The sequence below is a fragment of the Trematomus bernacchii genome, unplaced genomic scaffold (genome assembly GCF_902827165.1).
Source record: "Trematomus bernacchii unplaced genomic scaffold, fTreBer1.1, whole genome shotgun sequence".
Classification (NCBI taxonomy): Eukaryota; Metazoa; Chordata; class Actinopteri; order Perciformes; family Nototheniidae; genus Trematomus; species Trematomus bernacchii.
Genome location: NW_022987573.1, coordinates 3,858,943 through 3,931,031, shown reverse-complemented (window position 1 = coordinate 3,931,031; position 72,089 = coordinate 3,858,943). Strand labels below are relative to the sequence as shown.

Here is a 72,089-nt window from a genome sequence, read left to right as displayed (position 1 = left end):
TCTCCTGCTGATGTTCAGGTGTATATCAGTATGTAGTGTCTTTACTTTAAAGAGCTCTCTCCTGCTGATGTTCAGGGTGTACTGTATATCAGTATGTAGTGTCTCTACTTTAAAGAGTCCTCTCCTGCTGATGTTCAGGTGTATATCGGTATGTAGTGTCTTTACTTTAAAGAGTCCTACAATTAGATGGAAAACAGCTGCAAAGAGACAGAAAATTACAACAAAGAGACAATTAATCACCATAAAAAAATATTTTAGTAGAGAAATGTTTTCATTGAAGTTAATGTGTTGAAGGGAATCCTGTAAAAAAAAGTTGTATTCAAAATGGCACTTTATCAAAATGCAATTGAGTGCAACTTCAACGTAACTGTATTTTTGGTTCCTATTAGATAAGATGTACTTTATTGATCCCAAATTGGGAAATGTTTGCGTTGCAGCAGCATAAAAAACAAGGCATTGCACATCATTAGAAATTAAAAGAGTAGAAATAAACATTTCAAAAATTTGAAACATATCAAAATAGAAATTAAAAAGTAGAAAATATGCATTTGACGTGAAGATGAAACATATAGTACAGCGGATAAGCACAACAATTGTGCATTTTATGAGAAAAGCATGACATTTCTAACATAGTTAGTGCATACCATAAGGTTTATTTTCAGATGTGGCGGGAAGTCAGATTTGACCTGTGAGGACCCTGAGAGGTCAAATTCAAGATGGCCGCCAGTCTCTCGGGTCAAAATTCAAACACGCTTAATTTTGGAACCAAACATTGTAGAAAAACATTTAAGGTGTCATATCCAACTAAATTAGGGATGCCCAATCATTTGTTGATACTTTTGAGATCGCCAGAATTCAAGAAAATGCATTTAGGTGAAGATAAAGGTAGAAATTGACCAAAAATAAGCTGTCAATCAGTTGAAATTTGGTGTGTGTGTGTGTGTGGTCACCCAGCGCTAGCATTAATACAGAGACTGGAGGAATATGGCTTTACTTGGCACAGTCTGCATGCTGAAGCAAACATTTGTTTTTGTCTTCAAATACATACTTACATGATTGTGACGAGCATAATATTTGCTCCCCGCCCAACTCTCTAAGTGCTTGAACTCCGTGACAGGAGGATGAAGTATGTATAAATGGATGGAACTATCAACAAAACAACAGCGTTTTATTCCCCAATGTCATATTTAATAGAAAAATAATGATGCACCACTTATTGGAGAAAGAAGAATGGGGAACAGAAAGGTTTAGAGAGGGACAACATGCTGAAACCTTGCAACTTCAGTGCCAAAGAAAAAAGGTACTGTGAGTACACTTGTGGTTATTGTCCTCATGTTGCACATAGAAAATTCAATTAAGATGTTTACCGCATGTGGGCAAAAATCCATCAATCTTTCAATTTTCTAAAACTTGTTATATCCTTAGAGTCATTTAAAATGAGTTTTTTTCTCCATGCCATGGAGTCTAAATGGGTAAACCTTTGTATTTGTAATTGTACAGCCATGCTAGGACAAACAAATCCCCTTTGCCAATGTTCTCTCTGTCACACACACAACATACATAACCCTTTCTTTGCATGACCTCTAAATGTCCATGTGAGCCACTAAAGAACAGAAAAAAAGCTGCGCTACCTTGGCTTTATAGGTGGACAGGCAGGGAATCGAACCCCAAGCCTCTATAAGTGGAAAGGGACAGCGGTGAACCTTATAGTTGAGTGCGGAATTGAAAAACGCACGACAGTCTTTCTTCTCTGACATCATTACCAAAAACAAAAACAACGCACGTGCCTTGTTTGCTACCGTCGACAGACTAACTAACCCCCCAGTGTCAGTAGCCTCTGAATTTCTATCCACCAGGGCGTGCAATGATTTTGCCTCCTTCTTCACTGACAACATTCAGAAAATTAGACAAGCAGTCAGTGCCTCTACATCAGGTACAGCAAATGTTTTGTCCCTATGTCCACCTAATATCAATTTAAACACCATGACACAATTCCATCAGATTAATGGTAAAAACTTAGAGGACATTATTCAACTTCTGAAATCCTCCTCCTGCTGCCTTGATATTATTCCAACAGGATTTTTCAAAGATGTTTTTCCTTGCATGGCCTCAGATCTACTTCATATAGTAAACACATCTCTTCACTCAGGTATTTTTCCAGAGGCCCTGAAAACTGCAGTCATTAAACCGCTCTTAAAAAAGAATAATCTAGATGCTTCAGTAATGAACAATTACAGGCCAATATCAAACCTGCCATTTCTAGGTAAAATCATTGAAAAAGTAGTATTTCAACAGTTGAGTAACTTCTTGCATTTAAATAACTGTTTGGATGTGTTCCAGTCAGGATTTCGTCCAAACCACAGCACTGAGACTGCTCTTGTAAAGGTCTTCAATGACATCCACTTAAACACAGACAGTGGCAGAACTTCAGTGTTAGTATTATTAGATCTCAGTGCTGCATTTGACACTGTTGACCACAACATATTACTAGACCGACTAGAAAACTGGGTGGGACTTTCGGCAACAGTTCTAAATTGGTTTGAGTCCTACTTAAAGGACAGAAAAAACTTTGTTTCTATAGGTAAATACACATCTGAGTTGACAAATATGACATGTGGGGTACCTCAAGGCTCCATCTTGGGGCCTCTTCTCTTTAACATCTACATGCTACCACTGGCTCAGATAATGAAAAACAACAAAATAAGTTACCATAGCTATGCGGATGACACACAAATTTACGTAACAATTTCACCAGGAGATTATGCTCCAATTCAAACACTGAGTAAGTGCATTGAACAAATCAATGACTGGATGTGTCAGAACTTTCTCCAATTAAACAAAGATAAAACTGAGGTAATGGTTTTTGGAGCCAAGGCAGAACGTATAAAAGTTAGCGCTGAGCTTCAGTCTGCAATGTTCAAAACAACAGATAAAGCCAGAAATCTAGGTGTAGTCATGGACTCTGACCTGAGTTTCAACAGTCACATTAAAACAGTTACTAAATCAGCCTACTATCACCTAAAGAACATATCTAGGATTAAAGGACTAATGTCACAGCAGGATTTGGAAAAACTTGTCCATGCTTTTATCTTCAGTAGACTCGACTACTGCAATGGTGTCTTTACAGGCCTCACTAAAAAATCTATTAGAAAGCTGCAGCTGATTCAGAACGCCGCTGCTCGAGTCCTCACTAACACTAAGAAAGTGGATCACATCACTCCTGTTCTGAAGTCTTTACACTGGCTTCCTGTGTGTCAAAGAATAGATTTCAAAATATTGTTGCTGGTTTATAAAGCTTTGAATGGTTTAGGCCCAAAATACATGTCTGACCTACTGCTAAATTATGAACCATCCAGAACCCTCAGGTCTTCAGGGACTGGTCAGCTTTCTGTCCCCAGAGTCAGAACTAAACATGGTAAAGCAGCATTCAGTTATTATGCTCCGAATATCTGGAACAAACTCCCAGAAACCTGCAGGTCCGCTGCAACTCTTACTACTTTTAAATCCAGGCTGAAGACTTTTCTTTTTGCCGCTGCTTTTAATTGAACTATTCACATCTTAAACTGCACTGTAACTTTTAACTTTTATCCATGTATTTTTTCTTTTAATGTTTATTTTATTATCTTTCCTTTTTAATGACTGATTTTAAATGCCATTTTTAAAATGTCTTCCATTTTTGTAAAGCACTTTGAATTACCTTGTGTTGAAAGGTGCTATATAAATAAACTTGCCTTGCCTTGCCTTGCCTTGCCTTGCCTTGCCTTGCAGCCCTTTGTTAACAGCGAGGGTTAAGAGAGCTGTTTGTGCTCTACATGGAACTGTTTTCCATCTCCCTCTTTGGTTTACATTATTATTATTATTTTTCTATTAAATATGACATTGGGGAATAAAACGCTGTTTTGTTGATAGTTCCATCCATTTATACATACTTCATCCTCCTGTCACGGAGTTCAAGCACTTAGACTTAGAGAGTTGGGCGGGGAACAAATATGATGCTCGTCACAATCATGTTAGTATGTATTTGAAGACAAAAACAAATGTTTTCATCAGCATGCAGACTGTGCCAAGTAAAGCCATATTCCTCCAGTCTCTGTAGTAATGCTAGCGCTGGGTGACCATAAATCCACTGGAATATACCACACACACACATTTTGCAAATTTCAACTGATTGACAGCTAATTTTTGGTCAATTTCTACCTTTATCTTCACCTAAATGCATTTTCTTGAAGTCTGGCGATCTCAAAAGTATCATCAAATGATTGTGCATCCCTAATTTACACACACACACACACACACACACCAAATTTCAACTGATTGACAGCTTATTTTTGGTCAATTTCTACCTTTATCTTCAATTAAATTCATTTTCTTGAATTCTGGCGATCTCAAAAGTATCACCAAATGATTGGGCATCCCTAATTTAGTTGGATATGACACCTTAAATGTTTTTCTACAATGTTTGGTTCCAAAATTAAGCGTGTTTGAACATTTGACCCGAGAGACTGGTGGCCATCTTGGATTTGACCTCTCACGGTCCTCACGGGTCAAATCTGACTTCCCTCCACATCTGAAAATAAACCTTATGGTATGCTCTAACTATGTTAGAAATGTCATGCTTTTCTCATAAAATGCACAATTGTTATAATATGAGAGCTTATCCGCTGTACTAATAATAGAACATGTTGCTTACTTCCCATTGGAATTAATAAAGCATTTCGATTGTTTACATTTCTTTATATTATCTAAACACAATTGCGTTGCTAGGCAACAGCATGGTTCCATTCTTACTTCCTGTCAGCTGATGTCCTTCACTTCTTATTTGGAATGGAACCTTCAGAATTATGACATCATCTTTTGCCTTTATGTAGAATTCTGAATTCTAGGAGTTTGCAGGACAGAGCAGAAGGAATTTGTCCAGCTAGTGTCAGATCATTGCAGAAATAGGTTTTGTTGCAAGCAAACATTAGGGATACTTGCAGTGTTTTTTAGCGAGATAATCTTCACAAGTGAACTCAACTTTTGTGGGATTTTTGTGACGTTAATTCAGTCGAACAATTACATTTAGTTTGCTAAACAACAGGTCATTTCGTCACAGCGGTAGAGATGGAGATGAACATTAGAGATGAGCTGGCAGTCAAGCTCGAGATTCTGCAAAAAGAAAATCAGGAAATGAAGTTGTTGCTGGAGCAGGAGAGGACTTTAAGGGATAAGCTTGAGATTGAAGGCACTAAAAAGAAGGAAGCGATGTTCAAAGCATCTACAGAGAAATCATCTTTGCAGTTGAAGCACAATGTGAAAGTGAAATTCCAGGAAATTGAGCAGAACGTCTTGCGCGTCAACAATGAGGACCTGAACATGAAATACAGAAACCTCCAGAGGTCACACAAGAAGGTCGAAGCCGAGATGGCTGCCTTGAGAAAGGCAAACCAGGAACTCAAACAACTGAAAGAACCCTGTGTTGAGGAGCAAGGTGTAGAAGAGATGGCTGCTTTGCGTGAGACAAATCAGGAACTCCAACAACAGAAGCAGCGTTGTGTGGAGGAGAAGGATAAAGAGATAGCTGCCTTGCTGAAGGAAAACAAAACACTGAAACAACAAAAGGAGCGTTGTCTTGAGGAGAAATCTGTAGAGATAGCTGCTCTGCGTGAGAGAAACCAGGAACTCCAACAACAAAAGGATCATTGTGTTGACAAAGCTGTAAAGATAGCTGATTTGCGTGAGAGAAACCAGGAACTCACAAAACTGAAGGAGCGTTGTGTTAAGGAGGAGGCAAAGATGGCCGCCTTGCAAACAACAAACCAGGTACTCAAACAACAAAAGTTGCGTTGCGTTGAGGAGAAAAATGCAGAGATAGCTGCTTTGCTGAAGGAAAACCAAACACTGAAGCAAGAGAAGGAGCGTTGTGTTGAGGAGAAGGTGGACAAGAAGGAGGATGTGGAGGTGAAAGTGGAGGTGGAACCAGAAGTGAGGCATGATGTTAAAATGAATGCCCTGAAAATTGAGCAGAAAGTATTGCGCGGAAACAATGAGGAACTGAACATGAAATATGGAAAGCTCCTCAAGATGCACGAGAAGGACAAAGCAGTGATGGCCACCTTGAGAAAGGCAAACCAGGATCTCAAACAACTGAAAGAACCCTGTGTTGAGGAGAAGGATGCAGAGATGGCTGCCTTGCAAAAGACAAACCAGGAACTCAAACAAGAGAAGTTGCGTTGTCTTGGGGTGAAACATTTTGAGATAGTCGTTTTGCATGAGAGAAACCACGAACTGGAACAACAGAAGGAACGTTGTGTGGAGGAGAAGGATGCAGAGATAGTCGTTTTGCATGAGAGAAACCAGGAACTGGAACAACAGAAGGAACGTTGTGTGGAGGAGAAGGATGCAGAGATAGTTGCTTTGCATGAGAGAAACCACAAACTGGAACAACAGAAGGAACGTTGTGTTGAGGAAAAGGATGCAGAGATAGTTGCTTTGCATGATAGAAACCAGGAACTGGAACAAAAGAAGGAACGTTGTGTTGAGGAAAAGGATGCAGAGATAGCGGCCTTGCTGAAGAAACAGCTGAAAAAAACACCAAAGGCACCCTGCGTGGTGAAGGAGGAGCTTGTGGAGGTAAAGGTGGAGTTGGAGGTGGAACAGGAAGTGAGGGTGGATCCACCTGAGCAAACCAATGAGCCGATCCCAACAACGCAGAGGAGGACAACACCACGGTGGAGAAGATTCATCAATTCCTTTTCTTGTATCCGCCCAAACATCAACGATGACTAAAAAGGAAAACATAAGACTCAAAGGCAGCCCTGACATCGGCTTTAAAAACTTTAAAAAACAAACTCACAACATCAAAAATTAGTAAGACATTAAAACATTTCAAGTACAGTCTAAAGCTCAAAGTGAGTGAGCAACAACATATACTCACAGCCAGTCAGGATATATATTTAAACACTTAACAGTTATTAGATCTGGTTAGACATCAACAAAGGTTCCAGAAGAGACTCACAGTGATGTGCAGTTTTAGCCACTAGGGGCAAAAAAACAACCTTAATATTAAAATAAATAAACTATTCCTTTGCTTCTAGCACCCCTAAATAAGAGGAACATTTAGTCATTACAAGTTATCAGGTTTATGTTATATCGTCATGTTTGGTTTATAGTGTTCATTTTCATATTTAAGTTATATTTTTCATATTTACTTAATAGTTCATTTTTATATTTATGTTATATTTATCATGTTTAGTTAATAGTCAATTTTTATATGTTTCTTATATTTTTCATATTTACTTAATAGTACATTTCTATATTTATGTTTAGTCCATTGTTTTCTTGTTAAGTTAAAGTCTTGTCAATCAATAAAAAAATAATAATCATAATGATAACAATACTGACACGTTTGATTTATTTCACGTTTGTTTCTCCTGTCTAAGTTTAGCTTCTTGCTTTTAATTTCAAGTCACCAGAGATTTAGTCTGAGAATTCAACTAATAATAACAATCAATACAAAGACATTCAAATTCAAAATAACACTAGAATTCTTTCTCGTTTGTTCCTCCTGTTTTTGTCAAGTTACCTTTGTATTGAGTGACTTTAGCTCACCTGGCTCTGCCCTGATCAATACACTGACTTAAAGCTACTTCAGTACTTACTTTATTACCTTGTTTACAAAGTTTGCATTCAACAATTATCATAATAAATATAAACAAATGAAAAAACAACACTATGTATTTGATTTCTTTCAAGTTTGTTTTAGTCAACTATTTGATTTTAAATGCAACAGCACCAGCAAAAGTAGATTTTTTTTTACATTTCTGCTAATGTCCAGGTGTACAGTATATCAGTATGTAGTGTCTCTACTTTAAAGAGTCCTCTCCTGCTGATGTTCAGGTGTATATCAGTATGTAGTGTCTTTACTTTAAAGAGTCCTCTCCTGCTGATGTTCAGGTGTACAGTATATCAGTATGTAGTGTCTCTACTTTAAAGAGTCCTCTCCTGCTGATGTTCAGGTGTACAGTGTATCAGTATGTAGTGTCTCTACTTTAAAGAGTCCTCTCCTGCTGATGTTCAGGTGTATATCAGTATGTAGTGTCTTTACTTTAAAGAGTCCTCTCCTGCTGATGTTCAGGTGTATATCAGTATGTAGTGTCTTTACTTTAAAGAGCTCTCTCCTGCTGATGTTCAGGGTGTACTGTATATCAGTATGTAGTGTCTCTACTTTAAAGAGTCCTCTCCTGCTGATGTTCAGGTGTATATCGGTATGTAGTGTCTTTACTTTAAAGAGTCCTACAATTAGATGGAAAACAGCTGCAAAGAGACAGAAAATTACAACAAAGAGACAATTAATCACCATAAAAAAATATTTTAGTAGAGAAATGTTTTCATTGAAGTTAATGTGTTGAAGGGAATCCTGTAAAAAAAAGTTGTATTCAAAATGGCACTTTATCAAAATGCAATTGAGTGCAACTTCAACGTAACTGTATTTTTGGTTCCTATTAGATAAGATGTACTTTATTGATCCCAAATTGGGAAATGTTTGCGTTGCAGCAGCAGAAAAAACAAGGCATTGCACATCATTAGAAATTAAAAGTGTAGAAATAAACATTTCAAAAATTTGAAACATATCAAAATAGAAATTAAAAAGTAGAAAATATGCATTTGACGTGAAGATGAAACATATAGTACAGCGGATAAGCACAACAATTGTGCATTTTATGAGAAAAGCATGACATTTCTAACATAGTTAGAGCATACCATAAGGTTTATTTTCAGATGTGGCGGGAAGTCAGATTTGACCTGTGAGGACCCTGAGAGGTCAAATTCAAGATGGCCGCCAGTCTCTCGGGTCAAAATTCAAACACGCTTAATTTTGGAACCAAACATTGTAGAAAAACATTTAAGGTGTCATATCCAACTAAATTAGGGATGCCCAATCATTTGTTGATACTTTTGAGATCGCCAGAATTCAAGAAAATGCATTTAGGTGAAGATAAAGGTAGAAATTGACCAAAAATAAGCTGTCAATCAGTTGAAATTTGGTGTGTGTGTGTGTGTGGTCACCCAGCGCTAGCATTAATACAGAGACTGGAGGAATATGGCTTTACTTGGCACAGTCTGCATGCTGAAGCAAACATTTGTTTTTGTCTTCAAATACATACTTACATGATTGTGACGAGCATAATATTTGCTCCCCGCCCAACTCTCTAAGTGCTTGAACTCCGTGACAGGAGGATGAAGTATGTATAAATGGATGGAACTATCAACAAAACAACAGTGTTTTATTCCCCAATGTCATATTTAATAGAAAAATAATGATGCACCACTTATTGGAGAAAGAAGAATGGGGAACAGAAAGGTTTAGAGAGGGACAACATGCTGAAACCTTGCAACTTCAGTGCCAGAGAAAAAAGGTACTGTGAGTACACTTGTGGTTATTGTCCTCATGTTGCACATAGAAAATTCAATTAAGATGTTTACCGCATGTGGGCAAAAATCCATCAATCTTTCAATTTTCTAAAACTTGTTATATCCTTAGAGTCATTTAAAATGAGTTTTTTTCTCCATGCCATGGAGTCTAAATGGGTAAACCTTTGTATTTGTAATTGTACAGCCATGCTAGGACAAACAAATCCCCTTTGCCAATGTTCTCTCTGTCACACACACAACATACATAACCCTTTCTTTGCATGACCTCTAAATGTCCATGTGAGCCACTAAAGAACAGAAAAAAAGCTGCGCTACCTTGGCTTTATAGGTGGACAGGCAGGGAATCGAACCCCAAGCCTCTATAAGTGGAAAGGGACAGCGGTGAACCTTATAGTTGAGTGCAGCCCTTTGTTAACAGCGAGGGTTAAGAGAGCTGTTTGTGCTCTACATGGAACTGTTTTCCATCTCCCTCTTTGGTTTACATTATTATTATTTTTCTATTAAATATGACATTGGGGAATAAAACGCTGTTTTGTTGATAGTTCCATCCATTTATACATACTTCATCCTCCTGTCACGGAGTTCAAGCACTTAGACTTAGAGAGTTGGGCGGGGAACAAATATGATGCTCGTCACAATCATGTTAGTATGTATTTGAAGACAAAAACAAATGTTTTCATCAGCATGCAGACTGTGCCAAGTAAAGCCATATTCCTCCAGTCTCTGTAGTAATGCTAGCGCTGGGTGACCATAAATCCACTGGAATATACCACACACACACATTTTGCAAATTTCAACTGATTGACAGCTAATTTTTGGTCAATTTCTACCTTTATCTTCACCTAAATGCATTTTCTTGAAGTCTGGCGATCTCAAAAGTATCATCAAATGATTGTGCATCCCTAATTTACACACACACACACACACCAAATTTCAACTGATTGACAGCTTATTTTTGGTCAATTTCTACCTTTATCTTCAACTAAATTCATTTTCTTGAATTCTGGCGATCTCAAAAGTATCACCAAATGATTGGGCATCCCTAATTTAGTTGGATCCACACACACACACACACACACACACCTTATTTTTGGTCAATTTCTACCTTTATCTTCAACTAAATTCATTTTCTTGAATTCTGGCGATCTCAAAAGTATCACCAAATGATTGGGCATCCCTAATTTAGTTGGATCCACACACACACACACACACACACCTTATTTTTGGTCAATTTCTACCTTTATCTTCAACTAAATTCATTTTCTTGAATTCTGGCGATCTCAAAAGTATCATCAAATGATTGGGCATCCCTAATTTAGTTGGATATGACACCTTAAATGTTTTTCTACAATGTTTGGTTCCAAAATTAAGCGCGTTTGAACATTTGACCCGAGAGACTGGTGGCCATCTTGGATTTGACCTCTCACGGTCCTCATGGGTCAAATGTGACTTCCCTCCACATCTGAAAATAAACCTTATGGTATGCTCTAACTATGTTAGAAATGTCATGCTTTTCTCATAAAATGCACAATTGTTATAATATGAGAGCTTATCCGCTGTACTACTGTGCCTTTTTTGTAAAAGATTTTTTTTCAACACACTATGACTTTTAGATATTTCAATATGATCTTTTCGAATACTATGCTTTGTCTTATTTCAACATATTGACTCGACATACTATGAATTTTCCCTACATTTTTTTTAATTATTTTTCTCAACTAATACTATATTTTGCGTTTTTTCAACATCCTACTACATGACTTTTCAACATATTGCCTTTTTTATGAGATTTCATTTCGAATAATACTATTCTGTCTTTTATCAGCATACTAAAACATGCCTTTTTTTCAGCATACATAAACACATTTCTTTGTTGTTTTAACTGCCGATACACCAATCATAACAAATGATGAGATTTCCTAACATGAAGCGATAAAAAACAAACAAGTGATCAGAGAAGCAAGTTTATTACAAGTAGTGAAAATGTAGCTAGCATTACATGTGTGTGCAGCTGTATTCAGGACGTCATTACAAAGACATTCACTGTTGACCTGTGGACACCGCTGCTGTCTGAACCTTCAGAAATATGGAATGAACATCAGAAACTTAAATAAACCTGAACAAAATGTAAACAAAAGGGAATGAAGCTCAGACAGAGAGCTTGTATCGTTTGTCCGTAAGGACACTTAAGACTATTCCAAAATGAGTGCTTTGAACAGAAACTGCCTACATTGCCTTTTGTAAACCAGAGTCTATGTATCCTAAAGAGGAGGCGAAAAGAGAGTATGCAAGTGGTGAAAAGAAATTCCAGAAAGAGTGATTATGAATTGCAGTCAAAGCAAAATGGTATTACAATCACGATGATTAGAGCGACAGCTGGTGAACAATCATTGGTTGTTCCTCGTCTCTGCGTTGTTCAGTTACCTCTTTGGTACAGTGCTTCAATCTGAGAGAGCATGACTCAGCTGAGTGTGTTGTTCTGCTCAGCTATTCCATTTACCATCCTGACAAATAAGACCTAATTAATAGAGACAGGGAGCTAGTTCATCAGACCGTTATATTCTTCACCAAATGATACGATCTAATTTGCTCTCTCCGACTGACTTGATCCCACCTCTAAAATAAAACATGTAAATAAAATATGACAAAAATAAACAAATCTTACACCAAGTGTGGTATAAGCTCATGATTACAGCATACATTCATATATCTCCTTTTGATGTCTGATGAACTCACTCCAGGGAACAATGGCCATACCTGAGAAATAAAAGCTCCTTTCTGCTACTGTGATGGATGCACATAGGACACGCCTCTTTCCTCAAAAGACACTCCAGTACAAACCAACTCACCTACCCCTGCTGCACCGCCCCTACTACCCTACCTCTACACCCACCCTCCTCTCAGCTCACAGTCTGTGAGGGTTCACCCATTTGTAGGTGCCTTCATAGCGAAATCCAACTTTCTTTGAAAGGTCGTCTGCTTCCGTCGGGCCCCGGCTGAAAAAAAGAGAAACAATCAACACTCTGTATTTAACTCCTTCTACCCGAGGGAATAGTAAATCACTTTTCCTACCTTCCGTATTTGTAAGGAATAGGTTTGGGCTTCTCTTTGTCTATCTTATGAAGAAGAGGTGTGAAGATCCTCCATGCTTCCCTTAGTTCATCACTGGAGAGACAGACAATTCAACCTTTATTCATAGAGCACATTTTCAGTTCATCCTAACCCTAATTCAAAATAGTAACGATAAAACCAACCAGAACACAAGACCGGGAAGGAGATCTATTATAAGAATGGCTTTTTAACAGATGTTTTAAAACAGTCCAAAGATGAATCAAATCTGAGAGATTAGGAGAGATGATTGAAGAGGGATTGGGCAAAAACAGCTGAGGCGTATTAACCTTATGTTCTACGAGCAGGGAATTGATAAAAGGCCAAGATTTGTGCAGTGGTTGAGAACTAGACCCCATTACGAAACGCAAACAAACCGCATACGATATCAAAAAAGTATTCCGTTCACACGAGACCGCTCGGGAGCGCTGGAGACGCTGTAGTACATATGCCGGGCCTGTAAGTGGCGCTGTACTTTCACCACAAAATACACCAAAAGCACCGAAGAAGACCCCTGAGCATGGTTGCCATGGTTGCCCTTCTGTTTATGCCCCGCGGTGGATTTAGCAACATGTAGTTCATGTAATTCTCCATGTCCACTTGTTGCTGATGGTTGTGAGGAGCTGTAGATTTTGCACTAACATCTGTAGCATGGTCAGTAGCACTAGCAGTAGCTACTGACCATGCTACAGCAGTGAGCAGCAGAGGTGGGGCTATGGCTTCATCGTTATCAGGAAATGATCGTATAGGGCGTACACACGGAGCCGTTTGGCCCCCCAGAGCGTTCCGTTGGCAGATCTATCCACCTTGGGACCCTTTATCGTTTGCGGGGTCCGTTTCCGCGTTTCCGTTACGGCCTCGTGTGAACGAACGGGCTATACGAAAGAGAAAAGTAGCGGATACAACCGTTTGCGTTCTCGTGTAAACAGCACATCAAATGAGGTACGAGGAGATCAGGAATCTAATGGCGCGTTTCCACTACACGGCCTCGCTCGGTATGGCTAGGCCTCGTTAGGACTGGCTCACTTTATGGCGCATTTCCATTACAGTTTAGGAACTGGGGTAGTATCTATAGTAACGCAGTGTAGGCGGAGCCGTGACGTCATCTTCAATGAGAACTCCAGAAAAACAACACAGCCGTTAGCTGTTAGCACTCAGAGCTCACAGCTCCTCATATATGTTCAGAAACTAGACAAAAGTTAAACAAGTACAAACCACAGACTGCCTGTGTCATGGTGAATACAGTCGCTGCTTTATTTATGTCTGTATAGGCCGTTGTTGTGAGTGTGGACGGTCGGAGCATATACAACGTTAGCTTAGCCAATCTCCATTTAGAAAACACGCATTTTAAAAAGGTTTTTCGCCTGCCGTCTGTCTGCAGACTTGACAAAGCATTACTTCATGGTTTTTACTAACCGGTATCAGTATGTTGTTACTTCGGCATCATTTTGAAACGTGTATTACAATTAAATCACGGTCAAATATGTCCATCTTGTTGTAGTTGTAGCCCCCTTGCCAGCGATGCTCTCTCTAGTTTAGCATACTCAGCCCGACTCAGCCTCGTTGTCTCTGGCCCTAGACCCGCGATTTTATGAGGCCAGAAAAACTGTGAATTAGGACCCGCCGGCCGGTACTAGGCCAAGTGGAAACGCAACCAAAGACGGGCCGCTGACGTCACAACCCTCTTAAACCGTGCTCGGCGCTGTAGTGGAAACGCGCCATAACTGGGGTCAATGTTTTGCAGACCTTTATAGCTCATCAGTTTATCTGAATTGTAACGGAGGCCAATGGAGGGAAGCAAGATCAGGGGTAATGTGGGAACGACAGGTAGCTCATGTTCAGAAGGAATTACAATACTGTGGATGGCAGAAGTGTGCATTTTTTATCCAAGATCAGATATATATATATATATATATATATATATATATATATATATATATATATATATATATATATATATATATATATATATATATATATATATATATATATATCAGATATTGGCGCTGGACGAGCTTAGTAACAGGATGCTCAAAAGTCATAGAAAACAAATCCGATACCAACATTCATATTGCTGGACTTTGAATACAAATGGACCAGTTGACTGATCGACATTGCCAAAGGAACAGCTATATATAAAAGTTTAACAATGTTTCCGTCATGCTGAGGCAAAGAAATTATGCACTTTGTCGCCATCTAGTGTGAAGAACTGGTAGGTTTACTAATAAGTTAGGTTTACATAATGTAACAGGAGACATCAGCAGTGAAAAACGGGGACAGACCTGCGTACAAAGTGCATCTGACTCCCACAGAAGACGTCCAGGATGAGACGTTCATAGGCGTCGGGAAGCTTCACATCCTGAAAACAAGACAAATCTGACAGTTACGCTTCAGAATTTAAAGATGCGATTGCTCTATTATCTTTAACTTTGTCATGTCTGGCTCAAGTAAGAATACTTTTTGGTTCCTGTGTTTACAATGATTCTGTGCACAGATGAATAAGCTTGAACCTGCCTTGTATCGGCTCTTGTAGGTGAGGTCCAGCTCAGTTTCCTCAGGGCTAAAGTACACGCCGGGCTTCTTGCTCATCATCTTGGCGTAGACGGCCTCGTTGGGCTGCACACGCACCACGAGCTCATTCCTGCGGCACTGATTTCCAAAAATATCCCCCGGGACATCTGTGAACTGCAGCCGCACCTCGGCTTTCCTCTCATTCAGAGCTTTTCCGCAGCGCAGGATGAAAGGAACACCTGAGGAGTGAAACATTTGAATGCATTATGAAAAGGGAGGATGTGATATCGGCAGGATTTGTTTCGTAAAGCGCGCGGCGTGTTTACCATCCCAGCGCTCGTTGTGCACATAGAGCACAGCGGTGGTGAAGGTGGCCTGAGTGGATCCTTTGGGAACAGTTGGATCATCGAGGTAACCCAGTTTGGAGTCTCCCTCCCCCTCCGGATCCCCCACATACTGACCCAGCACCACGTCTGACAGGGTCACTGGAGCGATGCACTTCAGCACCTTCACCTACAAACAGATAGCTTCCGTTAGCAACATAAACCACCAGACAGCGCTCCATGTTTGTAGAGTTTGAGGAGGGGTTGCTGAGTGCCGGGTCCCTGGGAGACAACTCCTTACCTTTTCATCCCTGACGTCATCAGAGCTGGTGGAGGCTGGTTTCTCCATGGCAACCAGGCAGAGCATCTGGAGCAAATGGTTCTGCATGACGTCGCTGATAGGCACACAGGAAACAGGTGGTCACACAAAAGATAGGAAGGAGAATGAGAGGAGTGATCACTCATCTAAAGGGTCATCGGCCTCGCAGTGAGCATTTACTGATGCAACAGGCATGAGGCCTACTTTAAACGCCCTCATTTAGCATTTAGGAACAATTTTAAAATGGTTCCTGCCCTGCCCTTGAGCAAGGCACCGGACAACCCCCTTCCCCCCCCACTCCCATTGCTCCCCGGGTGCTGTACAATAGCTGCCCACTACTCCTAGTACTAGACTCCTTGTACTAGGATGGGTTAAATGCAGAGGCCAAATGTCACCGTGTGCTGTGTGTGCTGCATGTGTGACCATTAAAGAGGGTTTCATCCCTCCCATTCTATTCTGAGTCTACACATGTGCAGCCTCGAAATGTCTCCAAACGAAGTACGCCGGGCTCGGTAGAATTCCAAGTATGCTGGACATTGGAACAGTACTTCGGCGGCACTCGATGACGTAGTATGCTTGAAATAGTGGCTCTGCAGCAGCTTTACTCGAGATTGAGAAACACCCAGTTTCATGTCTTCTCCAATACAGCATTTTTTCCCCTTTTAGGGTGTGTTTGCAAAGAAAGTACTAAAACTGCATGCATGTGTTCATTTCTTTAAATATAGGAGCTGCTTTCACTGCTTGCTGCCCAAGGAGGTATATATCTTTACACCCGACCTTTGTACAAAACGTTACACTTTAACATTATAAAGCAAAGACAAACTTTAGGGGTTTATAATATTTACCACTCTACTCACCGGATGATGCCAAAATCATCAAAGTAGCCTCCTCGTCCCTGAGTGCCAAACGGTTCTTTAAAGCTGAGAACAACACAGGCTATGCTGTCCCTGTTCCAGATCGGCCCGAAGATTCGGTTTCCAAACCTGCAATGAGCATCAAATTATCGTCAGTCAGACAGTCAGACAGACACAGACACACAGCGTGAAGAGACTGTTTGTGACAGCATGGATAAACAATTTTCTTCTACGGTGTTCTTGGTCAGGGGCCAATGTATGTTCTCTTTGATAGTCAGAAAGGCTTTTCTTAACTACAAGCCAGCTGAAACTGAGGTGTTGCATAATTTAAGTTACCTTAAAATCTAAAAAGAACATACTCTTTGTCCACACAAAGAAACACAAAGCTCAGGGAGAAATGTCATCAACTCTAAGAAGAGAGATACGCTGGTAGTAATGTATATTTGCAGTTTTAAAATCATTAGGGTGTAACTCAATTCAAGTTTATTTATATAGCCCAAAATCACAAATCCTATTTGTCTCAGAGGGCTTCACAAGTCAAATAGGGCAATAGGGATATATCAGTGATATATTTTTTTTATATAAGATTTATGTACTACCACCTCCCAAAAAACAAAATCCCAATAACTAGATCTGTCTGAACCATTAAGGGTACATCATTAATAACTGGAGGTGTATCTCTGCTCTCTTTAAAGCAACCAGACTCCATTGACACAAACAGTTAGTCCCTGTTAGAAAGAGTTCTCTGACTGCAAGGTAAAGTGGTAAAATGAGTTAAAATATAGTGTACACCAGCCAACCTTATTCCAGTTTACTGCATTTGAATATGTCCCATTAAACAAATTGATGCACGTGAAAAGCTCCTCGGTCTAAAGATGTTCTCCTACCTGAGCACCATGAGGTTCTGCACCATCTCCTTGCCCAGGTAGTGATCGATACGGTAGATTTGATCTTCAGTGAAGAGGGAGGAGAGGTGAGCGGAGAGCTCCTCAGAGCTCTGCAGGTCGTGTCCAAACGGCTTCTCCACGATCACCCTGGTCCAGCCCCTACACACACACAAGGAGAGTAAGAGCATATAAACATTCTATCCATTCACCTATGATGCCATTATCACACACAATTTAGAATCAAATCACCTCAGACCTACTAATGAAGGAAACGTTTAATTCTCTCAGGCTTCACACACACACTCAGTTGCCAAGATATATTAGATACACTTAGATCTTTATAGTGTTCAGTTTGTTTAAACTATTTTAAAGTAGTGTGGATTCAACTGTATGATTATTCTGGAGGATGGACTAAATAATAGGAACAACTAATTGGATGGCTGCACCTATGTAACACCCAGCACTTAAAGTTATCTTCAGACACCCCTGAACTATGGTACTAGTGCTGCTTATGCGATATCAAATCTATAATCACATTTTGTTGGAGGGAAATCTTAAATGCAGTAAAACAACTTTAACGGACATGACAAAGGGCGAGGGTTTGGCAGACTGTGCATCAATCTGTGAAACGAGTTAACAGTGTGACAGAGCAGCAGCTGGCAGGAGAAGTGAACTGACTTTTTGCTCATACAGCAGGTCCTGATGTTCTTGCTGACGTCGTGGTAGACGGTGGGGGGCAGCGCCAGGTAGAAGAGCCGGTTGGCCTCGGTTCCTCCGGGCAGAGACTGGATGTGTGTGTCGAGTTTGGAGAAGGAATCCTCATCGGCATATTTCCCACTGATGTATGTGTTCCTGCTGAAGAAGGCTGACAACCGCTCTGCGTCTTTATCTGTCACCTGGGAGGAGGGGGGGAACATTTACACATGAATGGATTATAAGAAATACTTCATTCACAAAATGGCCACTTGTATATCTATAACATATCCCGTGTAACACAGAATTCTTGAAAACAGTTTATGGGGAATGGTTTTAAATAAAAAATGCTATGTGAGCAGGATGATATACAAATTATCATTTGTTGGTGAAGTATTCCTTTTGGAAGAATGTTTAAAATTGTAGTTGTGTAAAAAAACTAAAAGGAGGCATCAAGAACTTACAATGAAAACGTTTTATTCTGTTTCTGAATATACTTGTAGTATAAATGGACTGTTTATATATTTCACTACTGGGAAGTGTTGAGCCGGGCAGCTAAACAATGAGCTGAAACTCCCTATAAATCTCTGTAAAGCCGAACGGAGCTGCAGCTTAAGTTCATAATTCTCTACAGGTTCATTATCGCTTTAACGATTAAGCCAAATGAGGAAGGAGGAGCAGAGTGGAGGGAGGGAGGGATAGAAGACCGGGGTTGCGGTCGAATAGTCCATTTAGCTTAGGAACCTTCCCAACGGAGTGAAATGACCCGGAAGTACCTCAGTGGCAGCCATGATAAGTGCCGTTTGAATTCTCTAGTCTAGATGATAGGAAAGGAGGTTTCAAACTTCCTTTATAACCAGGGGTGCACATAACTTTTTTAGTGAGTTACTCAGATGAGTACCAGGAGACAGCATTTGGTACTCACCCCACATGAAGCGTGGTTTTAATAAGTGCAGTCTTCCTCACTGTCCTCCTCAGTGTCTCCTTCACTGTCCTCTATTTACACTTCTTGCATGCTAGATGATGAAGATGCACCTCCCTGTCTCTTTTTAAGCCTCCGATTTGCTTTCTCCAAAACTTGTTGCCAAAACTGTGAAGTCCTTGCATTTCCTGAGGCCAAGTTGAAGGATCAAATACTAAGAAATTATCACATGACTTGTAGTCATATCTGATTTCAGAGGAGGGAAGTAACAAAGTACATTTATTCAAGTACTGTACTTAGGTACAATTTATGCTACTTTGTACTTCAGTTCCACTACAGTTCAGAGGTAAATCATGTACTTTTCCTCCACTACATGTAGTTAATACATTTTAGTTACTTCACAGATCTGGATGAATGATGTGAAATATAATCAAGTCTTAAATCAGACTTTAGTTCCACCTGGAGTAAATCCACAAGCTACCCTGCAGTATACAAAGTCATTCAAACTAATTTTTAAACACTTTAATGATCAATAATTATAAAACATATCATATACATTATTATGAAATGGACCAATCTGCAAAATGACTACTTTTACTGTCGCTACTTTAACTAGGTGTTGATGATAATACTTTTCTAATTTTACTTGAGTAACACTTCATCCACCTAACCCTGTCTGATTTCAAACTCTTCCATTAACAGCCTGAGTAAGTTTGCAGGCAGCTGTGTGTTTTACTCCACTTTGTTGTAAATAAAACTGCAGCAGCTTGACCACAGAGCGTGAAAGTTGTGATCAGCTGATTTTGCGCAGTTCTCCAGTGTGTGTGCGGGGCACATAATGTGCACAGGGGAGTCTCCCACTGCAGCCAGTTGATGTAGTTTTGGTACAATTCTGTTGTACACACCGACGTTAACAGCAGCCCCGTCTGTGCACACGGCGACCAACTCTGTCATCCAGTGATCTAAGCCTCTTTCTCCTGTGAAGCTTCACAGGTCCGTCGGTTATGTCCTGCGCGGCACAGCCAGCACCCAGTTCAATCAGTCATAGAATGTCCGAAGATTTTTGCAGGGAGCGAAACGGCAAAGTGGCTGCTTAATGTCTTTGTTTTTTATGGACATGTCTAATAATTTACTCCACTGAGTGTTGACAAGAAACACGTATAGACGAAATATGTGTTTTTGTTTTGATGACCTATCAGGTACGCAAAGGCACGTTGTGACACAAGTGACGTTACGCATTTCAGATTGTTGCCGCGCATGCGTACCTGCGTACCAGTTATGTGCACCCCTGTTTATAACCTCCTTTAGCTTAGGAACCACTGGACCTCCCTTTACGAAAGGAGAGGAGAAAATGCTGCCCCACAATGCCTTGCAGCCGCAGCATTTGCCGTCACACAACAGTCGGCCGTTCACGGAAACAACCGATTATGACCGAGGAATGATATCATGAAAGTTACGGTGCTTATTAAGCATTTTAAAACGTATGTGGTAAGTTGCCAAAGTGCTTTGTTTTGAACGTTCATCAGTATTATAATCAAAAAGAGAAATATGAACGTTAGTTTTTACTGAAATGATCAAATAAAGTCAACATTTCACAGTCTTTACTGAGCTGTGTGTGGTTTGTTCAACTTTAAAAAGATGTTTGAATGGTGATATACACAGTGATAGATGTTAAGGACTAACGTTTATAATAAATACATTTGTATTGATTTTAAGATCTTTTCATACAATCATACGTATTGGGATCATTTGTATTAATGTGGAAGAGGGTGACGAGCATAAGTTTCACTTTCCTTTTTTATTTCAATTCCAACTTTGGTCATGAAGAATATGTTTCTCTGTTGTCCACGTTCATAAAGCATAACACAACAGCATCAGAGCACGGTGCAGAGTCTCTAGATGAGTTTACAGTAGTCCCTTGTTTTTATTATACATCCATGTTGTAGTCCGCTGTATAGAAAACTGTAGTTTCCATAGTTTCCCCACAGCAGCAGACGCACATTTATGACGTCCGCTGGCGCATCATAAACACGTCGGATAGTGAAAGTGCAGTCGGATTCTCTAAAGTACCTGCAGTCTCTTCTCCTAAGTCCTTTTGAATTCTCCTATCCACTATCCCTTAACCCCGTGACGTTTCACACAGAGGTCAAGGAATAGACGATAGGGATAGACGATAGGAGCTGATTTTTGGACTATTCGACTGCAACCCTGAACACAGTACATCTGCTTTCCTTAAAGAAGGTTTTTAGTTAGGTAGTATTTGTGTTTAGTTATGGTCTGCAGTAAACTATGAATAGACTTCAAAGAGTTGCATCTCGAAGGTTTAGTTTACCTTCAGGTACTGCAGGCAAGAAGCTCGAATGGCATCAACGGTCAAGTCCGAGCGAGCAAAGCCCACGAAATATGTCTGCTCAGGGAGGAGGCCGTCTCTGAACAGCCACCTGGGAGAGAGCAGAGAACATTATGCTCACAACTTCAGAAGCTACACCTCATATTATCTTTCCTTAGACGTTGCAGTTCTACTAAGTATTTCCCTGGGGTCAATGGATGTTCACTCACCATAGAGTTGGGTAGATTTTCTTCTTAGCCAGATCCCCCTGCAGGTGCAAACAAACAATCAGAAATAGGATTTGTAGGTCACGAACACAGTCATTAAGTGGTAATGCTGTGCTTTGGAGTCAGCATGCAGCTTATTTAAGCAGTGCACTTTGCCAGAGCGGTAATTATTTTTCCATGACACAAAAGTCTCAAGATGCTGCAGCACAACAGCTTAAACCATCTGGCGACAGGTAAGTAGGCTGCTTTGGCTTATTTAGGAATTGCGCAACTTTAGTAATCCCACAGAGAGCAAGCAGACGTGTGGAGACGTGTTTATTACACTTGATTTGACATGTTTATATTCTACTGTTTTTTCTTCTTCTTTTTTACCCAGAATTGTTTTATGTATTTCTTTAATTTGTTTAATTCTTCTCCATCAGCCTTTTGTTCTGTGCTTATTGTGTCATTTATATTTTAGTTGTATTTTTCTAAAAAGTTTAGCCTGATTAGTTATTGCTTATTTGTCTCCTTAAGTTAAAGGAAGGTCTAATGTGCAAGCCTGTTCGCTCTTCGGCTCTCTAGACAGCTCTCTTCTTTTTTATCAATCTGGATGTTCTTATGCAAATATAAAATATTAAAAGAAAAAAATGAATATCCTGCTTTTCAAGCGAACAACAATACAATGACAAGACTGGACATTCAACTTAATTAGTCAAAGTTATTCGCATAACAGTATACAGTTGGCCTAGATAACAATCTGACTCAGCTGGAAAACCAACTCATCTTGCAACACTGCTTCTTTGTTTAAGAATACTGTAGAGGACAGGACATAACGTGAAACATGTCTTTATTGTCACACTCAGTGTTGGAGCTATATATATATATATATATATATATCTCTTTATATTATTTAATAGTTTAACATTTATTTTCTTGCTGTTTATAGTGATTATTGTAAATGTATTCTTAGTTAGCGTCATAAGTTAAAGTAGTTTCTATGCTCTTATTTTGAAGGCACGTTTGGGCACTGATTAGAGCACCTGGTGTAATTGTATATATTGGAGACAGGTGGGTGGTGGGAGCCAGAGCACTATAGGCAAACGGTTTTTTACCAGGGTGTTTCAAGCCACACAAAGGAAAGCCATAGGAAAGGCTTAAGGAAGAAAGATATAGGAAACCTGTTCATTGTACTTTGTTAATGGAATAAAATGCACAAATGGAGGTTCTTGTCTGGACTTGGATGATCATTGCCCTGCGTAAGATCCGCTAACTAGTGCCTCAGCGGCTGTATTATTTTAAGTTAATTATCTGTTTTAGTTCTATATGATTTTGGCCGCTACACTCAGGCTAATAATTCTGTGAACTAACACGTATCATTTGCTTCAAGACAAGGAAAGAACAAACCTGTTTAAACAAAACTTTCATGTCCTCAATTATTGAATTATCAGTAAGTATATATTTACAAATCTGGTGTGACTGTATGTTATCACTTGGTGGCAAACATGAAAAGGTTGCCTGCAGTAAAGCCACAGTAACAAAAATACTCAGCAACAAACATATCAGTTAAACAAGTACAACCAGAGTGAGAGTGCCTAACCCCTGACCTGCCTGTGTTTCACATTGAAAGAAAAACGCTGACAGTCAGTGACAATGCAAAAATCTGCAACAGCGCCACCTTCCCAAAGGCTAACAATGCAAGGGACAGACAATGAACCGCTGTAACGTGACTATATGTTAAACAAAACTGAAAAAACAATGATTCTGTAACAAGAAAATGTATATGTAAAAGATTGTTGAAAGAATTCCAACAGAACATATGGTTTACACAGTGAAGAAATTAGGAAGCATGAGGAAACAGGTATAAAAGGTTTCAGAATGCATTACTTTTTTTTTTTTTTTAATTGAGGGGTTTTTTTAGCAGTAAAAGTAACTTTGCTTTGTATGAGAAGATATTCAATTAACTCATTAAATGAAAACAAAAAGGTTTGTGCAAGAAATAGGTTTATGCTATTTTAAAAGTGTATTTTAAATGATAAGAGGAACATGAGTTGAAGTGTCTCAATGTAAGGCTGTTAAAAGCTCGGTGGACTGAGTGGTCTTGTTTGCATAAGCTTGGTGAAATCAGTTTCAACATTTCCTTAAATCACACACACGATGTGCAATGTGTGGCCAACAATTTGAAAAAAAAAATGTATGAACACACAGTAGCTTACGTTTGTGTGATCCAGACTATTCATTTCATATCCCATTCTGGCATGCTATTTATAAAACCACTGATTTGATTATAACCCCCCCCTCCCCTGCTCTCACCGATGCTCCCATGATGATGAAGATGTGAGCGTCAGACTGGTGGAACTCTTCATCTTCATGCAGCTCCTTCCTCAGCTCCCCGAACACCTCGGAGCGAGAGAGGGGGATCTTGGTCATTTTCTCTAAAAAGTCAACAAAGATAAAATCAGTAAATAAAAATGAACCAACGACTGTACCCATGTATAAAATAGAGTATGTATAAAGCCACAACAATGACCAAACATTAGGTGGAGGTGCTACTGTGTTGCAAACAAAATGACGCTGGAACAATTGAGAACAATACATTTCCTTAAACTCCGACGGTTTGATGTATTCGGGGTTGGGAGGAATATAAATGAATACATAATCCTGGCTCGGGAAAACTGATACTTTTAATATTTTTCCCACATTTTATAGATCAAACAAGCTATTTTCAAGAAATTAATTGGCAGTTAAATCAATACAACAATATGTGTTCATTGCCATCCCTACTGTCACAGCTTCATTCTCTTGCTATCTGCTGTATTAACCTATTTAATACCTAGTATACAAACAATTCCCATGCATCTCTCAAGTTATTAGCATTACTCACGGTTTTGTTGACTTGTCTGGCTTGTTGCTTGGCTCGTCATGCTGTCTTGATTTCCTGCAGCTTGTGTTGTTAATCAAATTTAAAAAAGAGGGTGTTAAACACACATTCAACAAAGAAAATTGGCCTTAAAAGAGTAAAAAAGAAATACTAATTAAATAGAGAAAACTAAAATAAAATGATAGGCAAACAATAGAAGTTGTCCGATCCCCAAACCGACCTCCAATAGAAAACCAATAAGCGCCTAAAACAGCAGAAAATAAATGATATATGTTTTGAAAAAAAAGGAGAGGCAGGTAAAATAAGATTTTCTTCTCCCTGCTCCTTTCCACCATGCGCTATAAAAAACAACTAGTATAAGTGTACATGTTTTGTAAAGTGTACATGTTTTGTTTTAAACTGCCATCTGTGGAATAAACAAATAAATAAAATGGTCAACTGTGAGGTCAAATATATTGGATTTTAATCAAATGGACTCTAACTGAAAAAAAAAAAAGCAGCACTGGCCCTTTACTTCCTTAATTATCTACCATTCAAAAACCATGAGATAACCAACTTTGAATTCCTTTTGACTGATTTTAAGTTGTAAATCAGTAAAATACTACTTTTTGTTCAATAATTTCATCACTGACCTCTTTACTCTCACCCTTATCTACACCTGCAGGCTGCAGTGATGGTTACAAACATATAGAATCCCATCTCAGCCAATGAAAAAAAAGTGCAAGTCATTATGAGAATATCTAAATAATGACAGTGCATCTCTTAATAAGCTTCTCGTTATTTTTGATATGCTATGTCATTATTATAAGACATGCGTTTTGTGTTACTAAATCATTATGTAAGGATACTAGTTCATTATTTTAAAACAGATAGTTAATTACGGAGAGAGAGTTTATCATTATTTTACGATACAAAATCACTTTTTTTTCTACTGGCAGAAATAAGCTTCAATACGAATCTGCAACACGTTTCATAGAATCTATATTAACAAACATAACAACAGTCATGAAAGTATATAATAACACATGGCATGCATATCATCTTACATTACACAACAACACTCAGAAGGACAGCATGTGTATTTCTGTCAGATGGTCACTGGCTCTACTTGGCCTGACACACAACAAACTATAATGATATTAGTACATCTTCCACAAAATCCCGTATTTAAAAGGCTAAACGTTAAAGCAACACACCGTGATAAAGCTGGATACTTTTGGCTAACACATCAAGATAACAAGGGCTGACATTACAGGCAGTTAGCAGCTAAACACTACAGCTCAGAATATGTCGCTTTTTAACATAATAGCTTTATATTGCTGTTTACAAGCTGCTGGGCTAACTAATACTGTACAAACCGCCCTGTCATCAGCCCTTAGCTTTACATGCTGCCAACATGCCTTCACAAGTGATCCAAACTGAAGCTAGCAAACAGCACCTAGCTTACAGCACATGCAACGGTAACCAAGGGCTAAGTTAGCTCAACAGAATGTAAACCGCTGCTACTCACAAGTCCGTTAACGAGATGATAACCTGGCCGTTAAGACCCTGAACCAAACGCTCCGACAGGCAGGGCTTTATACACTCACACAGTCAGGGCGAACAGCAGTCGAGGCTGTGTTTTGTGCAGCGCATTTGTCCTGCCTACTTCCCTGTTGAAGTGACAAAGAGGAAACTGAAGATTTTTATTGGTTTGGGTGAAACTCACCAGCGCTCGCTCGAGTTCCCATCACTGTCGGATCCAGTGACGTCGTCGGCTGTGCCTGTGGGCGTGGCTTAACATAACACGCCCCCTCACGCACAAACTGCCCAATTATGATATTCTGACAGGAGGAAAATCAGGAAATGTATGGAGCTAATTTCCTGCCATAACTCCACAAACTAATTAAACAAGTTTTACAAATGTGTACATTTGTGAAAAAAATCCTGAGCACAACCACGGCGGAACATTACTGCCAAAAGTCACTTTTGGCAGTAATGTTCCGTGACTTTAGAAGAAAAAGTTTTGTACTTGTAAAAAAAAGTTTTGTACTTGTAAAACCTATGCTGAATTTGTCTCTGAAACATGATTTATTAGAAAAATGTAATGTGTTTGTTTGATAGATACGTTTTTTATTTGCAAAACTAAATGCATTAGTTTGTAGATGGTGTTTTGTATTTGCTAACCACACTGTGTTTGTTAGTGAATCATAAGGCATTTGCAAAACTTGTTTAGTTTGTTTGTGGAGTTATGGCAGGAAATTAGCTCCATAGTAATGCAGTGCAATCTTGTGGGTGAATATGAGGGCACAAAGTAAGACTTTTTTTTTTTTAATTCAATATTTCAGTTATGTGTTCATTTACAGTAATACCAATAACAATAATAACAATTGTTGCAAAAAAATGATAATAATAATATCAACAATGATAATAATACATTAATAATAATAATGGTAATAATAATCATAATAATCTTAATAATGACATTTCACAGCAGTAGTGGGTGAGTAAAGAAACTAGAGAATACATTACAAAAGGCAAATCAAAATAAGTACAAATACTGCACAATAAAACCAGGCAATGAATGTATTCTAAGAACAACAGAATATCTAAGAGGATGCATTCTCTGCAACAGTGCCACCCTCCCAAAGGCAAACATGCAAGGGACAGACAATGAACCACTGTAACCTGCTATATGTTTAAATAGTTGAAAACAATGATTTTCTATGAAAATGATTGTTAAAAAAAAATCGGACAGAAAATATGGTTTACAAAGTGAAGAAATTAGTAAGCTTGATGAAACAGCTATAAAAGGTTTCAGAATGGATTGAAGGTTGTTGCTTTTTTACTCCACCTGACCTGTATGAGGAAGAAGGAAAACACTGAAAAGAGGAAATGTCTTCATACTGTAGATTGACTCATAATGTCGTTTTTTTTAGCAGTGAAAGTAACTTTGCTTAAAATTATAAGGCATTCAACTAACTCATTAAATGAAAACAAAAAGGTGTGTGCAAGAAATAAGTTTAAGCTTAGCCAAGTAAGCTTTTAAAAGTGTATTTTAAATGATAAGAGGAACCTTGAGTTGAAGTGTCTCAATGTAAGGCTGTTAAAAGCTCGGTGGACTGAGTGGTCTTGTTTGCATAAGCTTGGTGAAATCAGTTTCAACATTTCCTTAATCACTCACACAATGTGCAATTTTTGCATGGTCATGATGCATTATCATTTACCATTCTGACACGCCATTTATACAACTGCTGACTTGATTATGACTCCCCCTGCTCTCATCTATGCTCCCATAATAATGAAGAGGAACAAATGAATATCTCAGAGGAACAAATAAACATAAATAACATTTAATACATTTTTGTAGTCCGATTTATATCCAGAGTTGGATGAAATAATTTACTGCATTGAAAACACAACAACAATGTAAGTAATCCACTACAAGTTAAAGTGCTGCTTTAAAAACCTTACTCAAGTTAAAGTATTAGTAAGTATTATTTGCAAAATCTAAGAAAGTAACTGAAGCTGTCCAACAAATGTAATTGAAGTACAATCTTTTCTTTTGAGATGTACTGGAATAAAAGTATAAAGTTGCATAAAATGGAAATAGCAGTTTGTGTGAGTCACAAAAATTCCCTCTTTGTCTTTAGGCTATAATAGATTTAGATAGACAGAGTTTGCTTTTGTTTCAGCACAGAGATATTGACACAAAGAGACAACTCTGTGCTTATTCGACCGTTGTAATCACTTGATCTGATAGCAGAAGGCTCTTATTAGCTTTGGGGTGAACTTTAACAGGCATTTCTGTACAGAAAGAAAACTGAGGATTTATTCCCTTTCACATTTGAGGTTGAACTTCAAGAGATTCTTCAATAAATAACTGGGACCAACAACTCCTTGGATGCACATAAAGGCATTTGGGAATTGTACAAAAAGCTACAAATCCACATATACAAATCCATAATCAGATGCAAAACCTTCTTTGGTTGAGATGTTGTGACTCATTGCAAGCAGACAAAATCACGTTTTCTTCAAATACTGTCAAATACTTCCCTGATGACAGGTTCTGCAGCTGCTCTGAAAACAACCACAATGTAAACTGTAGGATATCTTTTGTAAAAGAAACGTAAAGGTATGGTGACAAGAATGAGGAAATGCAAGTACTTCCCTTTGCAGCCTGACAGTGTTGTAACATGAGTTGCTTCAGAGTTTGAGTTTATGTAAGCTCGGTCCCAACACATGAATCATATTAGAAAGTTACTGTCTGTCCCTTTTTCCATACAGATATTGAATTGACAGATCATATTTTCTCTTCATTTTTTGTTAGAAATAAATGGAATAAAGGTTTTACACAAAATAAGGTATTTGTCAAACTCAAGTCATGTAATGTGTGGACTGCCTAACAGAGAAAAACGTACCCTGAAGATTAACACAATTCTAAAATAGGCAAAAATTACATAGGTAACGCAAAGCAAGATTTATGAAAACTCACTCTTTTTTTAAGGCCTTTCACAGTATAAAGCCCTAAATTAGTTAAAAAGAGCTGTTCAATTAAATTATAGTTTATTGAAGATAATTTATACCAGATATTTAATATTTTATTATTTACTAAATCGTTTATATATATTTTTATTTTATTTTAGGAATTTAGGAATTTTAGGATCATTTATTTGATCATTGTTGTTGTTGTATTTTTTTCTTTTTTCTACACAACCGTTTTAAAAGTGCCAATGTATTTTTTAACATTCATTTTTGTTGGGGAACACTTTAAAGTGACTATAACAATTTCTATATATTGTTAAGAAAATGTGTTGATTCCGTTTTATTTGTTGATTTCTAGTTTAGTAGAGTGTTCTATGTGTCCCCCTAGAAACAGGTATAATCACCATGGTTACGCCTTTATTTACAGGCTGTGTTCCTTCATGGTGTCTCTGTGACTGTGGATCAGTTACAGGCTGGTTTATCGATCAGGGTTAACTTTGTCTCACCATGGCATTCTTCGGTTTAACGCACCTGGGTGATCAAAACCCCATAGGGGATAATATGATAGTGAATCCCAGAGGAGCGTCTCTTTTTCGGGGTAAGAGGAGCTACACTCTACCTTAGCTGCTAGTCCATTCTCGGTTTTAAAGTTGTTTCTTCTAACTAACTAACTAACACAAAGTTAACCGAAGCTACACTTACAGGGTAAACGACCCTTAGCTTGCTGATAGCTAACAAGAACACATGTTAAGTCTTCATAAGTCTTCAGGCTTCAATAACATGCTACATGTAGAGCTAACGTTATAAGTGGTGGGATGTAACTAGCGTTTAGTAGCCTACATTTACTTTTACTTGTGTAGCCTTCTTTTATACGAATGTTCTCATTGTTTACGATATTTGTTGTGCAAAATGAAAATGTAATGTTTATTTTCATGTAGCTTCACAATTGTGAAGATTTTCTGTTTCTCTTATAAAGTATTTTAATCTGTTTTTTAGTGCGTAGTTGCAGTTTCTCCATTGATAATTATACATGTTTAACACTGCTTGTACATTTTCCTGATTTTAATTTCATACTCATGTCAGGACTTTAATAGAGTATTTTTAGTGTTGCCAAATCAAATACAAGGACTTTGAGCTTGAATGCATCTGTTTGAGGACCCTTGAATGATGCTGTATAATATATAATATGCTTTATTTAAGCAATATATGGTATATAAACAATACACATACATTCAACTATATCCTTATTTCTTTTGAAAAGCAGCTGCAGGATTAGTATCTTCTATTCTATAATAACATATCTATTTACAGATGGACCACCTCCATCTCTTCAAGAACCACCGAGACCCCTCACATGCAAAGACACATGCAGTGTTTCCCACCAGCCTCTCCCCTTCAGCACTGACATACACCATGGGAGCTATGAGCGACACAGAGAGATGGTCAAAAAGATTAAAACACCCAGATGTGAGTAGACATAGAGAGCATGCAGATTAGGGGTCTGAATCACAGCTGTATTCTTTGTGAAAAATGTGTCTGTCTTTTCTCCCCAGCACCTAACCAGCTGTACATAAGGCCGCTGACGGAGAGCCAGCAGTATGGATGGATGGTGTCAAAGCCTCGTGCACAATGGACCAAAGTCAAATCCTTTCCCAGAAAGAACAGTGAGATGTCAAAGTAGGTATCATTTCCAGATCTAAAGAATTCAATAATTTTGTATATAAGCTAGATCTCTGTGAGTATAATCCATTTATTGCTTTCGCAGGTTTGTTAACGAAATGTCAACAAAAGACCGGGAGTTCATCATGTTCTGACAGCCTTATCTTCAGTTATTAAGCAACAGAGGCAGCATCAGCTTTGGGGTTCATTTCGGAGATTAAATTGAAAACAGAGCATCTTTTTGAGATTTTTCATGGTTCATTTAGATTCTTTAACTCAAGTGTATTCTTTTTTTAAATCTATTTTAATCATGCCTGTTTTTTTTTTACACAAGATGTGAAAATACTTTACAAGCTTTTAAGCTCACAACCTTTACAAAAGATATATATTCACGTGGAGGAGCAGTGTGTGGGGTTAAGGATCATCTATTGGTAGAATTGGGTTATTATTTCATATATAGGTTTTCATTAGTGTATAATTGCCTGGAACTTAATACAGTTGTGTTTTCATTATCTTAGAATTCAAAATGCACTACTGGAGTGACTGATTCATAAAGAGAGACTGTACCTCCCTCTAGAGGAAATAAAAATAACTACTCCTAATTTTGGAAGATAATTGTATTGAATGGTTAAAGCAGAGTTTAGTAACCGGGCCATGGGGAGCTCTTTACCTACTGTCTCAAACCAATAATGTCTAAAAACAATTCCTATTGGATTTAATTCAGTTCTACAAAAGTGGCAGATTGGCGTGTCAGAATTAAAAGCTGTTACTTACCATGAGTCGCCTGTTGATGGTGCAAAGTGGTAAAGGTTGATCCTGCAGATGGGTAATATTGGTTTGTTCTTCAGAGCTCTCCAGGACAGTTTCCTTGCGTGGTCCTTCTGCAAAAAAGCCTTAAGTATTCTTAAGTCTGTTCATTTCACATTAAAACATCAACTTAAAAGTAAGTCACCATCTTTTTTTGTTTTCTGTCAACAACCACATCATTGTTGCAGAATAGCTGTATAGTATTAGTTATAATGGTGCTGTTAAAGTTTGATTCTGAATCTGATAACTAAAGCGTTATGTACGTGTATAGCCGTTGTGAGTAATGCCAACACAGTAAACACATCCAAAGCCGGGATGTCGTTTCCAGTTACAGGTTCATTAGAAAGTGAATATTTAAAATATAATTTTAGAAGCCAGCACAGCTTTCCAAATGTAGAAGGATCTGCCTGTGGTTACGTTTTGTTATATTGACAAGTTAACCCCTTTTTAGTGCTGTAAACATACATGATTCTAAAGGGTCACAGGTAATAGATATTTGCACTGAAGCACATCTAACAATATAAGTAAATATACGAAGACGCAAAACAGCCATTGATCTTTTTTAATTTTTTTTCTTCAAGGGGAAATGTTATTTTTTCTCTTAGTCATAGTCCTCAACTCCTCATGTCCTTCAGTTTTGCAGAAAACACTCCCCTTTCAGCTCCTCCAACTGAGGGAAAATACAAATAAAAACAAGAACATACGGAAGGATTCATCAGGCCTGAGCAAAAACAGTGTTTCAGTAGTATGGGGGACAACCTTCCTCCCCTCTCCTGTTCCCCCCAAAGACATCCCAAGAGTTAACAATCAACACAAGTCTATGGACAGCCAATAGAAATAGAATACATACAATGCACATTTTTAAAACTCATGTCCGTTGGATAAACTCTGCTTATATGACTCACTCTTCATTGGTCACAGTTCACTTCATAGTTGGTGATCTCCATTACATTTCGCATCTGGTGCTCCCACCACGCCCCGAGGCCACATATCACTGCTCAGGAGGGGACTGAGCACGAGGCTGCGTGAGCTGGCTTTGGTACAAACATGATCAACTGTTGGTTGCCAGTGTTGAGTGTGGCGGAAGAGCTAAATCAGGTCCGATTCTCCCAATTACAAAAAGTTGAAGCTGGAGAAACCAAGATCGAGTTTAATGATGAGAATGTTCACCGGAAATTATTCTCAACAAGCCCTTTATCCATCTCTCGTCCAATCATCAGCAGTCCAGGCAGGCACTGTTCCCTGTCAGAGTTATTCTATGATGTTTTATATTAACTTAAGGCAATCAAACTCAGCTATTAGTACTTCTACTGATTGTGGGCAGGATACAGAAATATGTGGTTAGGTTTATTAATTCTGCTGTCCTCTTCACACAGTCTAACACCAGTGATATCCTATGTTACTGAGAAGTGAATGTGTGGGAGGGAGAGGTCACCTAAAGCCTGACTGAGATTTACAATACTGCAGTAGTGGCATAAATAAATTAAAAAAGCACAGTGAATCATCTGTATATGTGTGTTTACTGCTATGCTTATGTGAGCATACACCCCTCGGGTTCTGCTGCAAAGGCAGCTAATGGTTATTACTTACTATACATGAAATACTGTATTGTACATGTAGGGTTGAACAGCAGAATTCATTGGCTGCAGTTGATCAGTTGGTACCAGTGAGCTTGAGCTTTTACAACTGGCATTTTACAAGAAAGCGTGCTGGTCTTTGATCCTTTTCATTGGAATGGAATCATCATTATAAGCATAATAATAATAATCATCATAATAATAATAATAATAATAATAATATTAAGAATATACAAATGATGGATACAGAAGTGATACAAAATACCCTACGTTAAAACAAACCAAAATGAAAACAAGATACCACAATCAGACATGCTTCAAAGCAGTTATGTTTGGCAAGAAAGCAGTTTTTGTCTTATCATAAAAACCTCACAGTGAAAATAGTTATGCCCCTTCAGGATTACAAAGCACAGTATTCAGTCAAAATCAATATATATTTCTTTCCTTCATTTATTTCTTCTTCATGGAAGAATCAGGCTGTGTGGTACAACTGCGTTGAAATCTGAGGCTTCCCCCTCTGATGGCTCTGGATCTAAATTCCTTCATTTCCATTTGCACCAAAAAAATACTTCTCTGAAAGGGAAGGAGCAGTCGATGACAATATATACTGTAACGGCTGAAACCAGCGGCACACCGGCTGCTCAAGCTCTAAGAAAGCAATCCGACATGAAATGAGGATGAAGAGGATCCTACTTTTAAAATATAGATTTCAGATATCACCTTCTACTCACATCCTTAGTCGTCTTTAGTCATTTTGTTGAGAGGTTGAGGGCAACATTATAATTTAGAGCTCTCCGCTGCCTGAATGACAGACAAAATAAATACATTTGATATATTTTATGAAAACAATGTAGCAGCCTGCGCTGCCAAAAAGACAGGGTTCAGGCCTTCTGCCTAAAAAACAGAGGCGGTGATCATTGCTGACTTTTGCGAGAACATATCAAACATGTCTTGCCTTGCTTTTAGTGAATACTTTAGTCTTTGGTCAATATATTTTTCCTCGGTTTATACATATATTCATACACACACAAATATGCATGTACATACACACTTATAAACGTGTAATAAACTGGATATTTGTGCACGTATGTATTCACACTTTTTTATAAAGGACCTTTTTGCACAAAACATCGAGATTAAAATAAATAATTAATCCAGAAACAGAAAATGAGTACCTGTTCTTCATAGGTCATGTGAAATGAAAAATAAAAATCAGAAAAACAAAACTCAAAGTAAAATAAAAAGTAGACTTATGTACAGCGTTAATCTTCTTTGACACAGGCTAAAAGGCGTTGTTTTAAATAAACAGACTTTGCATCTTTCAAGAAGCCTGAGAGAGAGGCTAGACATGAGAAAAACACGCGTCCTTCATCATGTTTGGAGCCAAAATGGCTGCTAAACGAGAACATTTTCTTCTCATCAAGAACACTTTCCATTTGATGTCTTTAGAGTTTGTTTTCCTCTTTACTTGGGATTCAAGTGATAGCGTCTCTAGTTTGTAGCCATTGCTCACACTGTGAGTCCTCGCTCAGTGGAGCTGTGTCCTCGCAGCGGGAACATCCCGACATCTGCTGCTGCCCCGGCTGCTAACTGTTGGGCGGCCCTTCGTTCAGGAAGTAGGTCGTCATTTCCCCTTTACCTTTGACCTTTACCACCCCGCGATACTCCAGCACGTACCCTTTGTTTGCAAGCACCTGGTAGAGGTCTGTAGTCACCTGAGAGCAATGGAAAACATAGATGTATAAGAAACATTTAAAAAAATGTGCCCAAAGCGACTTACAGTACATACACTGTATGTACTATAGACATTTCTACGGGAGTCATTTGGGGTTATCTTCAATCTTACAAAATATCAAGAATCCAGGGTCTGACTGAAGGTTTTTAACACTGGTTGCTAGAAAATGTTAATATATGTGGACTACATTTGAATAGTTGTAAAAAGACACCTACCTGTATGCAGTCAGGCACACCTGTGCTGTCCATACGGCTCGCCACATTGACTGTGTTTCCCCAAATATCATATTGAGGCTTCCGCGCACCAATAACCCCCGCCACCACCGGCCCAATGTTCAGACCTGGAAGACAAAGCAGCTACTGTTACCTGTTGATCACAGTAGAAAAACTGAATGAATGCGATTTCAAAACATTTGAATCTCGCGCACCTATCTTCATCTGGAAGTTGTTGAAGGAATGCTCGTTGATGTACTTCATCTGCTCCCTCAGTCTCATGGCGTAGTCGGCCAGTGCAATAATGTGTGATCGGCCCTCCTTGTCGTAGGTGGAGTCGTTGAGACCGGAGGCCGCCATGTAGGTGGAACCGATGGTCTTGATTTTCTCTAGCTGCCTGTACTTGTCTTCACTGATGATCTGAGAACAGAGAGTGATCCCATTGTGCAACACACTCATTATTACATGTTTTAATTAGCTTTAAAATTAAGCCAAAACGTCTCATTCCTGTATTTTGTATTTAGGGGTGAATGTTCACACTGAGCTTTAAAACATGCCTCAATAAACTTTACCTGTATACCAAAATGTGCGTACCTCATCAAAGTCAGCGATGATCTCGTTGAGCAGCCGGAGACACTCCACCCCCTCGTTGTTGGCCTCCAGCTCCACGTAGAACTCAGAGAAGTTGCTGATGGAGGCGAACATGACGGCCACACACTCACAGGACTGGTAGAAGAGCTCGTCGTTACGCCGCTCGCGCGTCAAAAAGTGAGCGGCTACGTCCTTGGGCAGAATATTATGGAGAAGGCGTCGATTGTAGGCTTGCAGTTCCTCCATCTCCTCCTTCTCCTCTGTGGCCTGGGAGTGAAGAGGACAGTTTTAGTTAATATATCTATAGTTTTATTCAGTTGTTATAATGTATAAAAAACAATAGTGATTCCTTAATTATGAAGTACTGCCAACCCAACGCTAGTTTATACTGAGGTGGGCTGAAGCCTTAGATTGTTAATTATTTTAAACAATTCTCATTAAATAACTAAATTCAATACAAATAATATATTATTTATGTATGGTATATATACCTAGAAATCCCCCCTAAATGTATTAAGTGTTTCTATGACACATTTACTAATTTAAGTTTTTTTTAAAACATGCAAATTCTTTTTCAGCCTTACTCTTAAAGTCCAAAAAAGTACAGTATGTGAATTTAGAAAATATATGCTTTACAATTCTTATAGCTTTTACTGTAGCATAAACGTTTGATTAACAAATGATATATATTAAAATGTCAGGTAGGGTCAGGTGTACACAAAGATATTCTATAAGACATTCATAAACTAATACAGCTCGATCACTTTTATCAGCAGAAATGTGAAGCCAATGTGTTTTGCAGTTCACATGGTGAGATGGCGCCCTCTAGTGGACGCTGCACATACCTGTAGTTTCCACAGGAAGTCGAGGCGTGCGGTGGATTCGACCTGCTGGGAGTGCAGGTACAGCGCCAGGACGAAGACTGTGAGGATCACTGGAGTCATGACCCTCAGGGACACTTTGGTCACAACGAATGGGCTGCAAAGTGACAGACACAGCGTTATATTAATGCAGAACAATCTTTGAAATTAGAGATTAAAAACCTTACAAAGTGACACTTCATGTATTCTTACCACTGGTTTGTAGTTTCATTGAAACTGGACCTAAAAGCGCAAATACAAAAAAACAACATGCTGGTCATTACATAATAATCCTTATGATATTATATATAGTCTTAATACAAATAAAAAGTCTTACCATTGAGCACTAGTTTGATTTAAATCACTGAAAAGGAAAACAAATACATTAGATCAAATAATAAATAAATACAAAAATTACATATAACTCAAATAAATATAATGTGATTCAAAGTCATGTGTGCTTTAACTCATGGCAAGGAACAAATAATCATATTGTTTCAAAACGTTGCATGTTGGTGCCAATCAGATACCTCAGTTTTCAATACTGATTGAAAAATCTATATTTTTGTAGACACTAGCATTTTTTCAATTGGAGATCTAATTTCTACTGAGAATCTCTTAAACAAAAGATTTTAAAAGACCAGTTTTGTGTCAACTTACATTTAAAAACATTGACATCTTAAGGAATCGGCCTCGAATTATTTCATTTTGGATTCAAAAGCATAATAAAACAAATTATTGAAATTTGAATGTTTGCTGATTCAGATTAGACCAAGTATTTAAAGGCAACTTTCATTAAGTCTTGAGGTTTAATAACCCGCTTTAAGAGCCGAAGAAAAGCTGTCCAGTTTTGTCCAATCAACCTTATCCTGTGATGCTCTCTGCTTTGACATTTCCAACCTGTTACTTACATGGCATTGGAGGTGACGAAGAGGTCTGCGTTGTCGAACAGAGCAACCTGTGGCCACTCCACCAGCAGCAGGAAGGTGAGCTGGATGAGCAGCATGAGGGCGAGCTTCCCGATGCTGCTGATCTGCAGGAACACCGAGCAGGCCAGCAGCGTCAGCAGCACGCTGTAGCTAAAATACTGAGAGCAGCATCACAAAGAGACGTTATCAACAACAGATCTCAGAAAAACACAAATGCAAATGTGACATTTCAGACAGTGGCAAAGTGAACACAAACAGTGAGGAGCAGGACCAACAATGGTCTCACCTCAGGGAAGGGGCAGGAGGGGCCTTCGCTCGGACAGATCTCCAGACCCCCTTCAATGGACACATTCAAGCTGCGGATCAAACAGGGCGTCACCAGCGCCGCGGAGGTGTTCAGCTTCTCGGCGACGCATTGTGCCAAGCTCCTGGTGTCACAGGCAAACTGCAGGGCGGGCAGCCACCCCCACACACACACACACACACACACACACACACACACACACACACACACACACACACACACACACACACACACACACACACACACACACACACACACACACACACACACACACACACACACAACACACACACACACACACACACACACACACACACACACACACACACACACACACACACACACACACACACACACACACACACACACACACACACACACACACACACACCACACACACACACACACACACAATTTACCAGTGCCTTTTCTCCCTGTTACTGAAGTTTGGAACATTTTTCTTGCCATATATTAGCATTGTGAAATTCTGGCAACAAGAAGTCATTTGGTTATCTTTATGGTGATTAGAAAAGCACCTGGAATAGATCTGGATTTGCATCAGAGCACAAGAAAAATGTTGCCATACTGGAAGTACCAGAGGCGTGTGGATACAGGATGCTGTAGGACTGTTTTCACATTCGTAGCTTCTATTGAGGTTTTGAAATTAAACTTTGAATGTTGGTTGTTATATTTTATGACATCATTACCCTAAGCAATTGAGAATATTAAGTTCGCTTTTTGTAAATGGGGTTGTATGAATGTAACTTATTTGTTGCTTGATTAAAAAAAATGTGGATTGAAGCATTGAATTTGGGAACTGCATCCATCATTTTAAAATAAACGTTCAGTATGTATTAGTATGTAGCTTTGTGGTAGCCCTCACATGCCGTCTCTTTAATCTTACCATATTAACAAAGGCAGAGATGAACACGAGGATAATGGTGAATACTCCGACCAGGGTGCTGTTGGTGCGAGACTCAACAATCTTCTTTGAAACGGTCTGCATTGCAGCTGGAAAGAGCTAGGGGCAAATACAATGAGTTAAACAGTGAATGATTAATATAAAAATATCTGTGTTTTGGAAGCTCGGCTACCTTGATGCACGAATATATGGCACAGATGAAAAGGATGTTGGCGAGTATGACGAAGATACTGATGTAGATTCCCAGCATGACCGGGGTGCTGCAGGAAAGATAACATCAACATTTATAGATAAATATTTAGGACACCAAATCAAACCTGTTCAGAGTCAAAGATGTCAGTCAAACTCTTCAAACACTTGACTGTGTTGGCGACTATATAACGTATTGTTTTAGCATGAATTCAAATTAAATGTATTCATCATTATTACATCGTGAAATGTTTTCATATTGGAAGTTTTCTATATAAGGAATGAACTGTGTATATACAGTATATATATAGAGCTTACACAATTACACTAAGATTTACTTGATGTCTCCTCTGGACATCATTGAGAAATATATAATAGAGAGGCGAAGTCGCTCCCTTTCCGGAGAACCTCCATGGGACCTTATTTCGGAAAAAGTATGTGTTGAAGTCTTTCGATCCCGTTTGAATTGTGCAACGAATTACACATATGATGTTTGTCAATTTAAAAGATAATTGTGCAAGTCAAAAAAAATACAAATGTGTCGTAAAACTGTGAAGTAACACTTTTCTTTGTGTGAAACCGCTCAATGAACTACATCTCCCGTCTCGCACCACACACCAAGACGGCCGTCACGTTGGTACATTTCACCTCTTTCTTTCAGAATGAGGCGAAAAGTATTAAAAGAGGTGAAAATAACAAGTCAGGGCATGTTGAGAGCTGTACATACACACAAGGGGAGTTAGTCGGTTCCGTAAGAGCCAGCATGCGGGACCGGGATTCTGGGATTTGTACTCCTACTAGTTGCGTATTTTTCATAGTCTTATATTTCAACAGTTTTACAACAAAATGTGACTTTTCTTTACATGGAAATCATTTTTTAAGATTGACAAACATCATATGTGTAATTCGTGGCACAATTCAAACGGGATCGAAAGATAATCTTTCTCTCCCCATTGACTTCAATACATAATTTTTCCGAAATAAGGTCCCATGGGTCGGAAGTAGATGGGCGGGACTTCGCCTCTCAATCATTATAATTTTACATAAACATGAGCGAACATATAAATCCAGATCGAATGAACTTAACTACAGGTGTGAAAGCAACCCTAATACATACAATACATACTGGAAGATATACAGTATGGAAACATTAAAGGACTCACTGTGGAAAGATGACGATCTGTATGAAGGATATGAAGCAGAATACTAGTAGAGAACAGGCAACATAGCCTCCAAAACGATCGTCCACCTTCTTGGAATACTGCAAGAGAGTCAGATATAGGTCACAGCCTCCTCTATAGATGAATTATACTTAAGTTGAAAAAGAACAGATGATTATTATTATTATTATTATTATTATTAAGGCAATTAGTTTGAACCTTCTTCTCCAGGCTGGACGTCTGGAAGGTGAGCAGGAACTTCTTAACGTGATCTTTTCTCAGCTGATCGATGCTGCGAGCGTCAATGGCTCGACCCAGAAACTCGTCCACCTCGTCCTCCGGGTTCATCGCCTCCTGAACACCACGGCTGCAGAGAGAGACATGTTGTTAAAGAAATCCATTGGAGCTCTGCCACAGTATTCATGTGTAAGCAGCAGGAGTCATGTAATCCATAGAACAGACAAAGGTCATTAGAAATAAATAAAAAGGGATCTGTGTACAGTTTTCAATTATTTAAAAGTAAATAAATGACTCAATAGTTACAACACTTAAATAATGTCATACTTCACATGTGTCAAACTCAAATCAGGCCCTTGGTGGATTTCATTTTGGCCCGCAGGATAATTTCTAATTACTATTAGATCTGGCCCGCTGGTATATTGCACGCACACCTTCACTCAATCCTGAGGGTTTCCTCAGCTCAGAGCCTGACCCCAAACATTGATGAACTTGCACCCGAGATGAGATGCCAAGTATCTGGCTTAGTGTGCATCACAGAGCAGCAAACTGAGTTTCAATGGATGTTTCCTTCTGCACTTTCTTTCTTGAGACAACAGGGCATGTTTGGTTCTTTCTTTGAGGGAAATTGTTCTTTTGAAGCTGTTGTTGGCCTGTGGGAAAATGTACTCATAAGAAATGACTCCAGAAAAGCTGCAGAGCCGTAAGAAATGAATGCAACTGATTATTTAATGTTTAATGTTGTTTTTATAGGCAATAATTTAAGCTTTGTTAGTTCCAGGTTTAATATGTGCAATAAGTTCATTTCAATAACTTTTGCAATAAACATTGAACCAGTCCGGCCCTCGACTAGTACCCATTTTTTTATTTTGGCCCACTGTGTATTTGAGTTTGACACCCCTGTTTGATTGTGAAACATTTAATTACAACAGGTGATTCAGTGTATTGGAATAACCTTCTAAGCATTGTAACCTCCCCAGCCCTGTGTGTAAGCATCAGTACTCACTTGTCTTTACTGGAGCTCTCATCAATCCCCTGAGAAAGAGAACAGACACAACGTAAGACTCTCAGAGAGAAGCAGCAGCCGGCTCCATGAAGGAATGTGTGTTGGTTTGAATTCTCACCATTTGTCTGAAGACTTTGGAGTCTTTGGTCCTGGAGAAGGTTCTGTCGGGGACCCAGCGGGGCAGCAGACCCTCGTTAGAGTTGGCTCTCGTCCGCTGCATCTTCGCCATCACCGCCTTCTCCTCCTTCTGCTCAGAGGGAAGAACATGAAGGCTCCACCAACTGTTCCCATTCAACACAGTCAATGACAATAAGTGCCTAAATCCACGTGAAGATTCTGTGGTGTTACAGTTTCACTGAGCTGTGTTTGTTTTTGTGCACTGACCCGTTTCTGGCTGCAGCCGAGGACCAGGAAGGTCTCGATGCTGTTCTCCTTCAGATACGCGTTCCTCTCCCCTCCAAAGCCTGGCTCCACCTCATAGTCTCCGTTCAGATACTCCAGCGTGGCTTTAGTGATGTGGATCCGCCTACATGGAGACAAGGAACTTTAGGTTAAACGTGCGTGTGTGCTGTGGGTCTATGTTTGAGTGTGCAAATGGTTTAAGGATATATTTATTTTTTGGTAAATGAAGAACTTGGTAATGCAAGACCATACTGTGCAGAATTACCATAACATAGTTCAGGGACATTATAAGAAATAATATACATAAAATAATCAAATGCAGTTTATATCTTTGAGCAGGTTTATGCAACAGATATCCCTTCAACATAAGGGAAAAAAAGTTTTTAAAAAAATGGAAAAGTAGGAGAAAGCTTAGCTAAAGATAAAAGAAAACACAAAATCAGTAGACAAGATAAAAATAAATAAGTGAAAAAAAACACTGGAAAAATAAATAAATATATATTTATTTACATACACACATATACAAGTAATGAAATAATTAAACATCATGAATTAAATGTGATGAAAATGTCCTTTTATTATAAAAACGGTGTGTTTATCTCCCTCACCCTGCTTTGCCTCCTGCCTCCATGTGATTGGCCAGCGTGACGTCATTCGACCACACGTCAAACTGCCACTTCCTGAGTCCCAGCACACCGCAGTGCACACGCCCGCTGTGAATCCCCACACGCATGTTGACGTTTACTCCCGTCACCTCACGCACCAGCCTGCAGACACACAGCTGATCAGAGTCTCTTCCAGGATCAAAACTTTGCAAAAGACATCAAACAAACTAACTCCAAAACAAACACACGTATTCAAACATTGTGTCTACTCACGAGATCGCCTCAATCATGTCGACACCCATCTCCACACAGCAGTGAGCGTGATCCGCCCGGGGCTCAGGCAGCCCCGACACACAGTAGTAACAATCTCCCAAAATTTTAATACGTAGACAGTGATTCTCCTGAGAAGTAGAGAAAAGGGGAGACATAAAAGATATACAAAGAATTAGATTGACAGGTGACAATAAACGTATCTGAGGTCCAAAATAAAGCAACAGTTGGAATTTTTGGTAAACTATCATATCTGTCTTTCAAAGGGCCAGTACACCCCAAAACTCACCGATGCCAGCTTGTCGAAACGTGCAAAGAGTTCATTGAGTGTCATGACCAGTTCCTGAGCCGTGCACTGGGTGGCGAGGCTGGTGAAACCCTCGATGTCTGCAAACAGAATACTGAGGGCAACATGAAAGAGGTGGAAAGAGAAGAAACACACAATCAATATTTCAATAGACTAGAAGAGAAAATACTTTGTGTATTCTTTGCATGAAAAATGCAGAAATGTCTCTTCCTGGGCAAAATCAGCCATTAAAAGGGTTCATTAAAACACATTATATCACATCCAAAAAGGATACAAAGAAGCACATACATAATAAAGCTATTTCAAAATGGGGAAGCAGATTTAAATGACTGTGCTAAGGTTGCTAACTGGCTTCAAAATGTCTCTGTCCCAACTGATTAAGATGTTTTATAAATGTATTTCTTTGCACAGGTGATGCTTGGTAACAAATATTTACAATTAACAGGAATCAACAAGAAAGTAACCCAGACGTAGAGAGGAATTATATGACATGATTTATTACATAAACATAATCTAATTGATTAGATCCTCCAGCTGTTTGAGTCAGGTTTGGCCTGTTATCCGATATCATTATCAGTGCGTCTCTAGTTTAGCAATTGTGCAGTTTTTCGGGGACCTGATTATATTTCCATCCCTACGCAGCAGAAAACTGAACTATAATACAGTTAGTTACAATCAGAGCTGCTGACCTTGAGAGAGAAGTTTGACCTTAAACTCTTCTGAAGGAGATCTGTGCCAGTGTGTGCGTGTGTGCGTGCGTGTGTGTGTATGTGTATGTGTATGTGTATGTGTGTGTGTGTGTGTGTGTGTGTGTGTGTGTGTGTGTGTGTGTGTGTGTGTGTGTGTGTGTGTGTGTGTGTGTGTGTGTGTGTGTGTGTGTGTGTGTGTGTGTGTGTGTGTGTGTGTGTGTGTGTGAGAGAGAGGGACAGAGAGACTATGTGCAGTGTTTGCTCAGTGCTGTAATTGAATGTGTGCCGAAGCTCTCCATCTTTGGGGATTATCTTATCTTGGCTGCTGGTGATTAAGTATTCCCTCACTAGTGTTAATTAGCCTCCACTCTGCCAAACCACTCTACCCGCTGATGACTGCATGCGCACGCCTATATGCATGTGTGTGTTTCAGTGGAAAAAACGTGCTGTGAGTCTGTCTTAGAAAGATTAAGGGAAAGGATTTGTTCTGTGTTGAATTGTATAGGTAGAAATGGTAACATGTATTTTAAAGGGAGACATATGATCAAAAACACATCCTTTTGATTGAAAACATTTTAGCATTCGGAGAGCCTACTAGCCCGCAAATTGAAATAAAATAACCAATTGAGGTTTTTTGGGCTCCTTCGGTCAGTAAAATTGAGATTTATCAAACTATTCAGATTGAGATCCCCTTCCTGTCCATGTCACATAAAGGCTCATGAGAATATACCACCCCCAATCCTACTATCTACACAAACTGCTTGATATATTTATCTCAGTTTTTCCCACAAGTCAATCGGAGCAAAGTGGGACTTTTTCAGGCTTAAAGCAGGTGCTAAAATGAAGTTCAAAAGAGGGTGAATTCAGTTGTCTTGAGACAGACAGTATGAGAAAGTGTTTTGTAAACAATAAAGCAGGTAAAGCCCGAGTATGAACCTGGAAATGAGCATGATAGGTCTGCTTTAATGTTAAGAGGATGACATGAAATGATACATTATAGTACTTCATATCATTTTACTCAAAGAGGCATCTTACACAAATGCTTCTGCTCCTACTATAACAGAAAACAAAATGGATAAAGTGTGTATAATGTAAATTCTTAAGTGAAACATTAAAGCGGTGAGTGTCCCGGCTGACCTGACGTTGTCGTGTTTCTGGATGTAGATTTTATGAAACATCATGTCTTCCTTCTTGGCATTGATGTCAGCCTTCATCTCCATGGCAACATGCCTTGGCAACACTGAAAGCAACAGACGTTCCTGGAAAAACAAAAAAACACACAAAAGAAAGAAACAAAATATAGATTATATCATTCACAATATTAGTGACTACGAGCAACATGGCAAGTGTTTTTATTTGAATCACAAGGCAACAGGTATGGGTTTGAGTGAACTACATTAAAACATTTATTTTATTTATTTGTATTTATTGAGTGCCATATTATGTACATAAAAAAGACAACAACAACAGAAGGGAACACAGTTATAATAACAAAACAACATACAATAATAATAACAAATATCCTGAAGATGGTAGTCAGAAATATGTTTGTAAAAAACAAAACAAACATCTTTATAACATGTATGTTGTTTCCACATTCATACATAAAGCTTGTGAACACACCAAAGTTACAAGAATTATTACCTAACTTTGGAAATGGGAAAATCCGAGGAGCACTTGAATGCACCTATAAATATTGTTTATTTGTAATATTTGTCTAGTTCTCTTCCTGTGTTTTTCTTGTTTTTATGGACCACGACATCAAGTCAAATTCCTCGTATGTGTAAACCTACCTGGTAATAAACCTGTTTCTGATTCTGATATATACACACACATATATACAAATATACAAGTGTGTATCTGTGTGTGGGCCCACCTGTTGCTGATTCTCCCTCTGAAGGTGCAGTCGGGCCTGGATGTATCCTCTGGTCTCCTGGAAGGCTTGTCTCTGGGAAACCTCAGCGGGGTAGTGGGTACAGATACCGATGATGTTTGTGCACAGGAAGATCAGGACATTAGCGCTCACCTGGGGAGACGAGGGAGGGGGGAGAGGTCGTCAATTTAAGATACAAGGAAGGAAAAGAGGATACTGCTTATCCTGTGAGGTAACAGAGGGAGTCAATGAATCAGGGTTTAAGCATAAAAGTAAGCAGGTGTAAAATAAAATGGCTCCTCATCATAGTAGACAAACGATTCAATTCTCCGGATATGTTGTTATTGCTTCGAGGACAAATTGTTTCATGAATCAAAACCGTAGTCATGACTGACAGATTAAAGTATACAGGATCTACACGTTGTAAAAATGTGATAAAAAGGTATTCCTTCATGTTTGAATTGAACCTTAAATCATAGTGGAAGTGGTTCTGACAGTGAGAGCAACAGAGAGGCTGAGAGTTATAACGATAGAGATATGAAGAACATCCCAAGTGCTTCAATTTACCGGAAGAACTTGACATAAGAAGTCCTAAAGACTGGTGGGAAAGGAACTGGTGACAGACTGTTATTGCACCCTTTGTCATGGTTACTTTAAGATACAGTTTTTTAAACATTTATGTTCCTTTTCACTCTCCAAAAACTCAAGACGTGTTTGCAAAGAAACTCCAGTTTGGAATCTTTCTACTTTTGTATCCTTTCTGAAGTATTTATGATCTGAACCGTTTACACACTGACATCTTCTGGGTACAAATGGAAGTACACAAAGGCCAAGGGTTCTGTGGTTTTACTTTGTATGTAAATGTAAGACACCACAACACATGATAGCTCTTATAACACATGTATCTTGGTTGTTATAACACTCTATTCAGCACCATCCAACCACTTTAGATGACTTAACTACATTCAATGTTTTGATCCTCATGTGTTCTCAAATGTTATAATTCAGTTAAGAAAATCCCATTAACGGTAAAACAAAAGAGAATCCATTTTAAATTGTTACTTAGAAAACAGGGTGCAAACTTATAATTGGCCATGAAGAGAGCTTTTATATTATATCATAAGAAACACGTTTTAGAGGGACTTGGATTCAAACACAAGAGCATACAGGAACAGAAATATAGATATGGTGGCTATTAAAAGATCAAGAATAGCAATGGGGATAGAGGTGACCGGTGGCGACATAGTCTACAAAGTGTTGCAGACACAAGAATAGAAACAGAAGTGTAATGGAAAGATGAGTTCAAGAAGAAAGTAAACAAGGGTAGAAAATAGACCGGCAGCATAATGGACAACAAAGATATAGGAGAAGACTGACAGATGTTGAGGGGAGGAAGGATATAAGTGGAAAGGAGCAGGATGAGGAAGAAAAAAAGGACAATGTGAGGGCTGTGTGTGTGAGTGTGAGTGTGTGTGTGTGTGTGTGTGTGTGTGTGTGTGTGTGTGTGTGTGTGTGTGTGTGTGTGTGTGTGTGTGTGTGTGTGTGTGTGTGTGTGTGTGTGTGTGTGAGCAGACAGAGCAGGACAGATATGGGCCACAGTGACATTAGGCAGATGGCTCACAGCGCTCAGCTCTGTTTACATTACTCTCACTGATCAAGCAAAAGCAGCCATGAGCCTAAAGTGAAACCTGCAGCAGGGTGTGTGTGTGCAGGTGAATGCCTACCGTCAGTCTACTGTACGTGTGTGTGTGTGTGTGTGTGTGTGCAGTCAGATGTGTTTTTTTTTCTCCAAATGCAATGCAGCTACTGTAAGTATTTATCCGTGGAGATTCACCCCAGCCGTGCGTATCACACTCCATGTTTCTGAGCTCACGTCCTCAAACTAATTGCTTGCTTTTCTCAAGAGGGCAAGGGCTAGTGGGTTTGCAGAGTACACAGTCAGGTCCGGTGTTTACGCAGCAGCACTCCCCCTCTTTAGGAGCTCTGCGTGGCAGCGTTTACCTTCTGCAAGCCGTTACTGCACCTGCTCCTCTGTGCCCAACAACACACTCATTTATCTAAACTGTGATAGGCTAAACTACAGCCAGCCGGCCAACTGCACATCTGCAAATGGCCTGAGTTGACTTTTTAAAGATACATTTGAGCATAGCTTCAGAATATTTCTTATAACTTTTTTTTACCTCCTTGTGTCTATCTGATCAAATGTTATATTTTGCTGCATGTACCTTTTAAAGTTCTTAACAAATAATCTGAGGGGAATTTCTTGTTTGTTTTTATCGTGTGATGTCATTTTGTAAAGCACTTTGAGCTGCATGAGTTGTATGAAAAGTGCTATATAAATAAAGCTTTATTATTATTATAACTTGCACTTTACATGTTCATTGCACATCCTAGATTAAAGGTGGGGTAGGTAAGTTTGAGAAACCGGCTAGAGATACACTTTTTGTTATATTCCATGGAATGCTCTTAACATCCCGATAGCAATGAATATCTTAAGTGCTTTGACCATTAAAGAAATGTCATCTGTGGAAGCCGTAGTACTGTAAAAAGTACGACCAATCATTTTAGCCGGCCCGGCTAAAATAACTGGATGGCCTACCTGCCTGTCAGCCTTCCATCTGTGCACAAACTTATCTCGTGCCCTCATTGGTCATGTGCGCGTTCGTGTGTGTTGGAGGAGGGGCTCTGTAAGGAAGTGGGAGATTTTTTCCGGCTGTGTATTTTCAAATTCTAGCGATCTCGAGCTGGTTTCTCCAAAATTACCTACCCCACCTTTAAGTTAAGTAAAACTATTTTATAAATCTGTTTTATCTGTCACATATTAATATTGAATTTATAGATTATGGGTTATTATCTCCATTTGTAATCCTTTAAATGTGCCATGAAGAAAACACTTTATTTACTTATTTACACATAAGAATGTAATGGGCACTTAACTAGTTGAAAACTGTATTTACTATTATTAAACTTTTGCTCCTGAATTGGTTGTTTATGGCCAACAATCAAATAGTTTGGCCACCCCTGAAACGAGTCACTTATTCCTGAAACGAGTCACTTATTCCTGAAACGAGTCACTTATTCCTGAAACGAGTCGCTTATTCCTGAAACGGGTCACTTATTCCTGAAACTAGTCACTTATTCCTGAAACGAGTCACTTATTCCTGAAACGAGTCACTTATTCCTGAAACGAGTCACCTATTCCTGAAACGAGTCACTTATTCCTGAAACGAGTCACTTATTCCTGAAACGAGTCACTTATTCCTGTCCATCTCTCCTGTTCTAGTCCATCCTAATCAATCATGCCACCACTCTGCATTATGATGTTCTTTGCTCACTCCCTAGAGTTCATGACCAATATGATTACAGCCCACTAAAAGGTTTGTGGCATCTCAAATAAACCAGGGATTGAACATCACGTCGTTGGAACATCACATAGTTTCTAAGCCTTTTGCCATAAAAGCAGTCGTCATCCGTGTGTGGAGAGGAACTCAGCCTAATCCCGGGATATCAAAATGGCATTATGTAAGAGCCTCTCTGATCCAGACAGGACGGGCAAAACAGCAGCACAGATAACAGATTCAAATGTATTTGAACAAAAAGCCCCTAACAGTTTAGGGTGGTTTAATCAATAAATGATCACCGTGGCTGAATAATGGATGTCTCCTGCATACCTGAAATACATCCAGACTGAAGAAAAAAGCAAAACTGTGTTTTATTATTGATTGATTATTGATAACTTGAGATATTTATACCTGCCACCAAATACATGTTTGGAAAACGTTTTAAAAGGAAGCTCAACAATATAATAGAACTTGTGCAGCTATAAACAACGTGTAGTCTTAAAGGTGGGGTAGGTAATTCACTTCAGAAACACTTTTTGTTATATTCCATGGAATGCTCTTAACATCCCGATAGCAATGAATAAATTAAATGCTTTGACAATAAATACATAAAACAATGTCATCTGTGGAAGCCGTGGCGCTGTAAAAAGCACGACCAATCATCTGAGCCGGCCCGGCTAAAATAACTGGATGGCCTACCTGCCTGTCAGCCTTCCATCTCGTGCACAAACTTATCCCGTGCCCTCATTGGTCATGTGCGCGTTCTCTGTAAGGAAGTCTGAAGGAAGGGGCAGATTTTTTTCGGCTGGGTAGTTTCAAATTCTAGCGCACTCGAGCTGGTTTCTCCATTCTTACCTACCCTACCTTTAAGTTTTTATATATGAATTGGTGAAGTGATTTCAGTTTAAATGCTCCGAAAAGATAATAGAAAAGTAATTATAATGTTGATCCTGTTCATACTCTTAGTTAGCATGCTAACACTTTGCTGCAGTAGTTACCACAAACACACATTACTGTACAGCTGAGGCTGATGGTAACCACTTTTACCACTTTTGGTCATAAATAATTATAAATGACGAGGAAAGATTGGATGGTGCTAGAGGAAAGTCAGATAGTTATTGCAATTCATCCTTGAACAAAGGTTTAAACTAAATGTGTAAGACAGTGTGTACAGCAACATGGTGTTATTAGAGAAACACGTATCGGTACAGTTCATCCTCTGGGAATTATGAATGTCCGAACAAAATCTTGAAGGTAATTGACCAGTTAGCTGATTTTCTTTTATTCCTAGTAACCAAAGGGGGGGACGGACTGACCGACTAACGTTGCATCCCGAGAGCCTAGTGATGGTATAAGAAGTAAATAAAAGCACAACAATATCAAACCCAACCTTCTATTGTTTAAACAACAATTACACCTTCCCTCCACATCCAAACTCATCACTATTTTTAAATGTACTGGTCCGGAGTTGGACGAGCAAGCAAGCATGAGAGGGGCACTAATGGAACATTCAGAAACTTGTATTTATAATTCTCCTCCCCCAGCCCCCCCCCTTTATGATGGATTTAGCGCGGCAGGCATTTACTTTAGCGGGAAGTATCTGGTCCTGACAGTGGGTCTATAAACATTGACTTTTAAGGCCATCAAAGTTTGAAAGAGTGTTCTTTTAAGGAAAGAGCAACGTGAGAGAACATGGACGCGATGTTTAACAGAATCCCACAAGACGCACACAGATGTTATACAGCTCAAACTATTTTTTCCACTCATCATTTCTCTTTTAGCAGCTACTGTATAGGGAGCTGTTTTCAGAGGAACACTACGTCAGTAAGTGATCTGATGAACACACTGAAGCATTTCACAAAAACGTAAGAGAGCCAGATGTTTTTCTCTGTAGTTAACGGAGACCAAACAACAGAGCTAAAATGTGACTTCGCCAAATGGCCAGAAATACGAAGAACAACCTAATGTCGCTCCGTAACTGCTGGATGTGCAAATAAGCAACTCTTTGCTAACACCAAATGAAATTCATCTTTAGGAAAATGTCAGCATGGAAGACTATTATTTTGCATGCTGATGGTTTGTTTCTCATACATCCTGCATTCACTCCACTCACACATGCTCATTTATGATTTCCTGCTATCAATGTCTGGAGCTGTCAATCCTGGCTATTGTCATTTTAGCCAATAGTCACAGTCAGCAGCACCTCCCCTACATTGTTAGCCTATCATCTTGCTGCTAGATATTGACTTGTAACCCCTGTATCATCACACGTATCATATTGCCAGGTTTTGCAAAGCTCTACCTCCCAGTCTTGCAGATTCTTCATTTTTATCAGCCGTGTCATCACAACAAATCTCCCCATAGAGTCTCAAGTTCAGCAAAAATGATCTGTCAATACTTTATTCTCACATTAAATCATGCATTATATACACTTATCTTAACTTATTTCACTTGTCTCTCGTGATTTTCATTTCAATGTTGTCTGTGCTGACCCTAAATAAATCTGTTATTGCAAGATGAATGAACAACGTTAAGGAAGACTGATCAACAGGAAAAACAATTATAGTTTGTCTGCGCAATGAAGTAATTAAACAAAGCCTCTCCCAAAAGACAGTAGGATGTGACTAATAGTCAGCACTCAAAAGCCAATCCAATTTCAAACCAAACAATGTCAATCAAACTGGCGGAGGTTTCCGGACGCTGCACAGTGCATAATGTCAGCAGAGTATCTCTTTTCTCTTTTCTCAGCATGTTCACGCAGCAGTAGGGGACCTGACCCCTCCTTTAATCCCCCCATCCTGCTCTCCATCACACTTAACAATACCCAGCCAACACCCAGCACTGATCACAGGAAGGGGTGTGTATGTGTGTGACATTCATACATGCAAAAGCACAATGTAAGCAGGTGAGAAAAGATCTCATGTTTCTCACCCGGTATTATACTGCATCGCCTCATTTACAGACCCCTTTAAGTCAATCGAGGACAACATTTCAATGAATTTAAAGACCAAAAGCTCTTTCAGGACATGCAATTCAAGCTTTTTAATCCCTTTAATTCATTCATTTAAAAGCATTTGTTTTACCCAGACACATGCCTTATCTGTTCAATCAGTAAGTAAGTCCGTTTAAAAGTAGTACAGTAAACAAGGTGCACTAAAAAATATAATATACAACTATATTCTATATCACAAATTGAACATTGAATATTTTAAATGCAATATTCTGAGATACAGTCTCAAAGATGCTTGACAAGCTTAGCTATAATGTGTGTACAGGTATAATGTTCTCTTTCTGAGTTAATTTTGCTCATTTTAAAGCCAGCAGTTAATATAGTCCCTATAAAAGTGTAAGATGGAGATGTGATGATGGAGGGGATTTTGTGTATAACTCTATGTTGTTGAAGTCTCTCGCTCACTTTGTGCTTTTCTCTCAGTTTTGTGAAAGGTTCTGCTTAGTGTTGGCCCGAGACTCACACCCCCGGAGATTGTGATTTATCAGAGATGGCAGCGCAGCTTTCACTTAGCATGAGGGTGCGCCAGCTATGGGGGGGGGGGGGGGGGGGGGGGGGGGGGGGGAAGGGTAGTGGTTGAAGGGGGGGGGGGGCTGATGACAAACCACAGTCAGAACATTTTGTGTTCTCAGTTTGTCCTGAAGCTGGTTCAAACCTAACCACACATTTGTTTCACTTATGTTTAAGACTTGAAAACAATTTTTTTTTAAAAACATTGTTCTGAGCTGCCTAGTTCTGGTTTAATTTAGGTGAGACAGGGAAAAAACTAAGATTACGAACTAATGTGTTTGGCAGACGTACCGCAATTTCAAGTTACCTTAACAGGAGACGCTGGAGTCCCAAAATATCCAAGTAGTTGCTAATGTGTTTACACTTTTGGAATGAGAAGAGAGAAGACACACCTTCAAACCATTCATCTTAAAGCTATTCTTCAAAGCAGCTACACTACTCTGATCACCTCGCACTAAAGTCCAAACCATTGAAAACAAAAATGTTCACACTGGAAACAATTTAACCAAAATCAAAGGACACTTCTTCTCATAGGTGTGAACAGGGTTGCGGTCGAATAGTCCAAAAATCAGCTTCTATCGTCTATCCCTATCGTCTATTCCTTGACCTCTGTGTGAAACGTCACGGGGTTAAGGGATAGTGGATAGGAGAATTCAAAATGATTTAGGAGAAGAGACTGCGGTACTTTAGAGAACCCGACTGCACTTTCACTATCCGACGTGTTTATGATGCGCCAGCGGACGTCATAAATGTGCGTCTGCTGCTGTGGGGAAACTATGGAAACTACAGTTTTCTATACAGCGGACTACAACAGGGATGTTTAATAAGAACGAGGGACTACTGTAAACTCATCTAGAGACTCTGCACCGTGCTCTGATGATGTTGTTTTATGCTTTATGAACGGGGACAACAGAGAAACATATTCTTCATGACCAAAGTTGGAATTGAAATAAAAAAGGAAAGTGAAACTTTTGCTCGTCACCCTCTCCCTCCGGTCCACATTAATACAAATGATCCCAATACGTATGACTGTATGAAAATATCTTAAAATCAATACAAATGTATTTATTATAAACGTTAGTTTCATGATATAATTTCTCGTTCATAATCGGTTGTTTCCGTGAACGCACGACTGTTGTGTGACGGCAAATGCTGCGGCTGCAAGGCATTGTGGGGCAGCATTTTCTCCTCTCCTTTCGGTTAGGGAGGTCCAGTGGTTCCTAAGCTAAAGGAGGTTATAAAGGAAGTTTGAAACCTCCTTTCCTATCATCTCGATAATTCAAACGGCACTTATCATGGCTGCCACTGAGGGACTTCCGGGTCATTTCACTCCGTTAGGAAGGTTCCTAAGCTAAATGGACTATTCGACTGCAACCCAAGAAGTCAAATATCGCTAATACTTAGACCCAATGCATAATGCTTCAATATATAGAGAAATAAAAAGTTTATAATTGGACTATCGCTGTTCTGTCGATGTTTCCACTCATCCTTTCAGCACTGTCAAACTTCAAATGCTTCAGAGCCGTTCTGGAGTACTGGGGTCCCAAAAAACTCAAACAATATTTCATGCTAACATGGAACAAATCATTTATAAGTCCTATTCCCAGTGGGAGCAATGACTGATGGGATATTGTTGTTGAAACGTTGCCAGCAAGAGTGCAAGTCAGAGCTCATCGGCCTTTGAGGAGCATCTGGAACTTCTTAGAACATCTGTGTTAGATCAGGCTCTGCAAAACACAGAGTAGCTGCTTAACTAGTGACAAAACATAAGAGTCTCCCACGTACGTAGGTGTGTGTGTGTGTGTGTGTGTGTGTGTGTGTGTGTGTGTGTGTGTGGTGCCAGGCAGCTGCTGGGTTTGTGTACTCAGCCTGAGCCTCATGTCTACACACAGCTCGTACTGCCCTTATCTGAAATGACCAGAACCACATTGACAGATAAAGAGTGAAGCCACGCCTGCTCCTCCTGCCTCCTGCAGGGCGGTCCCGAGGTGAGCGTCCACCGGCTGCTGCTCACCGAGACACAATAAAACACTTGTATCTTTACAGAGGAAAAACATTCACATAAAAACTATTTTAAGCTGCTGATGAATGACAATCTCCTGTACTGTCATTTCTGTAATTTGTGATGAACAGCAGGGAAGAGTTTGTTTGTTTCTTAGGAAATCATTTTCCAGGACATTTCCAGGACAACATCAATCAAACTGTTTATTGGGTTTTCTTTGTTCCTCAAATCGGTCATTGTTGGGACTGACATGAAGCAGTGTCATTTAAACAATACAATTCTGTAGCATTTTGAGGGCATAAAATGTAATTACTTTTAGATGTATTCATTCTCTGGTTCTTTGTTTTCACAATTTTTTTGTAAAACCTATTAAGTATTGATGCACAAAATGTCACTTTTTCTAAATTGAGAGCCTCTATTGAGGTCTTTTGTCAACCCCTAAAAAAAGAAAACAAAATCCTCAAATAAAACGTCTCCATTTGAATGTGATGTAATCAAATTAAATGAGTTAGTCTCTGTTTACCACGGTCAACGTCATTTGATAACAGTACCTATTACCTATCACTGCATTGCCTGCCTATGTGTTCGTAAGGGATAAGAGCAAACCAAGTACATTAAAATAGGTTTTAAAGGGGACCTATCATGCAAAATGCACTTTTGGATGTCTTTTATACATACATATGTGTCCCCGGTGTGTCAGGGAACTCACGCAGCGTCAGAAAATAAAACCCTCTCTCTTTTCCCCCGTACCCAAATCTCTAAAAATGGGGGTACAACGGAGCTGATCCAGATTTGCGTCCGATATGACGTAATATCTGAAATGTGAACCCACAGCACTATCAGAAACGTTGCTATCAGAAACAATGCCCGACTGTTTTGGACGTAATATGGTCGGTGTTTACATTAGCATCGCTAACACTCAGAGCTAACCTGTACTGGAGAGCATGTGTGTGAAGAAGCAGGAAATAAAAAGGAACTCACCTTGTGGTATAACCGGCAAGAGAGAAAGCCTTTGAGCTCCATACTGTTTCAGAAATAATCCTTGATAATCCATGATATGGCGTTTCATCACGGCAGTATTTAGTTTAGACAGTAGCTGCCGGGTCCCGCATGAGCTCAGCCCCCTCCTTTTTTATCAATTCTTTAATTTTCTTAAAGCTTTATACCCCAAATCAGCACTTTTGAAACAGGAAGTGAAATAGAGGGATATGAGGCATGGCTATAATGGGTGATCTGTTTGGTATTTTGAGCAAAACACTTCATAGACATGTTTTTTATATATTTTTATATATCTGAGACCTATGCTATTTCCTAAAAATAGCATGATAGGTGACCTTTAAAGGCTTAACAGAAAATAAACTATGGATTGAAGCAGAATAATTGTTTAAAATGTACAGTGTACTTCTCTTGCAATCTGTGGAGGAAGTAGCATATTTTTTGTGTGTATTCAATGTTTGCCTAAACAAACGTGTGATTCAAAAGATACATTCCAGGCGAGCAGGAAGAGGAGAGCTGATATTATATATATCTTCTTTTAAAACAGGAAATTGTGCAAATATTAGACGATTGTTTCTGCTTGCCAAAGTGTGTGTTCTTTTCAGGAAGCCAGTCACAATATATTTTATCACAACAAACATGTTTTATGCTAATGTTATGCTGAAAATCTTTTCCCCTGTCACCACATTTTTTTTAATCTGTCAACAAAAAAGAGAAAAATGTCCATAAATAGATCTGCTGGTTGGCTTTTCGGCCATTCCTGTTTAAGCCATCATTCAGTATGTTGGTGGCTGTGCACTGACACACAAGACCATGCATGCTACATTATTAATGTAAAGCCTTCTCTCGAACATTTTCCTGTACCTAAGTAACATTATCCTAACCCCTTTTCTGTAAACATGGACATGCTGGGGGCCCGAAACCTGAAAAGAAACTCACCAAACACTTTTCTACTGGCAAGCAAGTGGTGTGATTTCTGTGGAGAGAGAGTGACTATTTTTTTATATTTTGGTCTATGACTTGCAATTACAAAAATCTGCATGACAAAGAAGAAAGCTCGGGAATAATTCAAACCTTTTTTCACAATATAATCAAGTTGTTGTGGAACTCACGGGACCCCTGCAGGGACGCTGGCCCCTACATGCTGTGGATGGACAACAGGTTCAGTGTGACTGCTGTGATTAAAGCTTTTAAAAGGAGCTTTTTATCTGCTTATGAAACTTAATACTGATGCCATAGCTAAAAAGACAATAAGTGATAACATTGAAGATTTCTAAATCGTTATTGTTAATGTTGTGATTGAGTTCATTTCCATGCAAAAGCAGACAAAGCTATTCCCATCACGCAGCGCGGAGGAGCGTATATTTTACATTTTAAGTAATACAGTATGTAAAAGGAGCAGGGCAAGATTTTTCTTTGGCAGGGTATATGCAGGAATCCTGAAGTCAAATGTAATACCTTTTAAGACCTTTCTTAAGACCCTTTCCATACATTTTAAGACCTCATCGCCACTTCGAGTTTTAACCGGTTACATTGGCGACACACTTTACCTCACATTTACTATATACAGTATTGATTGTCCTTCCTCCTTATCTTCCAACCATTTGGACGCAAACTTGCATTTCCCCATAACGATGTTGTTTAACAACCGGCGTAAACGGACCTTCGCGCGCTATCAAGCAGTGAGTGTGCGATGTCCTGTTCAGATGACGTCAAATCCAACGGGATGCCATAAATAAACTACACAGAATCACACTACACACCTACGCAATGATTACATTCAGGCAAACTGTAGAATACAACCTCTTTGGACAATTTATATACTTATTGAAAACAAGCTGCAAAATGTAATACCTTGGAAAATGCCGTTTAATACTTTTTAATACTTTTTAATAGCCTTCATTTTCGCTAAATTGATTTATCAACTTTTAATACTTTTTAAGACCCCGCGGACACCCTGTTTGGTGAATTACATTGTATACGTTAAATATTATGGTTATGGCTTAGACTGGGGCAGCAAGAAAGAAAGAAAAGGAAGAAGAAAATAGCTGATAGAAGAACAGAAACAGGTACAAGGGGACAGTGATGGAGCAACAGTGGAAACAAGTCGTGATTCCACAGGTGGAGAAAATGGAGGGATTTAAAAGGATTCAAACAGATCTTGATTTTGCCCTCTTCCTCCTAAGCTGTTATATTATATACCATTTGTATTCAGGAAATACATTGTATGACATAATTCATCTTTCCTAATCACAAATAGATTCATTACGTTGTCGCTATGAAAGAATTGTATGAAGAATGTGTTCAAATGTAATATTTTGTTCGCTTTCACAATAAAAGCATGCAATTGCTAGATCAACACCTACTGTATGTGAAGAGGCGGTGGTGCTCATGGAAACACAACGACTTTAAACAAAACAATATGCAAGTTATTCTTCTCAACATTAGATGAATGAAAAAAGTTGTATTTAACATTAAAAATAATGATCTGTCTCCCATAAATAACAAAACCATACAAGGTTATACAATTATTCAAGCCAGAGACTGAGGCCTCATCCTGCATTGTGGGTAGAGACGTGCAGAGTCACACGCTGACAGAGATAAGCTTCCCTGAACCTCACAACTGCTGCACAACATCCTGTGCATCCCTCCACTCAGATGACCTCTCCTCTGTCATCGTCTTAATTATGGACCGTCTCACTTCAGCAGCAGGAGGGGGGGGAGGGGGAGGGCGACAAAGCACAAATCATTCAGAGAAACCAAACAATCAGTGTGCCTTGAAAGCCTCGGAACCCATCCAACATCAAAACGCTCGAGCTTTCAGATTCTCAGAAGGAGAAAGTGAACAGCAGAAATCAATTTTGACCTGACTTTTTTTTATTTTTTTACTTGAAGCAAAGCTGTTCAGCAGCAGCCTGATTCTGGGTCTGCTGGCTGCTTGAGTCGTAGTTGTTTCCATGGCAACCACTGGACTAGCTGAACACAAGCACTGAGGGAGACACTTAGCGATGCTGTTCATTCCCCTTCATTCTCAGAAGTGATGCTAAACCTAACTTGTTTTCCAGCGCTCTGATTGGTCCACAGAGTTGCTGTTGTTGGTATGGATGGATGAGTTTAGTCTCTGTCTGTTAAAATCTGTTTATAAGAAATCCTCATGTAAATAATAGGGGGTGCAACTAATGATTATTTAGATTGTTGATTAATTTGTTGTCTGTTTCCTCCATTAATTGATTAGTTGTTTGAGTCATAAAATAAAATGGTGAAAATTGTCCATCAATGTTCCCAAAAGACAAAGATGATGACGTTCGATGCCTTTTATTGTCCACAACTCAAAGATATCCAGTTTACTTTCATAGAGGAGTAAAGAAATGAGAAAATGTACACAAATAAACTACAATCTGAGATTTTTGAATGACTAGATCTGGATTAAACAATTCAAGAAATTGCAGATTAATTGTATCAATAATAATAATAATAATATTAATTAATTGTATCAATAATCAATTAATATTTGGAGTTCTCGGAAACACAGGAATTTACAAACAAGTGCATTTCATTTATATATAAATACAATAAAAAAAATCGTACCCCATTGGTAAATATCATTAATTATCAATGCTAACATTTTGACACTACAACCTCTCTGGAGCCTTCAAGTAAAGCTGAGGGGTGTGTGTGTGTGTGTGTGTGTGTGTGTGTGTGTGTGTGTGTGTGTGTGTGTGTGTGTGTGTGTGTGTGTGTGTGTTCCCATCATTCAGCAGCACCCATCCTGCTGGTGAGCAAAGTGTACATGTGACAGGTACCCTCGTTAAAATGCTGCTGCCGCGTTAAACACAAATTATTTATCAAGGAGGCTGTGGAAAAGGGCTGCGTGGGGAGAATATCGGATTCGCCTCCGATCACACCTCCTCCTCCTCCACTTATACTGGGTGTCTTATTCTATAGCTGCAGCTTTCTAGTTCTACAGGTGATCGTCACACACTGGCTGACACTTCCTCCACTGGGATCCACGTGCTCCCATCTCAAAGCACACAAGGTGATCCCAGCTCAACAGGAGCGGCTGTGAAACTGTGAACAGCTGACATGGTGTGAGATTTGCTCTGATTAAAATGCACTTTTTACATCCTGGAAATTAGGAAATTGAGTCAACAGCCATTTGGAAAGTTTGGCGTGAGAACATGAGTGTACAAAGCGCATTACTTCACAAGCAGCACATTATTATTTAAACTCCGTGTCCTTATCTTATTTACTGAATTTATAAACAAACACTTTAAACACTGAGTTGGAGCATGACAAGGCGACCTGTGAAACATTAGCCCGCTAATGGGGGCTTTTGGGGGGTTTTATGTGGCCGAAGAGCAAAAATCTAGCAAAAATCCAAAATTATTTACTATGGTGATTTGATATATATGAATGCACCTGCCCATGGGCCTGGAAAGGTTAGATGCCACCTATCACAGTGCTCTGAGATTTGTTACTAACTGTAAAGCACTTACTCATCATTGTACCCTGTATGCCAAGGCAGGTCTGCCTTCACTTACTGTACGGAGGCTCAGTCATTGGTACATGTTCATATATAAAGCCATGTTGGGTAAACTCCCAACTTATATATGCTCTTTGATCTCACAGAGAGTGGCAAGTAGCTATTGCCTGAGATCCCAGGATGTGTTTTTATTACATGTGCCAAGTGCTAGGACTGTTTTAGGTACTAAAGCTTTTATGTGCGCTGCTCCTCTAGCTTGGAACACTATGCAACATTTTTTTAAACTGAGCATTTTGATTCCCTTGCATCATTTTAAAGCGCGGCTGGATGAAATGTTATTAGATACCTGTCATTGTGAATAGGTTGCTAATGTATACCCCTGTAATTATGTTGTGATGTCCTTTTTGTTTTCTGTTGTTTTTATGTGTAACCAATGTACTGCAGGTCTCCCTTGAAAAAGAGATCGTTGACCAGGGATTTTTAACCTGGTTAAATAAAGGCTACAAACAAACAAACAATTTAGCTTGTGCTTCCATAATGTGCAAAGAATATGGTTGTAGTATCTGTGAATGTACAGTATTAGCCTTGAGGGTATGCAGGGAGAAGGGGGTTAGAGTGACCTGCCTGTCGTACTGACGCAGGCTCTGATAAGACTGTACCATATGACGCAACAGTTAGCAGAAACGCCAAGGGCTGAGTATTTTTAGGAACTAGTCTTTGACCTCTCACAGCACTTGTGTCAACAACATCCAATCAACAATGCTAGCCTTTGTCAGGGACCACAAAGCAAATCAGGCTAGGGTGAAAAACGTAAATAAGAGGAGATTCAGTGACAGAAAAAATATAAATGTCATTGACAGACACATCAGCAGTGATCTGTGAATGTGAAATGCAGCAGTACAGTGATGTGTTTGCCAGGGTTTTACTGCTGCACTTTATTTTTTTTCTGAATCCTGGATAGAAGCACGCTCTGTACATGTCAGCATTCACACTCAAACACACACCCACACACACACAGGCAAGACAATAGCTTTGTGATGTTGCTTTCCCAAAGAAAAACAAACATCCAACATTCAATAGAGACCAGAAGGGAAGGTGACAAGCATAACAAAGCATGGGATGGTGTGCGTGTGTGTACTAATGCGTGGGACATCCACATGTGATGTGTGTGTGTACTGTACTGCTATGGCTAATTGATTACAGATTGTCATTGCCATAACTACACTGTTTTATATGACAATAAAACCCTTGAAATCTTAAGGTCTGAGGATCTTAGACATTACGACACAAATAATAGTACATGGAAGTCAGCCTTCAGGGCTTTGTGCCAGAAATCCCCTTTAGTTAAAGGCAACAAAAGTGCTGGTTATGTTCAGGAAAGATCTGTGGTTTGGGTTCAAACAAACCCTTTTAGGCATGAAGTCCTGAAGCTAACGTCTTCCATGTGCCAGAAAAGGAGTAAGAGCTGAGTAATGCTCACAAGTAACAGGATGTCTCCATTACAATTTACATTTGAAAAGGATAGTTCAGATGTTGTGAGAGGTACTTGTTCAAAGTCAATGTATTATCTAGTAGATGGTGCCTGGCACACCCCCAGTTTAATAAAGTAGGTAAAATACTTTAAATATTGCGTACACTTTTAGTGGTATTGATTTTTTTTTATGTCTTTAATATGTCCTGCTTCTGCTGCACCTGTCCACAGCAGGACATCGCTTAGCTTCCTCATGGCACTCCTGTTTGTTTTCCCAAACAGGGGGACTACCCACCGCCATCGTCTGAGGAAGGCACTGACCCATTCCAAAACATCTGAACTATACCTTTAAAGTTTTGATAGATTGTTTTGTTTTTGAAAGCAGTTCAATGTGTTTCAAGCTCAATTATAAACTGGTGTGTGCGTGCACAATAAGACACTCAAAGTGAAGTTCAGAACAGACACCAGATTCTACTGTATGCAGCAAAGTAACACCGAGAGCAATACAGTTTAGAAAACAACCAGATCAATTCAAATGTTTTTAAAGGTTTGAAGGGAATAATGACCATACATTTCAAGAGATTAACGTGTCTGCAAACGTACGAGCTATGAGAGATTTGAGTGATTATACTGAGGTGATTTGGCCAAGAAAATGTGATTTTTTTAAAGTTGTGAAGTAGACTTACTGTTACCGTCTAATTATTTTATTTATTATATTCGTTGTGGATCTCCTGAATTGAGTTCGCATTTTCTTTTTCCTTTTTTTTCCTAAACAACTACATTTTCTGACTTTTTTCAGATAAAACTATCTTTAAAATAGATTTTGAGTTTTACAACGTTCTGGAGTTATTTGAAATGTCTCTATAAAACATGTCAGAGAACATATCAATGCATCCCCCCCACTGGAATCTTATTCTAGAAAATGTGTAATACTAATAATATTAGTGCAGCTTAATCTTTATCTGCTACTGTACAGAAATACTGGGTTAATAGAGAAGGAATAAACGTTGGTGTAACACTTGACTTTAATATATTTAGTATTTTAACATAATTACATTTGAAGAAATCAACACACTTTCACTCATGATGGAGGGGAATCAGACATCCAAGATGTAGTCAGTGTACATCTCAAAAGTTACTGCTCAACACACCTCCACATACTCCTTCTCAATTCCCTGTTTCAATCTGCAGAGCGAGCAGAAACGAAAAGTCAGAACATCAAGAGGCTCTGCATTCCCATCATTCTTCACACACAACTTCATCATTATCTGTAGCCATCAACACCAACAGAAACCCAGTGAGGTTAATGAGTTATTGGAGAAAGAGGAAATACTTGCACGCAAGCGTGAAGCAGTGATTGATGATACTGTTTTACTGTGTCACATATGTACACAGGCGACCTTAGGAATAACCAGCATTGCAAGGCCGCAGCTATCTCATGACATTCATTCACTTAATGACGGCAAACAGTGTTGCAGCCTGTGATGGATTGTACTATGGTATATCATGCATGGTGTTACAAAGCACACAGCGGTTACCGAGTTCCCACGAACCGCTAACCTAGAACTGTACTTAAGTCATTATTTTTATAATAAACGTTTGCAATGTTATAACAAATTGATCTGTCTTTAAAAGGGTATTATATGAAACATTTCTGCAATAAACTGACAAATAAAAAGCCCTAAGGCATGAGTAAATAATTTAATGTCACAGAATTATACTCAGTAAGAGTATATAAGCATTCATTTCTTGCTAACAGCATAACATGACTTACGCTGTATGGGTAGTCAACTCATCCAGTGTTAAGTTAGAATTTTACGTAAAATGAGTTATCATTTCTTGCAGCTTTTTCATCAGAACAACATGGTTGAGTTTAGTTTAAGTTAAATTCTTCAAATCAATTGAAGTAACTTTTGGTAAGCAGCGTATACGTTTATGGCTTTTATTGTGAAAGGTAAGAATTTAAAGATTGAGGCTGTTATGCTCCGCTGCTGCTGTTCACAACAATGTGACATCTTGGTGTATACTATGGAGCATCCGTAGGCTGCAAAACGTATTATGAACTCACTATATAAAACATATGATGCATTATCTTAACAGTGAACATGGTTTCAGCGTGAGTCATGGCATGTATTTTCTTCTGCAATGGTGGACAAAAACTCTCATGAGCACACTTTACGACTTCATTAAAGTCCGTCTTTTGTTCTCATTTGATTGAGAATCCCCTAGCAGCAGAAATTGCATTGGTTGGGTTGTTGTTGTCCAGCTGAGAGGATATGTTACTGAACACATACCTTACAGAAATGGCATTACAGTGACTATTACCGATACATAATTAAGTCCTATATCCCCCTATTGTTTCCATGAAATGGTCTTCCCATTATGTTTTCCCTAACTTTTCCCCAAGGAGTCGACAGTGGTGATCAGCTACAGAAAGGGAGAAGTCGTACAGCGCCTCCCCACAACCGTCGGCCTCACCCTCGTCACCCCACCCTTGGAGGAAAGTACAAAGCGTCCCTTGTGAGAGAGCACAGAGACCTGAGTGATACTGTTTTATATCATGGTATTCTCCCACTGTCACAGCACACACTCACACACGCGTACAGACGTTTCGGCCTGCTGACCTTCAGCGAGCTCCGAGGTCCTTGGCATGACGCACAAACAACAAACTATACAGAAAGACCCATAAGCTCCAGAATACATTTAAATATGCAGATACAACTTGGTGACAAAACACAGTAGAGCAATATAAACACTGCAGTCGCTGAGATGCCAGTTCACACGGTAAAACACCCGTCATAAACATTGTGACAGAGGAGACATTTTAAATGCCCCCAGAGATACAGCGACGTAACAATGTGTCCAATTCAGTCAGTCTACAGTCATAATTCATCCCTATATCCATCATTTAAATTTGATGTTTTTATTTACTTAGGAACTATTTCAACCTCAATGTTTCTATGTTTCCAAATGTTGACGAAAATATGTTTTAGGTATGCCCCCCTTATCTCATCATAGTTAAACTTCTCAGTCCTCAAATGCCAAATGTTTTGTTTGACAGAGCAACACATCTTTACATCTGACGCAGGCAGTTAACACGTCTCCACTGCCCCCATCTTAATCTGAGGAAAACATGACTGTTTTCATGACTGTTAACATTTGGCTTCCATTGCACATCGACGTATGAATGAAAGCTTAACGCCAATGTGTGTTTATGTAGATTGTTTTGCAAATGCGGGTCAGTCTAGTGCTGTGACCAGATCACACAGAATTCTGATATTAGCCACATTTTAAAAATAATGTGAACTGCCAGATAAAAAAATTAAATGTATCCAAGCAATTCATCCATAAACAGCGCTAAGGCCATCATACTGTGACATTGTGCATTTAGACCTCATCACTCCAAAATGAAGTTATCTGGATTCAAACATTGCTAAGCTACACATCCCTGGGTGCAGGTGGGCCAACCAAAGGGTCAGTGAATTCATGTGAAACATATAACTTGATCAGAGAAAATGTAACCTCATTTATCAGAAAAACTCTCTGATAACATGCCAGCATACTGTCTGAGAGATACAGGGCAGAAAGTGAACTATAACTGTCAATAGACTCCATCCTGTTCACTGTACATTCAAAACCAGCCATTATCATTGTCAGATGAGGTCAAACAGTTAACGGTCAAACAGTCTTACCTGTTTCCAGAGGAACTGGTCTTCCTGATTGATCTGCCAGGTGGTGACCACATGAATGATGGACAGCACTGCTCCACTCACCACCGCCGCTCTCATCCTCACAGGCAGCAGAGTGTAGATGATGTAGATGAAGAACACGGACCACCAGATGCCCTCCGAGGCGCTCCTGGGGGCCACCATGAGCACCCCGAACACCTGTACGGACAGTAAGACTCCGATCACCAGGTAACTGACCATCCACATGTAATCCTGGTGGAAGCCGTTGCGGTTGCACACCACCATTAGAGCCATGAAGAGCGCCATGGCCACCGATAGTGCTGAGGAGTAGGCCACGTGAGGGGCGGCGTGGACACAGTGGAAGGTCAGCATAATGCCGCACACGATCACAAGCACCCCCATGAGCATTGTCAAGGAGCTCTGGTTCAGCCTGAAGAAGTACCGCTGGTAGAGGCGCTCCAGTTTGCGCGACTGGAATTTTTTCGACTGGAACACCTGCACCACCCTGAGCCAGCAGTCCGCGGCCGTCACCACCCCTGCTGCGCCGTCGTCGCCCATGTCCCCGCTGCCTCCGTTACATCCCCCTTTCCTCCCCTTCAAATCGCCGTCTTCAAAGCCCAAGTCAACCGATTTCAGCCCCACCCCTTCCCCGGAAGCCACTACCCTTTTGCCGTAGTGGTCCTCCTGCCATCCACAACGGACGCCGAAGTTGCCCCCGCCTCCCACGGCCCCCGCCATCCCTCCGCGGTGGTGCTGATGGAGGGGGGCTCCAGAGGGGGGCTCCATAGCATCTGGATCCCGCAGACAGCTCATGTAACGTGGGTTGCAGAGAGATGAGCCTCCCTTCCGTTTTGACTTCTTGCCATTGCGCTCCCCCCACGCAGTCTTGCGGTCGTCCACTCTGGTGACTAGGAAACCACTGAACCAGGACATTCTGTGTGAGAGGGGCAACAAGTACGAGGTCAAAGACAGATCTCAGTGGTGAAGACAGAACAAATGATGTTGCAATGCATAATTGTCTAGACCGGTTACTGGTTAACTACAGATTACTTATTGCTTGTATTTATCGGAAATTCCTTGATTACAAAGACTTTAGATTTTCAGTAAAAACAGTCAAATGCATTAAAAATTGTAGTTTGATCAAAACAGAGTTTAATAATGTTGATTGGTTATGTGAAAGTGAAGGGGTCTGTGTGAATCTGACAAATAGGAGTATTAGGGTAGTACAGGCTATTTATCATGTACTTGTATGATTTGCCATGAGTTGGGTACACTGGAGTGTAATGGACTACTTCAAATGTTCTGATTATTGAAATGTCAAGAGCTTGTTGTGTCTGTTTCAGTTGTGTCCTGTTTATTCTGTATGGTGATGATTATGATTCAAGTTGCAATGGTTGCATTGTCTGTTTTGTGAACCGCAGGAAGAATAGCTTCTGCAAACCTCTAGCTAATGGGGATCTTTATAAAATAAATGAATACCATTCATGGCACTCTCTTTTTGAATGGAGACTGCCTTTGAGTCTTTTATGTGATTTTGCATACACATGTATCCTTCACCAAAGAGCCCCTCAAACAAACTCATATTCAGTCCAGGAAGCACTCCTACCCAAACTGATTACCATGTGGGAGGACCATTTCCTCCTCTCTCCATGTGTTGGAGTGGTTCATTTACCTGTTGGGGTTCTGGTACATGTCCCAGCCCTTTCCCTTGCAGCCGGTTCACTCATTTATCCCCGTGGACAATATTTAGAAGTAGTGACGAGGGGTTTGTAGAGGCCACGCTGCAGGGCCGCAGGGTGGGTCTGACTGGATGAGGTCAACCAGGCGCTTTAAGAAGCTCCAGATGTTTGTGCCAGGGCCGGTGATCAGAGACCAAGGTTAATGAGAAGTCCAGCCTCTGCTGCCAGGCCTATCTCCACAGCTCCTGCTGGGACTACAGGAAAAATCAAAACACATACAGAAGATTGTATAAAAGCCAATGCATAAAACAATATGTCATGGTGTTGTGGCTCAACATAAGCCATGAGTAGATCAGCAGATGATTAAAATCAGACTACTGCAACAATATGGATGTTTTGCCACATCTGTGGATGCTAATACTAGTTTTTAGACCATACAGTTCATTGATTAATCAAGAAAATAATTTGCAAATTAATCAATAATGAAAATAATCTTTAGTTGTAGGATTTAAGGTCACTTTTAACCAGATGTGACAGGATATAAAAGACATGAGTGTTAGCTAAATTCACATGAATCCCATTTCCTGCATAACCGGACGCACTTGACATATCGTCTCATAAAAAATAGACAGATTCATGGGAGAAAGACAAGCTACTTCCAACACTACGGGGAGGAAAGGACCCAAAATAGCTAGAATCTTGTTGTTTTTTAAGTCGAACCAGAACTTGCTTGATTTGACTCCAGTACAAAAACAAACCCTCTGGTATACACACAAAATACACATTACTCTAGAGTCAGTTGGGCTGAATATGAAGAGTGACTCTTTCAAGCTCTGTTTACAATAACAATCAATTATAAAAGGCAAGTAATAAATACAGATAAATGCCACCGGACAACAGGACACTGTCAAGACAAATATCCAGACAGTATCAGGAAACACCACATGACAGGATCTGTGCGCCCGGCAGCGTTAAACCAAAAGTTGTTTAGAAATTATTAGAACATAAAGTTACTTCCTTTTTAGTTTATATAATGCATCACATACGAGATACGTGTAATTGTATCCATGCTGTTGCTGAATGAAATATATATTAAGACGCTGGACATCACTGTCATTTGGATATGACAGATAGTGTAGATGGTTTATATATACAATGTTCATCTTCAGTTTTTGTAAAAAAGCGTGTTATCAATGTATGTAGTTGGATATGCTTATGGTCGTTGCTGGTTATCTCTTGCCTAGAGTTGTAACTTTAAATGTATGACATTCATTTTGTAAGAGTAGAGTATGGACTAAGCTGATACTGCCTTGAAAAAGCCGACTGGGCATTGACCAGATGAGACTAATCTTAATTTAATAGTTATTTGATGTTACTATCATTAGTTACATATATTGGCAACAGACTTTGTTTTTAGAGCCACACCAACGCCTGGTTTCATGTTACCTCACAAGAGAATGATACCACGGCGAGTTATACAGAGTGCAAAGTTGGGGAAAGTAGAGCAATGGTATCAGATTGGGAAACTATAATGACATGGGCAGATGATGAGATAATGTGCCCCTGGGGACAGAGAGGCACAAGGCCCCGCCGCTGCTTCTACATAGGAGCAATAAAAACCCAATCTGTATAGTTGTTTAGCCTTTTGTTGTTGTTGTTGTGTGCCACTTGGTAGCAGGGGCGAAATGGCCATCTGTGAGTTCTGGAGAATCACAGAACAGCCAGTAGTCAAGGGCAGCTGATGGCCGGCATGCATATGGTGTGTGTCTTTGTAGTATTTTGCAGCTGTACTGTATGTTTATCCTTCTTATGTTTCTTTCTCGTGACTGTCTTTTTGGTGGTACATGTCTGTAAAAGTGTTATACTGTGGGTGAAGACCAAGGGGGCCCATGATATTTTGGGCCCTTGGGCCTATGAGCCGTAGGACCGTTCAGTAATGCCTACAATTATTACAGTAAGCTAAACTGCTCTGAGGTATTGTTTCTCTGTGAAAAAATCAAATGGGGCATCCCACTTTTTGAGGCTGCATTGTTGTTTTGATAATAATCCTGACAGAACATATCTAAAACTTTCCCCTTTAGGTCTCTATCAGCTGAAAGTGGGCTTTTCTTTGAAATTCAATTGTAGCTTAATGCTGACCTGGTTACATGTATACAGTATGTAATGTACCTCTAGTATATGTATCTCCAATGTTACTATAAGCCTACAGCACTTTATAATAGATAATATAAAAGTACAGTATTGCTCTCTTTTTCGTCCTGGTTTAATTAAACGTCCACATATGCCTCAGCAACTGCTACCAGCTGATCTTACCAGGCCTGCTGACACTCTGAGCTCCACACTGTGCAGAGAGACACTCAAACGCAACACAGCCGCCGCCTCCCAGACCGGCATTTTCACCGGAGAGGCATGCTGTGTTGTTGAAGCAAAAATAGCATTTCCTCGCTATAGCTTGCCTTCTCTGGCACGTATCCGTCCACGCTGCTTCCCTCCTCCCTGGCAGCGGATCGACAAGATTCGAGAACCAGACCCCCCTCTCTCTCACACACACCTCCCCTCTTCTCTCTTCTCCTCCCACCTCCACCACAACCTCCCCTCCACGGCTGCGTCCCTCACTCCCCTGCACAAGGTCGACCAGCCTGTGCCCATTTGCAAACGTCGCGGTGTTGCCAGCCGCTTGGTGTGTGTGTGTGTGTGTGTGTGTGTGTGTGTGTGTGTGTGTGTGTGTGTGTGTGTGTGTGTGTGTGTGTGTGTGTGTGTGTGTGTGTGTGTGTGTGTGTGTGTGTGTGTGTGTGTGTGTGTGTGTGTGTGTGTGTGTGTGTGTGTGTGTGTGTGCACGGTGCCTGGCTGTTCTCTTCAGTTTCCCCCCCACAAACGCTAGGAGAGGATAGGGGAGGGGAAGCGGAGAAGGGAAGGCGGGGGTGACTGACTATTCCTAGGGGACATTTTTAACCGGACAGCCGCTACACTGGCGTTACAGTCACAAACCGCGAGCATAAAGTCATTCATTGTGGGCTTGTTTCAGAAAGACAGTCTGTGCATGCATCTCTCTCTCTCTCTCTCTGTATGGCTCAGTTGTACTTGTCACCCAGATGACACAGATGCTGTAATAGATTCACCAATTTGTGGAAATCAAAAGGTTTGCAACGCGTTGATTTGACTAGTTTAATACATTTGGATCACGTGCGGATTATAGGCTATGTTTGCGATCCGGTGTAGAAATGCCATGCACAGGCAGGCCGTGTGTGAGAGGGCCCGCATTCAAACAGCGTAGGCTTCGTGTTACATAACACCGTGGCCTATGTGACAACCATAGCGGGGACCATAAAACCATTCAGTTCTGTCCGGTAGTCCATGTTAAGACACACACGCCTCTGCAGCGATTTGTGTTTGTGGAAAATGTCCTTCAGCGAAACGCAATATCTCCCAAGATAAGTGTATTGACAAACGTTAGCGTTGGGTAAATAAACTGATATAAACACGTTATTACTGCCGCACATTCCTCAGCATCAGTCTGTTGATGGAAGAATATAGCGGTGAATAATACTCTAAAAGCCCCTCATTTACAAACCATGTGTGTTCGTATTGGTGGGTTATACATGGAGGTGTTTAAGTTTAAAGTTGTGTTGTGAAAAATGATCTGCAGCTGAATCATTATGATCAGATCAGATGCGAGCCTCTGCATGCAGCCTATTATTAACGCCCCTCGGGACTGTCAGCTGTAATAAGAAACATAATGATGCAGCTCATCCCTTTTCCCTCCACACACAGATATGTTGTTATTGGCCGCCAGTGCAAAAACATGTACTGACCGTGTATCCTCTGCCACTAGCAGCACCAGCACCAGTGTGAAGCCGAGGGCCTTGCAGCAACTGTTGCCAGCTATGTAATTCACTCCGGCCGACATGGTGTATTGACAGAGAAGTGGCAGCGGTGCAACAGCGTTTGAGACGTGTGTGTGACAAGACAACATATATAATATATGTCGGCCTGCAGTGTGCAGCAGTTACAGAGAGAAAGACGGACTCACCGTGATCATCTTCTGTTTCTATTCCCCGACAGGACCGCAGCAGACAATCCGTCTCGGTGTGGGTGGGAGCAGACAGCCGGGTGGAGGACCATTTGTAGTGGATAGCTGTCCAAGGATGGTCCGGTGAAATTGGTCACCCTGTGTGAATCTCCTCCTGTCGTCTTCTCGCTCCACTCCCTTTCCTCTCCTCCCCCTGACCCTCTCGGCTCCAAGCACCACTGTCAAGACGGGGGGAATACAAACATCACACTTCCGGTTATGGTTTTTCAAATTAAAGCACTTACAGTGGTGGCGGAAGTAGCCTACCATAAGTTGGTAGCAGGACACTTTATACAGTCCATGGCAGGACCTTTATAGGCTAACTGTTATATAATAAAAACAAGTAAGGGCAAAAAAAGTGAGTGCATTTAAAAAATAATGGTGTATTACACCATTCAGCCTGTCTCATCAATTATCCTGTATATATTTTGCAAATATATATAAATAAGCATAAACTTTAAAATAAGAGAAATAAAATGAAGATATATATTTATAAAATAAAATTGCTGAATGAATAGTAGGCTGTCCAATTAGCTCAAAGTATTATTTCAAATCTATTTGTAGTGGATATCAATACTTAAAACATGTGACATTAAGGTAAAACTGAATATTTTGTAATAATCATATGAAAAAAGGATAACATGACAGGCATGACTCCTCTCTCTTTAGGATGATGGCAGATCATACGATAAGATACGATAATACGATACGATAATACTTTATTGGTCAGATCAATTCTGAAATTTGACCAAAAAAATGACACAAGTCAAAAAAAATGGACTTACATCACAGCAGCTCCATTTGTAACATCAACATTAACATAACATAACATAACTGTTCTGAATAAAAGAAAATAACATTTAAAAAAAGGAAAAAACACAACATAATAAAACATTAAAGGTAGGCTAGGTAAGTTTGAGAAACCGGCTCGAGATCGCTAGAATTTGAAAATACACAACCGGAGAAAATCTGCCACTTCCTTATAGAGTGGCGAAGTCACGCCCATCTACTTCCGGTCCATGGGACCTTATTTCGGAAAAATAATGTATTGAAGTCAATGGAGAGAGAAAACTTATCTTTCGATCCCGTTTGAATTGTGCCATGAATTACACATTTGATGTTTGTCAATCTTAAAAAATCATTTCCATGTCAAAAAAGTCACAGTTTGTCGTAAAACTGTTGAAATATAAGACTATGAAAAATACGCAACTAGAAAGACTACAAATCCCAGAGTCGCGTAAGTGATGTCACAATTGAGACACTAAGATCAGCACAATTGAGATAGCTAAGATCAGCGCCATATAGATAGAATCTATCTATATGGCGCTGGCTAAGATAAGATAACTTTAACAAGATGCCTGTGTGCTTAGTACCAGGTTGTTATTATACCAGCAATGGGTCTTGCTCGTTCTTTCACTTCCCGTCTGATGAAAGGGCCAGGAGTGTGTGGATCAAGCTAGCTAGTAGCTAGCACGTTAGTTAGCATTACAGCCTTGTCATTTGTATTAGCCTTAACATGAAGTAACATTAAGTAACCCAAAATGTTAAACAGTAAGAGTAGTAGTCATATTTCGTGAACCCTTTGAAGAGTACT

The 72,089-nt window shown here is 39.6% G+C and overlaps 2 protein-coding genes across 3 annotated transcripts; both read right to left on the bottom strand.

Moving 5' to 3' along the window:
* Positions 1-11,362: 11,362 nt before the first annotated feature.
* LOC117479569 (glucose-6-phosphate 1-dehydrogenase-like) lies at positions 11,363-26,170 on the bottom strand. Of its 2 annotated transcripts, none has more exons than XM_034126648.1 (14): positions 25,958-26,170; positions 24,451-24,510; positions 23,880-24,001; positions 21,591-21,628; positions 21,364-21,472; positions 18,095-18,312; positions 17,417-17,575; positions 16,533-16,658; positions 15,658-15,751; positions 15,360-15,546; positions 15,037-15,272; positions 14,805-14,881; positions 12,487-12,579; positions 11,363-12,410 (listed from the first exon to the last, which is right to left on the bottom strand). In XM_034126648.1, exons 2-14 carry the CDS (start codon positions 24,488-24,490, stop codon positions 12,320-12,322), a joined length of 1,590 nt encoding a protein of 529 aa, XP_033982539.1. In that variant the 5' UTR covers positions 24,491-24,510; positions 25,958-26,170; the 3' UTR covers positions 11,363-12,319. The 2 variants fall into 2 exon arrangements, with proteins under 2 accessions (XP_033982539.1, XP_033982540.1); XM_034126649.1 differs by having other exon boundaries at positions 26,037-26,117.
* A 5,754-nt stretch (positions 26,171-31,924) lies between these two features.
* Positions 31,925-70,674, bottom strand: LOC117479566 (adenylate cyclase type 6-like). Its single transcript, XM_034126645.1, has 24 exons — positions 70,457-70,674; positions 66,420-66,680; positions 64,751-65,681; positions 45,249-45,398; positions 44,510-44,631; positions 42,666-42,777; positions 42,380-42,507; positions 42,110-42,268; positions 41,484-41,625; positions 41,218-41,346; positions 41,100-41,128; positions 40,076-40,223; positions 39,860-39,957; positions 38,680-38,767; positions 38,490-38,606; positions 37,568-37,726; positions 37,264-37,439; positions 36,690-36,716; positions 36,566-36,595; positions 36,338-36,470; positions 35,496-35,759; positions 35,117-35,321; positions 34,905-35,029; positions 31,925-34,669 (listed from the first exon to the last, which is right to left on the bottom strand). The coding sequence occupies exons 2-24, from the start codon at positions 66,437-66,439 to the stop codon at positions 34,541-34,543; spliced, it is 3,621 nt and encodes a 1,206-aa protein (XP_033982536.1). The 5' UTR covers positions 66,440-66,680; positions 70,457-70,674; the 3' UTR covers positions 31,925-34,540.
* Between the last annotated feature and the right edge of the window lie 1,415 nt (positions 70,675-72,089).

Excerpts from the sequence above, each read along its gene's own strand:
- LOC117479569 (XM_034126648.1), bottom strand. The coding sequence starts at position 24,490 with ATGACGAGCCAAGCAACAAGCCAGACAAGTCAACAAAACC. Across the intron at positions 21,473-21,590 it reads AAAATCTACCCAACTCTATG|GTGGCTGTTCAGAGACGGCC; the intron begins GTGAGTGAACAT and ends GCTCTCTCCCAG. Across the intron at positions 12,411-12,486 it reads ATTCCTTACAAATACGGAAG|CCGGGGCCCGACGGAAGCAG; the intron begins GTAGGAAAAGTG and ends TCTTTTTTTCAG.
- LOC117479566 (XM_034126645.1), bottom strand. The coding sequence starts at position 66,439 with ATGTACCAGAACCCCAACAG. Across the intron at positions 42,269-42,379 it reads GACATGATTGAGGCGATCTC|GCTGGTGCGTGAGGTGACGG; the intron begins GTGAGTAGACAC and ends GTGTGTCTGCAG. Across the intron at positions 38,768-39,859 it reads CAGATCGTCATCTTTCCACA|CACCCCGGTCATGCTGGGAA; the intron begins GTGAGTCCTTTA and ends TCTTTCCTGCAG.